The sequence below is a fragment of the Amphiprion ocellaris genome, chromosome 21 (assembly GCF_022539595.1).
Source record: "Amphiprion ocellaris isolate individual 3 ecotype Okinawa chromosome 21, ASM2253959v1, whole genome shotgun sequence".
NCBI classification, from domain to species: Eukaryota; Metazoa; Chordata; class Actinopteri; family Pomacentridae; genus Amphiprion; species Amphiprion ocellaris.
In genome coordinates this window covers 13,477,023-13,537,970 of record NC_072786.1, presented here as the reverse complement: position 1 = coordinate 13,537,970, position 60,948 = coordinate 13,477,023, and the positions used below count along the sequence as shown (strand labels likewise).

The window sequence follows — 60,948 nt, the reverse complement described above, 5'->3', positions numbered from 1 at the left end:
GATTGATCGAAAAGCAGAAAAAACTCGACACAATTTCCAGATGACAGACAGATGCAGACTAACTCACTGTTTTCCTCTTTATGAACAAGAGTCTACAATCATGCTAGCAGCTTTGTAGAATTAAGTAGTAACGGCACTATGCTAGCATGCCAACAATGGCAATGCTAGCACACTGAAGTAGCACGATGCTTACTGTATATTGCAGTGGAAAATGAGGCCACAGCGACTTAAATTGTGACCGGAGCAAAAAAAAAAAAAAAAAAACTCAAATAGCTTGAGGTTCAGCGGGTTAATGCCCCCTGACATGCATCTTCATTTATATTTAGTGTTCAATGTGACATTTTAATTAGAGGTACTTCAGGAGAAAGCAGGCCGTCATCAATAGGAGAAAGCAGGCCGTCATCAATATAAGAAAACAGTCCTTTCTTAGTCATGTGTTCATAAAACAATAATGTAAAGAAACTTTTTTAGAGCACATAACTAATTTAATGGGTATTTGCTCTCTGCTCTTGTTTCATTCACAAGTAACACTGTTACGGCGGGTGCAGAGGCCCAAGAGCAGGGAAATGAGACAGCAGACAAGTGACTTAAATGAAACAAGATTTATTTGCATGAAAGCAAAACCAAAAACTACAATTGGAACTCTAAACCAGAAACAGAAGTCACTAATGATACGCAGTCAGCGTAACAAAACAATACTTCTTGGAGGAGGGCGTAAACACTATACACAAAACAGTAACCCACGTTTAATTCCTCCAAGCAGGTAAACTACAAAACAAAACTACTACTCTCCATACAAAATACCTAAACTCTATCCCAGAATCCCACTACACTAGCAGGAACACCAATTAAACAAAACAACAATGCTCTATTGTCTGATGCTGCTTGGAACGAGAACCTTACTGAACAGTCTCTCTCTCTGTCTGGTATGGGGTTAGAACCCAGGATTCCTGTCCAAGCTGTGGCAGCAGCCAGAGTCCTCCTTAGCTTAGCAAGACTTCTTGGAGAAAGCCCCGGTCCTTGTAGTGTCTGGAAACCTCTGCCAGGTGGCTTTCCAACCAGAAGAGACGGTAACAGAAACAGGCAGGAGTCAATACTGCACAGAGAGAACAGGGTTAGACGCAGAGCTGGGGAAGGCAGTGGCTCAGACAGATCTGACAGCAACACTAACTGTGAGCTAGGGGACGGTCCGGCACCAACTGACGAGACGAGGCACTCTTTATAGTGAGCCCAGCCAGCCTGATGAGCAACTCCCACCTGCACCCGATCAGCTGATTGGAAATCAGCCACACCTGCTGCCCACCACTGCCACACACCTAGAGAGAGAGAGAAACAACAGGCCAGAGGAGGAGAGAGCACTGCCACTTGATCACAGCCTCTGGCTGTGACAGTGACAAACACAAAGATACAGTTATGTGTGTGTTTCAAAGACGCTGTTTACATTTGGATCACGTCATGTGTTGCAGTGGTCACACTTTTTCAGAGTTACACTCTCTGACTTTTTGTTTTCATCTCTTTCAAGCGAGTTCATGCAGGCCATCTGGAAGAATATTGTTAACGTGGCCCCTGGACTTCCACTCCTGTGACCACAAAGTCTGCCTCATTCATTATGCAGCAGTCTAGACAACACTCTCTTCTACTTTCCCTGGTTGAGCACCATCTCTCCTGAAGCTGTGTTTCCTTTCCACCGTAATGCACAGTACTTCAGGGACTCAGAATGCTCACTTCTCTATTTATTATTCGCTTTGCATTTCCAGTATTAACTGACTGAACGCATGATACACGTTTCACTTGAACTGTTTATTCTAGAAGCTACGATAGAAGCAGGTGAAAAATTAGCTTCCTGAAAACTGCTGGAAAAGCCTGATGTTCTTTCAGTCGATATATGTGGCGAATGTGCCGACCGAATCAGTAACTTTGACAAGCGTTATTATGCTGTTATATATATGTGACATAACACGTATCAGAGTGATTACAGGTTTAGAGCCGTAACAGAGCTGTAACTATGCCAGCTGGTACTGAGAAAGCAATGAGAGCAGAAAATCACACTGGCAGCCGAGTGCAGCCTTTTTCCCATAAATACAGCCACCTCATAAAACTCGCCGCATCACTTAGAGTCGCGCATGTCCTTCGCATAACAACATATACTTAAGAAGCATAGCATAAAAAATACTGACTGAATGTCATTCCAATGAGTTTGTGTCATCACAACGTATCCTTGATGTGTTTGGACCCAAGAAATGCATTTCTCATGCACAGCAGCGGGGCCTTTTTAGGGCCTCTTTTCTATGTAAATTAGTGTTAGAATTAGTTTATGATGCAGGCCAAGTGTGAATGAATGGAGAATGCAAAACCTTAGAAGTTAAGTTTAGAATATATTTATATATAACAGGTACAACATCTATAGTATATTCTAGTTTGCATGAGCCTTACTGAAAATGAATTCAAAACAGCATTGAACACAAACAATATGTAATAAAATACAACAAAATGAAAATAAATGTTGAATACATTTTTCCAGATGTATTAGATTATCTACTGATTCCTATAACTTGGCCTTAACTGCAGCAGGTTTTGGGACCTTTAGGCGACATTCCTCTTGTCTACAACTATATATAAATTCTAAACTCAATTAAAAATGTGTAATTTCTCCCAACTCAACACTACAATGGAAACATGTTTACTGTGTGTTATTGGCATTAAAAAATGACCACAGTCAAAACCTACACAACTCTCGATACAGCTAGTGGACTGACTGAGTCTCCGTCCTATAAAGCATAAATTTTGCAACATGCTGAGATGTATTTTGCTAAACTTTGTACCAGGTTCTGCATCAGCAGCCTTGCATGCAATTCCAGAAACATAATCATAGCAGCTATGAAGAAAATGTGTGCAGGGGAGGCCCCAGACGAGGGTGGGCTCTTATGCCAGGGCTTGGCTCTGCTTTGTGGTTTTCCTGAGTGTCAGACACAGACTCCACGCCCACTTTGATGCTTTTTTCTCATTAAAGGTTTTTAGGGTGGAGTTTTTTTCTCATCCGTCTAAGGACATTTATTGTATAGATCAGAAAACCCATTGAGATTTGTGATATTAGGCTGCCTAAGTAAAAATTACTCGACTTGACAATATCAACACCCATGGACAGGCCTGCAGTTATTTCTTTTCTTGAGTAAATAAGCATTGTTTTGGGGTATTTCCTCACAGTCTTGTATCTGCAGCGTTTCCACTCATGATACCAATACTACAAGAACTTTATAAGAAAAACTATTGTGTAGCCTGACATCCATGTGTGAATAGAGACACAGAGCTACACGTTTCTGAGCTACTGTTACTGCCTTCAGTGACCTCCAAAGTGTTTATTTTTCTCTTATGTCTGTTTTCTATCTATATCCTTCTCTCTTCTCTTTACCCTCACCCCGACAGGTCAAGGCAAACAGCTGTCCTAACTGAGCCTGGTTCTGGCGGAGGTTTCTTCCTGTTGAAGGGAGGTTTTTATCTTCCCACAAGGAGCTTTCTCAAAGGGAATCTTTGGATTTGTTGGTTTCTCACAGAATTTGAGCCTCTTACACAGTAAAGTGTAGATTCCTGCCCTAAACATGGGAAATCCCTCTGGCTCCACTTTTACAAATGCTTATAAAATTGCGTGGTTTCGCTCTAGTGCCATTCTTTCAACATGGGATTCTTTTATAGTGTAACTTCTGGAACAAGTGTAAATCACATCTTGTGACCATCTTGACTTCTATATCTGGGGATAGCAACAAGCTATTTTGAATTGAACTTGAATCAGAGATAATGTTCATTTGACATTATAAAAACTGCATAATTCACATAGTGTTGGGACCAGGGAATCAAAGCCTTCAGTCAAAGGAACATGAATATCATCGATCAGCATGTCTGTCTGGAGGATTTCCTTTTTTTATCATGTCTTCTCAGAAAGACAAAGATGTTGTGTTTGTCTCCTCTAGGTGAAGGTAAAAGATCAAATTATCACTCAGGGAATTTAATGTAACACCACAAGAGTATCACTATGAAGAGGCTTTTAAGATCATTTTGTTCCCTAAATGCTCCCAGATGTTTAGTGTGATTAATACTGCATGGTGCACTATAGTATATTGTGTGTGCTATATACAGCACAGTATATATGTGATGTGGCGACTTCTATGGTGGTTTTACTTTGTGAAAAACAATTTTCTAACACGTCCAATTAAAAGGCTGTTTTGACTGGATGGACCTCAGAGCCAAGAGCAAACAGAGTCCGCTAATGGCAGCCGTGTTGCTTTACCATTTGTGCATGTATACTTTGAGAGGCTGCCAAGCCAACTGTATACGCTGGAGGTGACGGTATTTCACAGTTTCCCCTCCTGTACAAATGCAGGACTGTCTGCTGTGTGTTTTTGCTTCCATAAAAAGGATGCAGGTGTGTAGGTTTAACCTACACTTTCACCTCGTAGTGTGCCTAAACACACACTCACACACACTTATATCGATCCTATGAGAGCTGTGCTGCTTCTCGCTCCCGGGTGAATCTCGGTACAAATGAATTCTGGCTGTCTCCAACCTAAGGGTGCCAACAGAACATCACACCTTTACATTCTACACTTGTTTTCATTAAATAGGTTGATGCAATATGTGGTCATTTACACACAGCCCTTCTTTGAGCTTTGCTGTGGACAGAACAGAAAGTTGGCCAGCAGAACGTGCAACTTTTCCACTATCACCGCATGAAAACAGGAAGACTTGGATCACACCAGACGCTTGCACAGTGTTGTGTGAATTTCTGCACGTTCCCCTGAAGCACTGCTAAAAAGCAGCTTTTAGAAAAACACTATTAGTCACAACGACTGACTTCCCTCTGAGTCATACGTCAGATGTTGATGTTTCATAGTAACACGGGGAGCGGAGGTCACTGAACCCGACAGGAGGTGTTGCAATCTCTCTCCCCAGGTGACCAATGAGGAGCCAGAAATACCTGGTGATAGGAGAGGAGGGGAGTGGCCACGAGGCCTGCTGTGGAAAAACAACTTCTTGTTGATGTGTGTTTACCAGAGAGTGCAGAAGAGGATAGAGGAGGTGGTGTTTAGGAGGATTGATAAGGTGATTGAGGAAAACACGCTCTAAAAAGTGATTGGACAGATGCTGGGGGCGTTGTGGCATCAACCTAGGAGCCACAGAAGTGTGCATTCGTGTTTTTGACCTGCATCTGTTTGTCTGTGTTTGGGTTTCATTGTCTGCACGATTGCTTTGTATATCTGAACCATATGTGTTTCATTTCAATCCTTCCCAGATCTTTTTTCACAACATCCCTTATCCCTGTCCCTCGCAGCAAATGGCCTCCCATGTTACATGAGCCATAAAGAAACACAACACCATTTGGCCCAAAGCTGTCCAAATATGGCCCGCAGCCCATTTGGTCACGCCCGCCCACGCCTTAAAGGCCAGAGCAAGAAAGCATCCATCATACTGCTAATTCAATCAGCGGCAATTTCATTACTGGAGCACAACAGAAAGCGATAACGATGCTTCTCAATCTCTCTGCTTGGTCCGTTCAAACTATTCAAAGTGTTTTTCAATAGCAAATGTAATTACCTGCAGCACATCTTGTACAAAATGCTAATAGCAGCCAAGGACAAAAACCCCCTCTGTCTCCATTGGGTGGGCGCAAGAAATGTCTCGTGAACCATAGAATCAACTCATTTAGGCTCTATTTGCCTTTATTATGTGACCTCAATATCAAGCCTATCATTTTCTCCGCCATTGTTCGAAACCCTCACAGCTGTTTGTCCCACTCTTTCCCTCCTCCAGTAATCTGCGTCAGTTTGGTGATAATTATAGCTTACTGGAGGAGATGTGGCTGGCTGTGAGCGCTGAAAACAGCAGGAAAAACAAGGAGACTTCCATTTTCCGCTTTCTCCTTTGGGAGACAGAATGCAGGGGCTGTGTGGGTGACATTGGGGGGAAACAGGATTGTTGCTGCTGCTGCTGCTCTTCTCGTCTTGGTTCCTGCCAAGAAAGTGGGCTGCAGGGGTGGATGCTTGCTGCTGGATTTTGATCCCCCTTTTCTTCTTTCTCAACTCAAACAGTCAGGAATTCTCTCTCGCATGCTCATATCCACTCAAGTGCCGGGAAGGGGAGCAGTGGTAAATGTTTCTAGTATGCCTGAGTGGGAGCATCTAGCCTCTTGATACTGAGCGAATGTGTGCAGCACATATGTGCATGTGTGTAGTCTGTTTGTGAGGCTCTCAGTGGTCTGATCCTGTTACACTAATGGCTGCAGTCTTGCCATCCTTTAATGGCACACAGAGTTCACTAGGGACGGATGGATGACACAAGAAAGAATAAGACACGCACTGTTCCCGACTGACAGTACAGCTTATTAGATGCTTGTTCCTCTAATTTAATTATAAAATATGATTGACTATGTTCTTGTTATTATTATTTGGTGCAGTGAAAGATGTATGTGTTGCTTTTCTGGTCAAAGTGGAACCAACATGTATCACTGAATCACTTTAACCGGAAGTAAAGAAAATAACAAAAATGTATTGGATTTGCTTTCTGATAAAAATGCTACAATCACATCCTTAGTTTATGTTGAGCGGACAAATGTAAAATATGTATGGAGAAGCAGTAAGTCCAAATAATATAACAAAATAAAGTTGGTTCAACTTAAAAACCTCTTGTTGAGCAGAAGGAATTCTGATTACTTTTGTTTGCGCACTGCAAACTTACTTTGTCACAAAACCTTAGCATTTGTGTATTTGACTAACAAAATGCAATTATATAAAACACGTCCCAATCAAAAAATTCATTGACTGTTTTCTTGGTTTATTCTCACTTTTCTGGTCAAAATGGCACCAACATGTGCAACATTAAATGACTGTTTGGATGTAAATAAAATGTTAAAAAGGTGTTGAATTATTTATTATATTAATTATTTAAAGTTACATTTTCGTTGTTGCAGTAACATCATTAGTTTGCGTTGAGTGAACAAATGTAAATTATATAGGCTGGAGATATCATCTTTAAGTCCAGTTAACACAACTAAATAAAGCTGGTTAGACTTAAAAATCTCTTGTTGGTCAGAAAGAAATGTGACCACTTGCCTCAATAAGAGCATAAAATGAAATAATAAATCAATAAATAAATGCTAAAATAATAATAGAGATAATTTATTTTCAAAACCTTTAACATTTTTGCAAAATACAATAACATAAAGCACGTTGACAGGAAAAAAATGATTTAAAGTCAGTGTTTCATTTTTTTGAGTGCACTTACAGAGCTGCAGGCTTGTACACATTGTTTACACACATATATTGTATGAAGCATGAAAGGAACACATCCCCATTACATAAGACCGTTCCATAGAGGGCCATTTAATCATCAAGAGAAAAGATTTTTCACCTAACAAGGGCTGGCAGTTTAAAATCCCACCCAGTTCATATCTTCCTGCCCTCCTCCCCTCGTCTTCGAAGCCCACTTTATCAATCTAAGACAACTGGCATGCTTTTTTCTACTTATGGCATTTCTATTAATGCCCGCTGATTTTACAGTATTAAAAACTGCAGCTTTTATCATTGAAAACAGATAAGAGCAGTATGATCTCTAATTATTTCCAGCCATAAACTTCATTTCCATCGCAGAGGGAAAAGCAGATGATGTGCAGGACATGCAAGAGCTCCTTGTGTTTTGTACAGTGAGCTCCTTCGGTTGCCATTTGCATACTTCCCATTATATTCCTATTTATAACTTCCTCGCTCGCTTCCTGTAGAGGAAGTTGCATTGTTGTTGTTTATTTGCACAAGGCTGAAAATCCTTACATACAGTATTTCTGTGTCATATGGGAGCGGCAGTACCCTGGAGGTTTAAGAAGGAGGATTATGGTTGAAAAATATTGGCCGGTGTCCCAGGATGGGCTGGAAGATGTGGGGGCAGAGAGTCTAGTGCTCTTTTGTCCTTTAGTGAGTCATTTTAAGATCTACTTGACACTTAATCCCTGATTGCTTAATTGCAAACATTTGTTTATTGGGATTTTAACGAGAGGACGTAACCCTCTGATCCTCAAGCAGCTTCTGGGAGTGTTATGCTCCTGTCACATTTGTACTTATTTTTCAACGCATTGTTAAGCCCTGTATGTCCTATATGGAAATTTAATAGCCATGGAGTGATCAGAGATAACTTAAAAAAGTCTTCTGTGCAGTATGACACATGGAAAATGCTGAAATTGTCAAAAAGAAGCAAAAAAAAGTTTAATTTCTTTGGTTATTGATTTTACAACAACAACAATAATAATTTATTTAAACGCGAACAATTTTCCAAGTGCCCAAAAGGTGGTGTTACTACTTATGGACAAAATTAGTGGTACTATATACTATAGATATTTTACTTTTAACATTTTGAATTTGTTTCCATATTTCTATCTGCTCTTTGTTCATCCCAGTTCCACCAAAAGTTCACTGAATTTCTGTCATGTGACCAATAGCTTGATGATTGCACCAAGGAAGTTTTTTGAGTGCAACATGCAGAATAACATTTAAATTAATTTGAATTTAAAGTCATGATGTTAAGCTTAGATTTCATTGGATTTAAATTCAAATTTATGATGAAACATTCACACACCAGCAGAAAGCTGAAAATGTAACACTATCTGTTTTTAGAGTTTCTGACTCTGGAGAAATCACAAAAATTAAACTATTTACCAATGATAAAATATCTTTCAAAGCTGAGGGTTAATGTAAAAGCTTAGGATTCAGTTTGTGTAAAGAGTCCCTTTTGTGAACATCCCACTACATTTTGCGATCCAGTGCCTTGCTCTTGCTCTTAGTCATCTACCTTTTCTCTCGCACAAATGGAAAAACACCGTCCTGCACTGAGAAACTAATGAGCAGTGTTGTTGTTGTTACCTCTCAGATTGTGTCCAATTTAACTGTTGTGTACTGACTGTTGCGACAGTGAACTGTGACCCTTGACCGAGGCTGTTAGACAGAAGGTGCTCTTTCCTTGGTGATACAGAAACGGTTGACTTGTGTTTTGCAAATGTTGACACAGTGAACAGTTTTTAACCACAGACCCTGCAGAGATGGGAAAGGCTCCACTGGTCATAAAACATAGCTTAGATTGAAAGGAGGCCTACCAGAACTTGGTCTAATAAATTTGGGTGTTTGGTTTTGGTTTTGCATGTGTTCCAGGCTGCGAGTGTGAGTTTCTCCATTTATTATTCGGTTTATAAGCCGTGTAGTAGCAGTTCATACTGAGCCGTACATACAGATGAATGTGCAGGGCTGCATGGCCAGAGGAGCAGCTCCCGTCTCATATCATGTCCACACCTTCATCTCTTTGGGAGTCGAGTTTATCAGGTGTCAGCGAGCCAGAACTGCATCATTACAGGCCATCTAAAAAGCCCAGACTCAGGCTGCCCAGCAGGAACTCAGTGTTACTACCCTCAGATCCTGGCTCTCAGCAATACAATAGAATCACAGTAAAAGGTGGGAGCAAAATGCGAAAAAAACATTTATAAGCTAATTTGATTGATGTTTTTTCTTTGAAGTGTGAAGTTATTGCTTTGAGAGATGGCTAGAGTTGACAAAACGTAAGATTTTGACCTTGCAGACAAACATTTACTCTCAAAATCCCACTTGTGACTGGATTTACACAACAAAAGCACAACAGTTTTGGTTAAATATTCATAATGACAACACATCCCTTCTTGAACTTCAAATCATTTTTGATTTTTCAATCCATAAAGGGAAACTCCAGCAGTTTCTCTCATCAAAGTCTGTTTACACAACTTGAGTCCTGTACAGCTGCATGTGCAAAGTGAGATAAAAAAGGCATGTAAAGCCCCCTGTGGCTCCAGAGGTCGCTCTGTGAAATCTGACAAATTCTCTCAAGTGAGCTGATTGGAGTCACGGTCGGTTGCGGCTGAAGATCACAAGTTTGGAAACGAAAAAAAGTCTGGAGGAGCTTGAAAGAGGAAAAACTGCTCCTCATCTCTTCTAGCTCCGAGCTATAGCTGCTTAAAGCGATGTAAGCTGCTATGATCATAACACACCTGAATCTCCAACCAAACTCTCATCAGTAAACTACGATTCTGGCTCATATAGCACAGGAAAATATATGAAACAAATAGAATCTCAACTAAGTGATGTGAGATACACAAACATAATAAAAAAATGCATCCATGATTAAGTTGCTATGACTGGATAAAAGATAATGTGGGAGAAAAAAAAAAAAAACTAATTAAACATGTCAGTGATCAATTCGCTAAAACATTTTTTTTCAACTCTCCCAAAGCCAGAGATGTTAATTAAAAACATTTCCTCATTATGTAGATAGAAATCATAATGTGCAGGACATTATGCTTCCTACGAAATGCATTTGCTGTTGCAAATTAGCACTACATAAACAGAATTTCCATTGTTGCAACAACAAAAAATATCTGCCTGTTTTCATTTATTTTTTATACTTCTGGAAAGCTATCCCCTTAAAATGAAGCTGTTCTTTTCTTGTAAACGTCCCTCCTGTTCGGTAAATGTCAGCACCTGTATGTGAACTGTAAAGAGGATTTCTGGGTAGCAGTGAGTCACGACACACTGAGCATATAAAAAGAGTGGTTTATTTTGAAGAAGGTGACTGTTTGAAGGTAAACTGGCGATGCATGCGTGGAAAAATCATAGTGGTGAAACAGCTGTGGCGCTCACTTCAGTGACCATTACCTTTGGCCGGAGTGACTTTCTAATTCTGTCCTCTAATGACCGCAAAAGGCCTCGCTTGTTTATCAGCTCTTTCCAACCAGTGTTTCCATTTCCTGAGAGATACGCCGCCACTACCAGGACACTTAGGATCATTCAGGACCCTCTCCGTCACTCAGACACATTATTTAAAACCTGCCATCACAGCTGTGTGTGTGCGTCAGGCCTCTTTCTACTGATTACCAATCATCTGGCTTCGCTCGTGTTGCTAGGTGCTTCTGCAGAGCGACACCTCTTTTCCACTTCATACATTGTGTAACAGGTGTGGTCCCTTCCCAGTGATTATGTCGGCAGAACAAACAATGCGTCTAATTTGCTTAGGGAAAATTGCCTGACCTACTGGAAAGTGGATGATGTTTGCATTGTGCGAGATGTGGAAAGAAAAAAAAAAACTCCAGGTGGTTTATTCTCACTGTTTGATCTGAGTCTAGACATGGGTGGTCACACTTGATTGCACACGCGAGAGACAATATAAAATATGCAACACGCTGACGCTGTTGCTTTATATGTTTGCAGGCATTTTGTCGTACAAAACCAGTCTGAGAAGACTTTCAGCTTGAAATAATAGGTTTTGGATGTTGTTGTTGTTTTATTTTTTTTTATCTTCTTCTACACTTCTCCATCCAGCTTCCATTCCCTCTCACTGCCTGTAATGAGATCTTTCATTCATCAGCTCCACAGTCACTAAGAGTAATGGTAATGAAGTAATGGCTGATGTCTGCTTCTCCTTCCGTTGCCTTTCCCAACACTCGCCCGTTATCCGTCTTCCTCCTCCCTGCCTTCTATTACACACCAGTCACTGTGTCTTTAATGGAGTGAATCTCAGTGTTGTTAATTACCTTTTTTTTCTTCTTCTTCTTCTTTCTTTAGCTCTGTGCAGACTTTGACAGATAAAGATGGTAATATGGAGTTTGGTGACATTTTTTCTGAATCCGCTTTTGCCGACAGTGCTGTCAGTTAGTGGGTGAAAGTTTGTGATATAAGTCCAGCTGAGGGGAGCTCCCACAGTTCACAACAGGATCTATAAATCTAGTGCTCTTTAGCCTTTCAGAAATACTGTCCTGAGCTGCACAGGTCATTACTATAGAAACTCAATTTGCAATGAGAAACTCGAGGTGCTTGTCAGAAAGCTCTGACTGAAGATGCCTTATCAATAACAAAGAGATCAATAACTAACCTTGCATTGAACTGCTGCTCTCCTTGTTACTGTTGCTACCCCTGCCAAGCTCCAGCTGACATTTTAATGCTTTCATTAATGTTTCCCTGCAAAATTTCTCTGCATAAAATTCACAAAACCCTTGTTATTAATAAAACTGATGATTGTTCAGTCAGCTGAGGTCAACATCCTGTGGCTCAGTGAGCTTCATGATTGACCAATATCATAGTGATTGATGAAGTAACTAAAGTTTGACTATAAATTGTATTTCAGACTCTATTTGACTTGCCAGTGTCAGAATAGTACGACAAAATGTGTCACAATCAAACTATAATCTTGCACAGCTGGACCAGATGTTATGTTTCGTTCCTGCTTTGTCCATCCATTAATCGAATGCCCTGCCGATGTTCCTCCATCGTTGGCTGCATTTACGTTTGGCCAGACTGGCTTCCCAAGATTAAGCTTTCTTTTTGTGTGTATGCGTGCTCATTTGGAGTTTGTGTTGTGCTACGAATTAGTCATTTTTTGACGTTTGCAGACTCCATTTCTCGGCTAAGTTTAGCTGTGGATGTACTACAAAGAGAAATGAATGGGTTAGTAAGTTTTGTTGAGCCTAAAGTCAAGGTTTCAGTGTTCTGAAAGTGGCTGTCTTTTAACCTGCTAGATCACCATGGTAACTGATGTTGTAGAGCTAACATGCTCCAGAGGAGACTGTACGTTAGTAATCCCACTGAATGATCACATGACAATACAACTGGGCAAACTTTATACATCATGTTGGTGATGCAGAAAATGCAACATTTTGTTCTCTGATTTATAATAATAATAATAAATTTCATTTATAAAGCGCTTTTCCAAAAACTCAAAGACGCTGTACATAAAATACAATAAGATAAAACAAAACTGTTAATTAAAATCAGTAGGTAGTAAAACAAGTTCAAGATAAAATACAGAATCACTTAAGGAAAGCAGATCTAAAAAGGTGAGTCTTTAAAAGGGATTTAAATGTGGTGAGGTTGGTGCAGTCACGGAGGGCATGGGGGAGTGAGTTCCAGAGTGTGGGGGCGGCAATGGCGAAGGCTCTGTCCCCCCAATGTCGCCGGCTGGTCCTGTGCGGGATGGAAAGGAGGTTTGTGTGGGAGGAGCGGAGATTCCTGGGGGGGGTGTAGGGGAGGAGCAAATCGGTAAGGTAAGAGGGGGCAAGATTATGGATGGACTTGAAGGTGAGGAGAAGCAGTTTGTACTGGATGCGGTGTGAAATGGGGAGCCAATGGAGGTTCTGCAGGACGGGGGTGATATGGTCGTGAGAACAGGTTCGGGTGAGGAGTCGGGCAGCAGAGTTTTGAATGAGTTGAAGTTTATTGAGAGCTTTGGAGGTGGAGCCGAAGAGAATGCTATTGCAGTAGTCAAGGCGGGAAGTGACGAAGGCATGAATGAGGGTAATTGGATTTGGTCCTGATTTGCTGCCAGGTGTATTTTATACAGCTGATACTGCAGCTAAATAAACACAGATTAGAAAACTGATTAGTGTATTGGTACTTATCACAACAGCAGCAATAATTTCCCTTTGACTTGGCCGAAGTGATTTCCACGTATCGCTCAGTATCAAAACTAAATACACTTCTGGAGTATCATGTTTAAATGTATGAAGTCAAAACTTGGAAGCTCTCTAATAGGTACCTGTCACATCAGCTAACATGAAGAAAGCCTGGCTATGTCAAACTAATGGAGGAGAGGTATTGAGGCAATATCACATTCTTAATTAATCTCATGTTCAAAATCAGTCCACAAGCTCTTATGGGCAACCAAGGCAGTCAGAGAAGTCCCATTTTCAGCAATAAAAACAATTAATACACCTTAGTTGCTTCGTTTTCTTACATATATTGCCTTTAAGCTTTTACTGGATGGCTACATACGGGATATTATGCTATCTCAGCTGTGAAATGACAGAAAACACTTAGATTTAGTCCATTTATCAGACATGGAAATGACAGTTTTTCAGTGGTGATTTATGGTGTATGACATACTTTTTGAAGCAACTGGTTACTTTAGAGCAGACAAACAGTCTAATCCCATTTGAAAATGTTATTTTAAAAAGTCTTTTATTCTCGATTTTAAATTCTCATAATTTGCACATACTGTCACAGTGCAGGAATTCAATGACTAGACAATAAAGAAAGGAAGCTTTGTTAGGCTTTTGGATGCTTCTGCATCTAGTTAATAGCTCTAACATTTAAATGAAGGCAGTGTGGCAGTTTTTATGAAACACTGGTGAATGGGGCCTGGATGTTTTCCTTGGCGTAGATGGAAAAGAGAACAACTGCTACTGGCTGCAAACAGTACATAGAACACAACCATCTCTCAGCCAAAACACAGACTCTAGCAGAAAGTCTGGCTCAGAGCTTATTAAAGTTGTCAGTCATTGCTCGGTATACTAAATTTTATATTCCCACAGTAACCAGAAAAACGCAAAAGGCTATTGTGGTCTTTCCACTTTCATGCTTTCAGTTTTTGGTTGGCTGCAGGTGTTTGTTTTTTCCCATGATCAAGAAGACATAAAGAGAATGAATCAATACAAAAGCAAAACACAACAAAACAATTTTTTTCTGCGTTAAAGTTTCACAGCTCATTCCACACCTATTCTATTCGAAGTATGTTGTGTATTTTTTTGGAGTGTCTGTTGGGAGCAAGTGGGAGCCATAAAACAATATTTTATCAGACATAAATATCAATTGTGAACATTCAGTGCACCATTACTTTTGAAAAAAAAAATCACCTATAAGCCACATTTCTAAAATAGTATTTCCCATCTGTCTGAAAAGCCTCTAGGATTTTTCTCTTTTTTCTGGCTGTGAATAAGATCTCTAGGAGACAAATGCAAATATAATCCATATGGCATTGTGTAGCAAAGAGAGACACAACTCACCCAATCACAGAAAATACACTTGACTGACACTGTTTTCCTTGAATCATTTCTGCTGCTTTCATAGCCAAAGATGTTAAGCTACGAGGCGCCTTGTATTCTAATGTATGTAAAACCTTCCGGGTTTTTACAAAGCGCGTCCTTGCAGCAAGGTGAAGATATGTATGAAATCAGGTTATTATTGAGCTTGGAGGGAGGTTGAGTCATGGAGCTGATTGCCGAGTGCGAGTAAAGAGGAGCGCAGATTGATTCAAATGTAATTTTCGACACGTGACACAAACGTAGAGAGCCGATCTGAATATCTCAGATGAGGTTGTGGTGACCCATGGCTTTCATTTCTGTGTGATTTTAGGAGGTATGAAGGTTGTTTTTTTTGTTTGTTTAAGTTTAGCCATTCTAGGACGTGTAAGTTTCATTTCCTGCTTTTATATGTCTTTATTATGGCATGAAAAATAATCTCACAACATACACAGAGACAATAATTACAGGACAGCAGGTGGACCACATCTAGATGAATGTTAATCAGCAAATTCTGCCAAAGTCTGGCAATAACTAACTAATTCAGATTTAAAGGTAATATGTCCTCACAACTGGAAATACTCACAGAAACACTGTTTTCTCAATTCTTCTAATGGACATTTTCAGAAAATGTCATTTATTTAAACTTTTATGTAGCCGTTCAGATGAATCCATAATCTTGGTATAAGAGATTTATATAATTAACTTCTACATATTTCGTTTAAAGGTGCAATCTGCCAACAAAAACAAATTTGTTTTCTGACTAAAATGCGTCATACAATGTCCTATCAATGTTGTGCCCTTCAATGGATAGAACACTTTTTTGTAATTAAGTTTCTATTGAACCATCCCTGCATCTTGTTTTAAAATATTAAGTAACAGGTAAGAGAACATAAAGGTAAGTCAACCAACAAGCAAAAAAAGTAAAGAAATGTGTAAAGACTTGTAGGTACAACACTAAAAGAACAGCATATTATCCCCATGAAGATAGAATGACATTTGACTTGCCTTTATACTGATAATTAGCCTTTGCAAACAGAGAATCGAAGAAGCCAGTGTCATTATAATTAACTATTCATGATATATGGAATTTGAAACTTTGTAGAAAATGATCAGCTGAGCTTTAGGGTGTGGTTTGCAATCTAGTCCCTCCAAAAAACCACAAGTAAGGGCCTCAAGGGAGTCACAGATATCTGCTCACAACCATAGACTAGACTATGCACCGATGAGGCATAGAATTATGGTCACTGACAGGTGAAGTGAATAACACTGATTATCTTTTCATCATGGCACCTGTTAGTAGGTTGGATATATTAAGCAGCAAGTGAACATTTTGTCCTCAAAGTTCATGTGTTAGAAGCAGGAAAAATGAACAAGAGTAAGGATTTCAACAAGTTTGACAAAGGGCCAAATTGTGATGGCTAGACCACTGGGTCAGAGCATCTCTAAAACTGCAGCTCTTGTGGGGTGTTCCTGGTCTGCAGTGGTCAGTATCTATCAGAAGTGGTCCAAGGAAGGAACAGTAGTGAACTAGTGACAGGGTCATGTACCGCCAAGGCTCATTGATGCACGTGGGGAGAGAAGGCTGACCCATGTGGTTGGATCCAGATGAGCTACTGTTGCTCAAATTGCTGAAGAAGTTAATGCTGGTTCTGACAGAAATGTGTCAGAATACACAGTGTATCAGTTTGCTGTGCATGAGGCTGCATAGCCACAGACCAACCGCTTACCTGGGAAACACATGGTACCAGGATGCACTATGGGAAGAAGGCAAGCCATTGAAGGCAGCGTGATGCTTTGGGCAATGTTCTGCTGGGAAACCTTGGGTCCTGCCATCCATGTGGATGTTACTTTGACACGAACCACCTACCTTAACATTGTTGTTGTTGATGGCTGTGGCTCTTTCAGTAGGACAATGTGCCGTACCACAAAGTAAAAATGGTTCAGGAATGGTTTGAGGAGCACAACAACCAGTTTGACGTGTTGACTTGACCTCCAAAATTCCCCAGATCTCAATCTAATCGAGCATCTGTGGGATGCACTGGACAAACAAGTCTGATCCATGGAGGCCCCACTTCACAACTACCACGACTTTTAGGATCTGTTGCAAACATTTTGGTGTCAGATACCACAGCAAACCTTCGGGAGTCTAGTGGAGTCCATGCCTTGACGGGTCAGGACTGGTTTGGCAGCAAAAGTTGGCCATAATGTTTTGCCTAATTGGTGTATATACAAGACTGATGAAGCGTCTGTGGCTAGAAAGCCAGTAGGGGGCGACCCCTCTGATTGTGAAAAGAAATATGATAATATTGCAGCCTATGAGAAAATGAGACTACTTCCCACTTAATTTGTTGCCCCAGTAAACATTTTCCTAATGAGTTTATGACCTCAATCACTAATCTGAAGTGTCCTTCGATACAACACTATGTTCATTTAGTAAATTAAGGCCCCATTCTTAATATCCAATGCTTGCTAGTGATGTCTAGTATCAAAATATGGCCAAATTCCAAACTCAAGGCTTACAAATGAATGATGTCCTGTTGGCTGCATCCTTCTTATATACAGTCTACACTCAGAACTAACTGACATATGCAACACCTAAGGATGGATTGCAGGTAGATGTTTCTTCATTTTAAAGGCCATGAGCTGAGAAGAACGGGAACCACTGCTTTAAGGCTCCCTGCAGACACACACATTTTCGTGCTCTTAAAAGCTCTTTGTCATTCTGTCTTTATAATCCTCTTCTCTTTTGTCCCGCTGCCTCTGCCTCAGTCTGTACATTAACCCCGTCTCTCCCAGGCATTGTCTAATTAGCGGTCAGATTGATAGAGTGGCTAACAGACGTAGCACAGTCCCATCTAAGGGACTCATTTAGCAAACGACTGCCCCTGTACATGTGACTGACTGTAAGGCAAACTCCAAGGACCCCTGTGTGTCTGAGTCCAGATAATGGCACTTCACAAGCTTCTTAAAGTATAAGAGGATGTCTCCATACTAAATCAAAGTACACATTTTTGCCTTTCTTGGGCATTTCAAAAAAGAAAAAAAAAAGTTCCTTGGCCTAGTTATTTTCATTTTCAGGATGACATAAGTTTACTCTATTTGGTGACAAACATGCACTAACAGTTTCCTCCTTTGGGAAACGAGGGGAGTTTTATGTCAGCTTTTCAGCTATGGTTTGTGGTTTAAAAACATTTACAGCAAGAACAGGGGAGTTAGAGAGACTGACAGTGAAAGAAGAAAGGGGAAACAGCTAAAACAACAAGGGATTTGTGCAGGCTTAAACGTGTCATGTTGCTCAAAAAAGAGGAAATAAAGCTTTATTTGTGAACATAATGTTTTTTTGACATTTTCTGTTCCATAAATTCACATTGTCTGCCTCCTTAGATGTTTTCTCTCTCACTGTAACCCAGTAGAATGGAAAAAGGGTTCTGGCAGCCACACAGTAACAAACAACATTCTGCAGATCTCTGGTTGCAGTACAAGGGTCACTCAGTCTGAAACAGATGTTAAAAGGCCAAATCACAAGCCACTGCAATCTTCCTGGTGGTGAATAAGCTACTGTGTTGCTTTTCCACATCTGTTGTCTGTCTCAGTGAACCAGCTGGGATCTGACAGAGGAGATAGATGAACCAGCAGCCTGTCTAAACATCACAAATACAACTTTTATCACTTTAAGAGCCTAAAGTTTGGTTGCAGTTGCTGCAGTTCTGAAAAGAGAACCAGTTCTGGACAACATGGCTTTCAGGCTAACGGGGTTCGTCGCCGGCAGCTCGGCCTCCACAAGACACTTAGTCACACGGTTGAATAAACAACGATGGCATCACATGGGAAAAAATAGTAAGCAGCTATGTTTGTCATGCTCTGAATGAAATCTGGCAGAGGTGCAGCGTGCCATGCTGCATAGCCGGTTTATTATTTGTACAGAATAAACTTTTAGACCTTTAGTTGTTCTTTGGAAGGTATGTAGCATCTACTGTTTCACTGATACGTTTCCAGGGAAGCAATAACTAAAACAACGCCCTGCAGAACTGAGGCCAAGTTCAAATCAGCTCAATCTTACATTGTGAGAATTACAGATCATATAACTTGTAAAATCACAGAAAAATAAAACATATTCATTTTATTTTAGTGTTAATCATAAGAGAACAAGTGTAAAACTGTAAATAATGTCTACATTATACATATTTTTTAGAATAAATTTGTTCTTTTGGAATGTTTGACCATAAAATTACACTATTTTTACTGCATGTGAATCAGAGAAGAGTATTACTTTACAGATAATTGCTCATTTTTAAGTGAAAATTTGGATTTATTAAAGGTTGAAAAATGGAAAATCACTGTTTTAACTCTTATTTACAGATTTTCTGTTTTGCTAAATTACAGATAATATCTAGTTAAAACACTGAAAAAATGTACTATTTTACATGTTGACTGTAAAAACTAAGAAAAAACAAAGGAAAACACAGACCAAAACTGTAGATAATTTCCACAACAAAAATGTCCATATTTATATATGGTAGTTTGTTATTTTAAAGTGTTCAACCTTAAAATTACACTATTTTTACTGCAGGACGCATTTTTTGAGAGAAAATTAAGTAAATTAAGGACTAAAAAAATGTTATTTGACAGTTATTTTACGGATTTTCCGTGTTTTGTTAAATTATGGATGATTTCTAGTAAAAGCACGGGAAAAAATATTATTTTACATACTGACTGCCAAAAAACAAACAAAACAACAACGAAAGGAAAAAAAAACGGTCAAAACTGTGGATAATGTCCACATCAAAAATCTGTACTCTGACAAACAGTAATCCATCGTTTTATTGTAATATTACACTATTTTGCTGTATTAAAATCTGCTATTTGTCATAATTTGCACAGTTTTTACAGTTTTTGAATGTTAAAGGATGTGATTCTGGCACCATTTCTTCTGTTTTTTGTCTTTTTTTAAAATTGTAGTCAACACTTTACTCTCTCAGCATTCTTAATATGTTGGTTGCATTGACTAATTGCTTATAGTTTTTTTTATTTATTTATTTATTTTTTTTACTGTCTAATCAAACTGTAACCCTGCAGACCCCGGGGTTATTTTGAACACGACCTCGTCATGTTGTAGCCCACACACACACACCAACTATATCTGACAGCACCTCTTAAAACTGATGTAAAAACCAGCTTGAGAATGTGAACAGACTTGATAATGCTCAAATTAGCACATATCTACACACGCTATCTCTCACACACACACTGACTGTAGATCCACAGGAAACATTTAGTCTGTAGCTCTCCGGTCAGAGGACCTACCAGGCTGCACGGCTCATTACGGCTCCTCAGCCCTCCTCCACAGCCCCGTAATTATAAATCCCCTGACAACCCATCCACAGAAAGCCTTTCATTAGCATACAGGAGCACAGGAAAGTATGAGTTCATCACTGTCCGAGATTTCCATCTACCTACCTCTGGGGCTTTAAATTTGCATGCGGGCAGAAATGGCCTGTTTGTTGACAGTGCAGCTGAAATAAAAAGAAAAAGGGGGGAAGTTTGGTTCAGGTCCGCGCCTGCGTTTTGAAGCGTTTACGTATCACATGCCTGTGCAGGGGCTGATTGAGTGTTTAATCTGTGTGTGTGTGTGTGTGTGTGTGTGTGTGTGTGTGTGTGTGTGTGTGTGTGTGTGTGTGTGTGTGTGTGTGTGTGTGTGTGTGTGTGATGCAGAAGGCGGGGCAGGCAGAGATGTAATCAGTGTAGGCAAATGCTACAGTCTGAGAGGACTGTTTACGCTTATCAGCCACACACACAAATATGCAATTCATTTTGTATACACCCATATGGACACTCCAACCCAGCGTTTAAACTCGGTTGGTCTTCAGGGCTGCACGGATTATCAGAGCAACTTGTTATGGAGCACAGAGAGCAGTTTGACAGATAAGCCGTCCATGTTGATTCACAGACAAGTCCTTGGCTGATACAATCACCTGTGTGTGTTTTTCCCAACAGACTTGCTGTCCGTTTGGCTGTTTTGTTCCACTGCAAACCCTAAGGACACGCAAACACAGCAGACACTGCATGACACTCAGGGCATCTCCGGATCCTGGTGAGACTCACACATTTGCATCCCCAAACAGTCGGACATTTTGCGACGCCGGTTGGATTACAGCCTTGAAACAGTTTATCGGTTCCATTTTTCCAGCCGCTGTTAGGATAGTAGCTCAGGACGTTAAGGAGGGAAGAAGTAGCTCATTCCACAACCCATCCAACAGCAATCCCCCCCATCTACCACCCAACATAATGTCCCAATTCATGTGCAATATGACTATGGTCATTTACTACATAACACGTGCAATGCCTACTCAGGGTATTTAATTTCACATGCTTTCTATAATGATTACTTATTTTATTCTTAGAATCTATATATGATTTTTTTGCTGTTTTTTTTGCTGATGATCTTGCTTTTATTCTTTCACTTTTTCTATTAATATATAAAGCTGACTTGAGAAACACCCAAACATTTCCTATGTACCTTCATTCTATTCTATTCTTTTGTAATTTCATGTGTAATATTCAGTGATGTATTTAATGACTTCCAAGGTTTCAAATAGGTTGTATTGTTCAATCATGATGTTTTCTAATCCTTTTTAATGGTGTACAGTGACACCACTCTAACAATTTGATCATTTAATATCCTAAAACTGCTACTATGATGGGGAGAAAATGTTGAATTTTGCAAATAACACGATCTTTTTCTTTCTGGACGTGGCTTTGTAATTTGCCTGCTGCAAAATGAGCACCATGTCACAAGGGGTCACTCTATAGACTCTCATTCATCTATTTTGCGTTGCGTCTGCCAGCTTCCCCATTTAAAACTTATTGTATTGGATCACGAGATGAGCCACGGAGCGCCCATGCTTTTCCCACGTGCCCACGCTGTTCCCTCTCTGTGCCAGTCTTGTTTGGCTGCGTCTCTCTGCAGATATAAGAGGCCCATTGAAGCGGTGAGGCCCCCGCAGACAGATCAGCGGGGGTTGGCGGAGATGCCTAATAACAAGCCGCCTATTATGAATTAGAGACAGATGCGGGTTGTGGCGTAGTATGTTTGCTGGGAAGCGATAGTAGGCATGTGTGGAAAAGTTGTTGTGTCGACGCATCAAGTGACCGTTGTTGATTATGTCCCTCATGTAGGTCAATGGAGCTCTCGTCCCGCCTCCATGCTCACCGCGCTTTTTGACCTTTTGCTTTGTGAGGCTTGTTTTTGGAGTCACTAGGCTGCAGAAAGGGCGGCGCAGGATGGGTTTGTGTTCGTATTGCCTTGCAGAGAGACTGAATGATGTCACCATTCCCCGTAGTACAATCGGCCCCGTTGATGTCTCCTGGCAGACTGAAAAGAAAGCCAGTGTTCATTGTCTCGCCTTGTGTCACACTACACTGTTATTGACCGCTCTGGTCAGCACCCAGGATTGAGACACACTACAAACTGTACTTATCTCTTTATAGAAGCAGACAATGAAGAATTAACCTTAATGAAATATCCTCCCTTAAACCATAATGGGGTGGTAGAGCAGGTCATGAAGTGACTCAGACGGGTAAATTAGCTGCTGTTAGCCAGAAGTGGAAAGACTGGTAGAAACCAGCCAACTGGGAACACAGTGCATGAGAGGGTTTGTAAAATGACTGTTCCTCAGTCCTCACAATGACCTGTGCTTCATCTTGTAACGTTTTGAACATCTCCTTATGCAAGTTATAGTAAGAACGCAGGTAATTATATCTGGTACACAACAAATGTTTAGACTTAACAAAAAAAAAAACCAGTTTGCATCAGTTTTTTCAATTATGACAACTTCTAATAAAATTAGGTTCAACCAAAGAGCTATAATGAGTTTGAAGGAATTGCTCCTTTCTCTACAATTTAATGGTATTTTTTAATTATCAATTACATAAAAACTAATTCTAAAGGAACTTGAATTCAAGTTGGAGAAAAATTCAGTCATCAATCCAATTTACTTTACAACAACTTGAAGTGTGTTTAAAATCCATTAATGAGGAAATTTCAGTTTAGGTTACCCACAATATTAACTTGGTGTAATTACCAAGAGTATTAGGTCAACACAACTCATCAAAATAATGTTTGCAACTTAAAATATTTACCTATATCAATAAATTAGATTGTTTTAAAATCTTACAACCATTCATCTAGTTAAGTGGGTGTAACAGGTCCACAGAAATACTTTAGTGTATTGTTACTTTGTTCTTAAGTGAAAATATTATTTAGAGGTCTTTAATTTGTAAGGATTCATTTTAAAATTTGAATGAACAACATGCTGTGTGAACACAAGTGATATTTTCAAGATTCCTTGTTTTTGGAGAGATGAAAATACACAGTATTTTTTACCAAAAAAAAGTAGGCAAACATTTAAGAGAAGACAAAAATAAATAATATGCGGAGTAAAATGCTTTCTTTTCCTATCCAGTTTACTGTTCTTGAGATCACTCAGCTGCTGTTTTGTATTCAGATATTCTTTTTGAAACTACTACATGTCAATAATAAAAATGTTTCACCCTATTTAATTATTCACAATGTCCTTAAATGTCTTTGTATACAAACATATGGACACACTAGCAAGCATGTCAAAAATACTACCTGTAGTCATGTTAATAATGGTGGTATAGCAGCAATTTGTTTGAAGCACATATGAGGATATCATTAAATAATTTTATTTTTTACAGTTGTGCAGTGTAAACGGGTTTAAAACAGGCCACACTTACAGTACAACTATGTTATTATGTTATGAAGCAGATTTTTGTAGATGGATGTTTCCTAAAATAAATTATAGTTATTGACAAATACATTAATATTGCCCTTAGGTTTATCTAGAACTACATTTTTGTGTGTTAAATGAAAGTGGAGAAAAAAGCAAGTGACCAGATCTGACAGTATTTACATCACTTCTGGCTACTTCCACGATGGTTACAAGTTAACCATCCAACCACTTTTTACCATCAAGATGTTCTGCATAACATTAAAGTGATTTATGGACTGTGACATAGTGGCCACTTGTGTGCACACAGCAGCATGCATAAATCAGGTATGTGTATATGTATGCATTTCCATGCACATATGCATGTGTTTGTGGTCAAGGAGACTGGAATTTGTTAGTCGCCAACGAAGGTCGTTGTTGCTTCTAAACTGCTCCCCCACATGCAATTAGGCCTGATGAAGTGTGACACATTCTGTATGATACTGTGAAAGGTTACAGGCTCAAAGGTAAAGGCAACAAACTCGGTGACCCCTGTGCATGAAGAACAACAACACACAAACCGTCCATGCAGGATTTAGCGTGCACACACACACACACACACACACACACACACACACACACACACACACACACACACACACACACACACACACACACACACACACACACACACACACACACACACTCGAGTCCTCAGCTAGTCTTTCTCAGGAGGTCATGGCCTCTTTCTCTCTGCTCTATTAGTGTAAATCCCATATTCCCTGAACCAGACCCCCAGTTATCCCCGTAGCTAAGACACACTGGGTGACATTGGGATGCCATTAGACTTTAGATCCTTGTAATCTCTGGACATTTTTACTCCCTGGCTGCCCTCCAGTCCAGGCTTCATTGTCAAATTCCCCCATAGTTTTACTTTATCCTAGTTACATAAGGAAAACACCAGCGAGCGTTTCCACTTATTAAAAATACATACAGCACATGGTGCACATGCAAGCTTGTGGGAAACAGATGCATTTATAGACACACACAGCAACTCCTCATACATACACATACTTTATGGATACTTTTACTTCCAAGTTTGGCTGGGCTCAGTCATTTATGAGGCAGTATAATTGTCATAACATTCCCTGCCCTGATTCTCTCACTCTGTTCTCTCCCTTTTTCCCCCTTTTGTTGTTTCTTTCAGTATTTTGGGCCAGCCCATCAAATCCCCAACATAATGGTCACGTGTACATTTTTGTAAGCTTATGTTTGTGTTTGTGATGAAGCACAGTTTTGGGTTGATTTATGACTGCAAGTGTAATGATGTGTGTACAGTCATGCAGGCAGATTTATGAGGCTGATTTTAAGCCTAGAGCTGCTATGAGCTAAATAGTAGCTTTCTTAGAATAACCATGCTAACATGATGATGTTTATCAAGTTCACCGCCTTATTTTAACATGTTAGCATGTTAATAACTTGGCCAATAAGCTGCAGTTGATGTGAGTATTGTATGAATCCCAATACATATTTGACTTTTTAATGGAATTATGTGAAAATAAAGTTCTCTCCCAAGTCACAGAATTCATCATCTGGAAACCATGAATATCTTTACAAATAACTGGGAGAATGCATCTGTTGTAGATGCTTGTATAGTTAAGATAAAAATAGTGAAAGCAGCATGTAATATTTTACCAGAATTTTATCAGTACTTTTTGGCATAGGAGAATAAGTATTAGTGTTTCCAACGCATGGCATCACTACAACAGAACGGACGTCATAAAACAACCACGTATGTATTTGTTGGACATGATAATGAGCAGATCGAGAGTCTGTTCATAGACCAGAAATCACAAGTCGGTAACAAGTACGTCTCTCATTTCCATCTCGTAAAATGTGTAGCATAGCAACAACCCGTTTCTCATCTTCCTCTGTGTCATTAGAATAAAGCTACATTTTAAGGTGGACTTTTAAAGTTACTGGTCAAGGGAGTGTCTGTATGCCGTTCACACTATCTAATCTCCTGTTCTTCAAAGCTGCAGCTGGCTAAGATATGGAATAACTCAATGGCAAAGCTTTAGTCACCAACTTTTTGTGCACAGCTGGCTAGATTTAACCCTTTTATAACCATAACAACAGATACGAGGCACTGCTAGCTCGGTTAAAAACAAACACACTGTACCATGGTGTGCAGAATGTTTATCCCTCAGAATTGGGAAATGGTTGGGGCTGACTGGCTCTTTTATCATGATCTCAAGGTTTAGACTGAGCATACACACCCACACACACTCCAAACACATGCATAGGCCGTTCCCACAACACGCTAGGACGATGAAAATGTTGTTCAGCGAATGCCAAGACTCATACTGACGCAAAGCCATATGGTCACAATGCATTACACGCTGTTGTTGTATTCACACACAGTTTTATTTTTCAGCACATGGAAAAAGAAAAAGAACAAGAGGCAGACAAACGATGAGCTCACAGGGATTCTATCCTCCCACTGGTCCCAGGCTGTTGATTGCTGCCCCACCTCCTCCTCCTGCCTGGCCTGAAGCATCTGACGGGTTTTATCTCTTATTTATAAGACTTTGAGGTCAACACCAGACCCTTAACACTTGATTTCCCACAAGGAGAGAGGTGGCGCTTCCTTTATGTTTTTGCAAATCATATCAGAACCATGTAAGAACAGCACATGGATGCATCAGTATATTGGCACTTGGCTGACGTATCATGTCTTGCATTAAAAATAAAGAGGATGCAGTGAATGCAGATGTGTGTGAAGAGGAGAAGAGGTCATTTCACCCCCCCCCCCCCTCCCAACCCACTGCTACTGCTTCTTGCTTTCACCCTAGAGGCTCCTGTGGTGCATGATGCTAATAAATTAAGCAGAAATCATATCAGGTGGACTCATTGCTCCATCGATTGTGAGAATGACATCATCCTCTTCTCCTCTCAGACCTTCAGATCCCAGATGGAGGAAGCAAAACAAGGCAGGGAAATCTTTAAACCGGAGGCATCCTCTTTCCAGGCGGAGAGTTGTCAATGCTCATTTTCACCTGTATTGCATTTTCTATCTCACACAACCACGAGCGCGCTGATCAGAAGGGGGGATTTTTAACCCGCTATAGAAGTTTCCACATTAGTCTGCGAAAGGCAGAGCAGACAATCTATGAGACAATTACATTAGAGTGTCAAATGCATGTGGAAAAGCTTCTCGCACACTTAAAGCGAGAGCTTATGAAAATGAGCCCGTGGGTGTGCGTTGTAAAGAAGCTGGCTGGTGGCGACATAAAGTGTGAGCTCGCGTGCGGCTGTGCTTATTTTCAGCCCTTATAAATGCTCTCGTTCCATATGAAGTTTTGCAACATGTGGGCATTTGGAGCTAATTGGATGCGAATGTTAATGAAGGAAGGGTGTTTTAAAAGGTTGTGGGGACTTTCTGGCAGCTTGAAGATATAAAATATTTTCATCAGATTTCACGCTTGGACCAATTTATATCCATCATTACAGCTTTAGCAGAACTGAATTTAATAAAACCCAATGACAAACATGCAAAATAGCCACAAAATGTTAAATCACACATTAGTCTAGGCTTGGGAAGAAAGATCCACAAGCTATATAAAGAATGTAGATGTGTAAGTGAGACTTTATTGCCTGTGATTTTACAGTAAATTGCATTACCATTGCTATATTCTTTCTACCCCTGTGTTACTGAGTGTGACTGTGTGTGCTAATGAGTGTGTGTTCATAGCACCCGGTGACTCATCCACAGTGAGCACACCCTGTACTATTCCCATCCATCTCCAGGCTCAGGGGAGCAGACTGGGCTTGACCACATGTACTCTGCAGATACTCATCAAAAGGTTTTGACTGGCAAATACACGAAAATAGCTGGAGGATATTGTCTGAAAAGGTGTTATAAATAGAAAAACTAAGCGATATTTTGTCTTGTTAGACTCCGCTCCTTCAGCTTCAGAGGCGGCGGGCTAAAGCTGTGAACAACCTCTGACCTCTCGGTGGAAACCTCTTTTTGGGGTGTGAGAAAATGTCCCCTCAGGCCACGTTCAGACCTGCATTAGCATCTTGTCAAGAAAACACGGCCGACTCATTCATTCCGGTGAGACTTCTGTAGCGGCGCAGCATGGGACCAGATGCTGCAGATAAAAAACACACGGAGTCAAACATCAAAAAGTGTTATCCGACTCAACTTTAAAACACCAAGCATGCAATGTCATCTGGAAAAACTCAGTGGCCAATAAAATCGATGCAAGCATTCATTCTTAGAAGACTACTTTGATTAAAAAAAAACAAAAATATACAGAGGGATTCTATTGTTTCTATTGACTGTTGCTGAAACAACTCTTTTACTAGTTATTAATGATCTTCTTTTAATTATTAATTCAGACATCTTTTATTCTGGTGATCCTCTAGATCTTACTGCTGCCTTTGACACTGTGGATCATTGTATCCTTATATTATGGTTTAGGGTTCATGGCTTATATATAGGGTTCAAGTCATATCTGACAGATTGGAGTCTTCTCAGTTCACTTAGGTGAACATTCGACTGTAACCCCGCTTATTTGTGGCATCCCTCAAAGCTCAATTCTGGGCCCAGTCCTCCTTTCACTGAATATGCTGCCCTTAAAGTCCATATTTAGGAAGAATTTTGTTCCATCTCATTGTTTTGCAGATGATTGACGAGTCTATCTTTGTGTAAAAATGAAAAGTTAAAATTCAGTACAACCTTTGCTGGACTGTTTAGAATATACTCAAATTTAAATCCATCCAGGTAACAGTGAACGACTACCTCTGTCCCAAGGAAAACATTATTCTTGCCTTTATTGCCATGTGCTGAGACTATTGTAATTCTTTGTATGGTCACTTAGAGTAGCCATCTCTTCAGTGTCTGCAGCTGGTACAAAATGCTGCAGCTGCTCATCTTTTTACAGGAAAAACAACAAGTGATCACATAACATCAGTACTGGCCTCGCTCCACCCGCTTCTTGTCCGCTTCAGAATCGATTTTGAGATTTTACGGTTTGTTTTGAAGGTTGTAAACAGGCTGACAAAATCTTATTTCGCAGAACTCTTAGATCTTCATACCCCAGTTAGAGCCCCTGAGGTTGACTAATCAGATGCTCTTGTGTGTTTTTAGATTTCCTGGAATGTAAGAAATGATCAGACTTTAGAAACACTGAATAAATGTAACTTCAACACAGTGTTAAGTTTTGTATTATTATGAAATGCTGCACAGTAGCACCTCTAAACCTCAACAACTAAATCAGAAGGAAACAGACAATGTAGAGTATAATAATCCATTTTGTCTATTTATCTTTAAAGCACAAGTAGGATGGATCATTACAGGCTGCAGAGTACTGTATATGTCAGTATACATAATATGCAGGGACTTGTACAAGGTGTGTTTAATTGGTTTGACATTTCGGGAAATACATGCTTTGCTGAGTGTTGTTTGGGACAGATACCTCTGTCATGTGTAGTGCATACTGTGCTATAGCCAGCAGCCAGAAACCGTTGATGGCAGGACCCCAGGAACTCACTGAACCCAGCCAGTAAATAGTTCTGTACAAAAGTCCCCATAAGACCACAACGTGTTTGTTTTTGCACTTCATTTTTTTTGCACTTTCTAAACAAAAACCAATGCATAATGTGATAATTAGTGAGTGCTGGCAGCCATATTTCTTGCCTTTGGGTAGACCCATGTCTGCTTTTTCCCTCTGCTTCCAGTCTTTTCTTGCCAAACCAAACCAATCTAACTCTCAGCAGTGAAGCAAATAACTGTATTCCCCAAAACTATTCCTTTAGTCATCGGTGTATGTAGCCACACAACAACACAAAGGTAGCTTCTTGCATTTTAGATAATACTTTATTAGATAACAAGCAGTAAAAATGAGGAACTGTCCCATCTAATTGTATTTTACTGTCAAAATGCTGGAAGACAGAAGCACAAAGCTGTTGTTGTGCTGGTAATTGGTAAGAACATGTGCGAGTATCACATTAATTCCTTTGTCTACACAAACTGATTACATATGTGAATGTCTGTAGTTTCTTTTTTTTTCTTATAATACATGTTTACACCAATCTGTGTGCTCAGCTGTGATTTTTGTGTGCTAGAAAACTGTTCTGTTCTGTGTGTCGCTGGGTATTTGTGGTGGAAAACCAACCGTCCACTCCTAGGACAGTGCAGCTTGTATGTCTTTGTGTGTGTTTGCTCATACTGAACACTAAGATTAAAATGCTATGACCATTCATCTCTCTGTCATATCTATCAAAAACAACAAAGACACACTATTCCTCCTCTCAGTCCCTGTGGCCATATGGTCCCGGCACGTTCCAATGGTCAATATTTGTTTCTCTGCCCACCATTTCTCAACCTCACACTATTAATCTCCTGTCCTTTAAAATATATGACATTTAATTATAAATGGATTAAGAATTCAGGTTCAGACAGTGGGATATATGGGAGGAAACCAAATAGACTGAGGGCTTCACACACGCTGGGACACAAGATGGATGAGCTTTGTATACGTCGCTTCCATTAAAGCCTAATGCAGACAAATTATAAAGAAAGATTGATTTGTGCTGGTTTGAATAGAAGTTGGTGGAAATTCTGTGGAGTTGGATGATTTCTTCAAGGAGCTGCTTGGAGACAAAGGCTTGTGTAGGACTGTAGAGTCCTCTGTGGTAGAATTACTGCCTGCTTTAAATTTGCTTGAGGAGCCTCTGTTAGCTAGAAGCCTCTATCATCTTGTTCTTCTTTTCATTTCCTCTTTTTTTCCTCCCCTTCGCTGGTTCTGATGCAGTATTAGAATTCCCATTCAAAGTAGGTCAGCACCCCCTCTCTTTCCCTCTGTTGCCCCATGCTTTCTCTGTGTCTCTCTACCTCTCTGTCTCCCTGGCACTGCTCCCCATGTAATCCCTATCCAAAGCGCTTCTCTAGGAAAAAAAAAAAAAAAAAAAAAAAAGGCTACAGATGAGACTTGGGTGCTTTGATTTGACTTACTCCGCTTGAAGCTAATTTCTCCTTTCCCTTTGTGGCTTTGGTCTCATTTCTTCTCTTGATGTCTGCTTTTCTCTTCACATCTGCCTGAAACTGTTCCTTATTCCTTTGCCCGTCTCTGTCCATCCGGCCGTCTTCTCTCCTCTTTACCCTCTCCCCGGGTTATCCATCACTGTCACTGCGCTCCTTTGCGGAGCGGCTCAAATTATACATCAAGGTTGACCCCAGCCTACATCTCTCTGATAGCTCCTACGCAGCAGTCCAGGCAGTTTAGCTAATGCTCTTATTAATAGGTCTCCCTGTAATGTTGAAGGACAATGGCTGTTACAGGGATTGAAAGTTAAATCATTTAGTCATGGGATTATGTTTCTAACCACTGAGATATCTAGTCAGCCTTAGCTGTACTGTGCATGATGAGACGAGTGTTGCAACTTGTACGGGGAGCGGGACCACCTCAAGGTCAGTGTTGGGCTGATCTTACACTTTATACAGCCACAAGGGTCCATGAGGGTGACAAAGTTTCATAGGCCACGTGGCTGCTGCGCTATAAGGACAACAACTGCACATCTGCTAGAAAACCAAAACAGTCCCTTTCAATTTGATTCATAGTGCAGAATATGTAGATGCCGATCTACTGCACATGAATCAAATGATCGGTCTGTGCCGCATCCAAACAGACGAGAAAGTAGTACGTATATTAAAAACAGCAACACATCCATTGTATCTGCAACTATCCGTGTCTTTAACTATAGTATACTACAACCAGGCTCTTAGGCAGTGACATTACAGTGAAGCATTTACTTTAACATGCAGTGTAAGAAATTGTAAATTGGAGAATTTGCTTTGTTGAGCAGTGAGGAAGTAGCGAGCAAAAAGTATCTCCAAAGTCCAATTTACATGTGTACTATTAGCAGACTTGCTAATGTTAGCCCTTAGTAATTTTGGACAGTGTGTCAAGATGGATGAATGCTCCCTAATGTCACTTATAGATTTTCTGAACAGTGGTTTTGAAGCTCAGTTTGGTGGCTCCAGCTGTCATGATCTTAGCAGAACTCGACCCCACCTAACTCCAAACTAATCTAAATATGAGCAAAAAGCTGGAGCGTAAGTGTAATGAAGGCAGGCCATGCAAAAGTCCTGCCTTTTACACGACACCCATTTGTCCCCTAAAAGTAGACATGACCTTAATTATGTACAACTTTAAGCTGTAATACAATTAAAACAGGTGAGATATATTAAAATTCACCAACGTACAGTTGTCATGAGCGGGGAAATTTGCCATAGAGAACAAAGCTATTTTTTGTTCCAGCATATTTATCTCTGCTGTAAAGGCACACAATTTTAACATGGAGGTCTATAGGGATTGGCTCTCTTTTGGAGTGGCTATTTTAGGAAGTGCAGTTTTTGACACTTTTCCATATTTTTCCACCCTGGGGGTGGCAGGTTACTGGTATACCTACATTCAGTAATCATTCAGGTTTGATAAAGCATTTGGGAACACTTTGATTTCACTGTTAGAACAACTCGCTAACCTAGCTGTTAAAGTTTAAATGTTTTAAATACAAAAAAATGGAATGAATGGCTGTGAATGCTTGCATTTTTTTTTAGATACATGGTTATTCACATCCTTGTCAAGAGCATAAAGTTTTAGTAAGAAAACTATTTGCTAACAGCAACTCCTTAGAAACACCAACTGTGTCTGAAGTCAGTGCCTGGTTCACTTTTGACCACTTCCAACCTCATACATTCTCAGGGTTGACCTCCTGGTGAGCAGTAAATCTACATTTAAGACGCTTAAATTATCATCAGCCCACAGTAATAACTGTTGCATCTATAAAATACGATGTGATGCAGAAAGTATAATCCATGACACGGACACTGTGGTAATGTTGTAGTGCCTAGCATGGTGAATAAATTTGCATACTCAGAATGCAGACACAGAGGGGGGTAAATGTAGTGCAAGACTCAGAAGGAGAGCGCATACATTCATGTCTGTTTCTCTTTCTTCCACTTTAATTGTCTCAGTCACCCTCTGTCAACACTGGAGGAGAAGAATGTATGTACAGGGGGGGGAAAAAAAGCCTGATAATCCATTTTAATTACCAAGAACAAAAGCTAAATGCAGTCACTTGAAGGTGATGTGGGGAGGTGCGTCAGAGTACCTGTCACCATGGTAATGGCTGTAGGCAGGACAGACCCCTGAGAGACACATCAGTCTCTGCCAATGAGGCTCTGTGTTGTTCTCTGGAATGTTTTACAGTTTCTTAAATGGCATTGCATACTGCGGGTGAAAGGCCGGTAAGTGACAAAGTGCACTTTGTGTTATTTTAAAAACAAAAAAACTCATGGAATGTGCAATAATATTTAACTTGCATTCCTTAGTCATGGCTAACAACAGATGCCCAGCAGCTTCCGAATACCCATAAAGAAATAAATATGCATTTGCTCCATTGTTAATGTGACATTTTTCTTGATGCCGTCTCTCTGATGGTGAGCACCAACTGCAGAGGGTTCCCTGAAGGCAGCAGCACTACAAAGCTAAGCTTTATCTTTTACAAACACATGCCGGCGTTCCTCTCGCCTGCTGCCCCATACGGTTGGATTTCTTTGGCTGTCCAGACTGTGAGGGCTTCTGCTAATGACGGTCTGTAAGTTTTGTGTGTGTGCGCTGATGTGTGTACAGGTATTATCCTACTCCTTTTATTATATGATCCACAAAAGAGCAGGTATCTTTTCTTGACCCACTGAGTCATACCATTTTAGTCTGCTGCTTTGTGATAATTCATACTGTAAAATGATATCTAGAATCCCGATTATGTGTTTGTTAGTGAAGTGAAATCCCAAGAAAAATTCTGAGCAGGTACCACCTTCATTTGTATATTTCTGCGGCTAGACTGCTAGACTGGTGACCCTGAGGGAATGTTCCACAGTTAAACACTCACGGCAACCAGTCGACAGGTTAATAGTTGTTTCTTCAAAATATCTCCAATGTAAACTTTGACCATCTAATAGCTGTAATAAAATTTTAGATATATCATTTTGTAGTAACTAATAAATCCACAGGGGTCATGAGTTTATATGATGAACTTACACTTCACTTCTAGGGAAAGCTAAAAATAAGTTGCTCCTGTTGTTGGCCAAAACATTGCATTAAAATTGCTTTCAGACCAATTTAGTGTACCATATAAAACACACAGTCACTGGAATGTCTTACAGGAAAACTTTCTTAGCATTATATAATAAGTCCGTAATAGGCATTATGCATCTATTCTTTTTCTAAATACATGTTTGTCCATTTCCTAATGAGCTTACAAAATTATACTGAATACATTCCTTTTATAGTCTTAGGGGATTATTTTGCAGCTTGTAGTTTCACTTTGTCTTGTGGGAAAATAAAGTCATATTGGAAACAATCTTTCCAATGAAGGGGGGTCAGTCTGAGTGAAAAATATTTCAGCACACTTGATTTCCCACAATCAAAGAGCTTCTCAAGTTGAGCACTGGAATGCCACTGCCTGAGCCAATTACAATCAGCTGTCTCTCTTTTTATCATCCATTTACGGTCACATATGCTAAACCACGCGCAGACATCTGCAACCCCACACTGATTAGACTCCCACTCTTATTACAAACACAATGAACTTCTGCCAGCAAAATGTACAATTTTGATAATTTCAGTGCTACTTACTGAACCCAGATCCAAGTCCAGCAGCAAACAGTTTGCTAATCTTCAAAGAACAGCTTTGCTTTACATGAAGGGGGCATTTTACGCTCCGCTAACCTGCTCCTGCCTTTACTTAATACCGCATGGTAGGAAATACCCTCATAAATACAGAGGGCTCAGCTCGGGCTGGACACAGGAACAAGGAACCCTGTTCTTGTGGTGCGATGATGGATTTAGACTAGACTGAGGTTGTGTCTGGCTGCCGGGGCAGGTGTGTTTACACTGTATACGTTAGGCTGTAAAGGTATATGTGTGTGCGTGCAGGTGAGATTTTGGATCAGGCAGCTTATAAATTAAGTTACTGGAGGCTGTATTTATTATTAACCAGCATTCACTATTCAGCAGCAAATTTGAACCAGCTCCACCAACCATGAACAAAAACAAAAACCACTAAACCTCGACTAGACACTCAAAGGCTCATGTATTACAGTGCTTAGGCACATGAAGAAAATAACTATGTTAGATCATTGCTCTCCAGTTGAGAAATGGTCCCTGAAGAAAACGTACGGGGTCTTTACAGAGCACACTTGCCGTATGTATCTAATGTAATGCTGGCTGCACAAAAAGGGTGCATTTTCAGATTTGGTTGAAACTATAGAGAGTCTTATCAAAGTTGCACAGAATTTTCATCCCAGATTCACCAGGTAATCACAAACTAACGTCAAGCAAACAAACTTTCAACCCATATTGACAGAAGGGAAAAGACCAGAAAAACACGCATACAAACATAAAGTCATGCAAAAACACATTGTGTATTCACACTGTGAATGGGGAAATGCATATACTGCACAATCAGATATAAATATATACACAGAAAATCCCCTGATCACATATTCATGCAACCAAAAACCAATCTCCATGCATTAGGTCAGTGCTGGAAATGTTTCATTACAGGATCTGAGATGATCTGTAAATGCTGCATGTCGGCAGGAGCTGAACAAATATATGAACAGCGCAGGTCGGACAGCTGCTGTAACAAGAGCAGAGTGGCACGACACTGTCTGCAGGCCCTGACCTGTACGTGACACTCTGCCATGCCAACCTGCCCTGTGTTCACTGGTATTTATAACTCCACCATCATGTGAATTATGTGTTATCTGCAGCCCATCAGGCGTTCGCCTCATCATCCTTCTTGCCCTCTCTTTGCTCTCTTTGTTTTTATGGTCTCTCGTCACTACTCAGCACATTACTATTTGCATTTTTTCTGCCTCCGACTTCACCTTTGTCTTTTTTTTCTGTTTGGTTAGCAGGCCAAACACATCCTTGGACTTGTTTCTCTGGCACTTTTTCACACATAGCCTCTCACATCTCAAGCCCCCTTTGTCACATCACAGCCAGATCTTGAAGCAACCTTGACATTTAATCGTTCCTTTTGTTCACGGATTTGACCACCAACCCCACTTTAAAAATGTATCCCATTAAAAGGGAATGAATTAAATAAACATGACATGCCTTTTGTTTTCGGTATCTTATCTGACAAAAGAGCACAGTGACAATAGCAGAGGGTGGCCTAATCTCCTAATCGCCTCCTGCCTCCCAGGGCGTGTAGCATGCCAACGCTTGATCAACAGCCCTGCCGCTGCAAGTAAAGGAGCCAATTAACGTCCTCTGTCACCTTCCAGCTAACTGGAACCATCGTTGAAGGGTGTACAAATTGCAGCCAGGAATCTAATTTCAGTCGAACACACACCTCAGGCCCTCTAGAACAACAAAAAAAATCCAATCTGAAGAAATATGATGACTTGCACTTGCTGCCGAGTATTGAGTATGGCCCATCAAAGGTGCTTTCTTAGTTGAGGTGGAGGCCTGGCAGCAGCACAGGAGAGGGTGGACACTCTCAAACAAAGCAGATGCAATAGCGTTAAAGGAACAGTTAGACATTTTGGAATATATACTGTATGATAAAAATCAAATATGAAGTTAGGTAGGTTAATGTTGCATAAAACACAAATTGCCAGCATAGTTCTAGGTTAATTAAGAATTACACCTTCCCACAACTCCAAACTTGTTTTGCTAACTGCAAGCAAGTCACTTTAAATGAAGTCAGCACACATATCTAGGTCACAATTAACGTTACTAAAACGACAATGTTTTGTTCTTCAGTTTCAGTGTATGAAGGTTCCAAACACAGAGTTCAGTGAGGTGTATGTATCTCATATTACAGCCAGATTAGCTTATGTTAGCTTGACGACTGAAAGCAGGTGAAAACAGTTAGCTTGCTAGCATAATGCTTGAAAAGGCCATTAATTGAGCTAATGGGTCATATGTCTTTAATTTATGCACAAACAGAACTGTAACATTTTCAGTCATGCTTACTAGACAACCAGGTTGTACTAACAGTCACATTGGCACATTAAGCTAAGTGCTAAATCAGCTTGCTATCACGGTCACAATGACAATGCTAGCATGCTGATGCATAGCAGGTTTAATGCCATGTTCACATTTCAGTTTAGCATGTTAATATTTCTTAAATAGCAAGAAAACCTAAAGTAGAGTTTCGGCAGATGGTGGCCTTGCATAGTCAGACCATTCTTTACCACTGACAGCACTGTGTGGTCTAATTGCACCTTATCAGAGATCTACTATTGGAAGGGGGGGGGGAATGTAACGGGGGGGGGGAAAAATAGTAACAGAGGAATTGGTTTGGTGGAAAATTTTCATGCAGGGAAGCTAGCGCTGTAATTAAAATGCCAAATTTATTTACAAAAATAGCAGGGCAGACTTACTACACGATCACAACTTTCATTGCAACTTGAAATATTTAGTGTGGTAGGTTAGCAGCCCAAACGTTGCTACAGGTGTGAACAGGATTTTGGAAAACAATAACATATTGATAGAAGTTTCACCTTCAAGTCTGGGATTCAAGTAAACAGGCTTTAGTCCACATATCTATGCCCATGAATCTGAGACTTGATCCATCAATAGGCTGTCAGGCAATCAGGAGACCCTCCAAAGAAGTACTGATTAGATGGATACATTGGTGTGTTTGAACAAATAGGTGACAGCATGTATTTCCTCCTGCATGAGATTTAATATACTAGTGGTGTGAAAATACTTGTAAAACTGTTATATGGTGTAGTCTTTATCTCACACAGCACACAGAGTTTCTAAAATGGTGGATGCTGAGGAACTGCTTATTTTGAAAGCATGGAAGGTACAATGGGGAAAGGACTGGGCTAAGGAAACAAGGCTGGCTTCAGGTAGTTTGGGTAGCTGGAAGCCAAAGATGAAAATTTAGTCTGGTAGCTTGGAACTGGGAACCTGAACCTGGAGGATATGCTTAGAGGAACCAAACAGAGAGAGATCTATGGAGCTGGAAGCCAATGCAGGGGATAGTAAAAAAAAAAAAAAAAAAAAAATCAGGGAATGGCTAGAAGCATGACTGCATGAGCAGAGTTTCTAGCCAAGTGGAGATGCCATAGCAGGTTTATTTGAAGCCTGCGTGATGATGATGGTGAGTTGGTGCAGCTGGTGAAGCTCTGCTGAGACTCACCTGTCTCCACTTCTGCAATCAAGCAGAGAGAGAAAGTAGCTGCAGACAGAGGGACTGTAGAGGGACACTCTTCCTTTAAACTCATGCCCTTGTTTGCGTTTTACTGCAGGATGAGTTCAGAGGTGATGTGGCAGTAATGCAATAGTAGAGCGGAGTGGGTACAGCATTTATTTTACTGCGTAGTTTTACAATTGCTTTTACTGGAGGTAAATACTATCTCTGTCTCCTGTGACGCTCGAGGCCACACTATAGCTGTCTGCCACCCCAACACAATATCACTTTCTCCTCTAAGTCTGCGATGACACCTGGTCCTTTTCACCTCCACACAATCATCAGCTCGTCCTGAGGGGACAAACTGAAACACAGCGGTCAGGCTCTCGCTGTTATGTGGCATCTCTCTAATGCTCTTGTTAATGTAGAAGTAGGCGGGCGACAGGAGAGATGCTGTGATGTTCCCACTTCCTCCCCAGCATGTTCATTTCCCCTCTAATCCTGATGGACATTTCGCTCCGACTCTTTGTCTTTCCATCTAGATTGCCTCTTGATTTGTCACTTTTGGCTTCCCTCATTTCTCCCGGCGCCCGCTCCTCCTCTCATTTGCCCTATTTTCTACCTCGCAGCCATCCTCCTCTCTGCTTCCACCACCTGTACCCGCCTCCTGCAAACACTGACAGCAGAGACAGAAGCTGCACGGGGCCAATTTCCTGAGTGCTGCTCACCACCGGCACTCATTTAATTACTGCAGAGACAGGGGTGGGAGGCAGGGCCTGTCAGAGCTTTAGCCCGGATCAGTGTGGTCCCTCACAACTCTGTGTCCTCAGGGAGGGTGGTGTGTGAGTGTGTGTGTGCATGTGCATGTGCTGTGGGGATACCTGTCATATTCTATAGCCTCTATATAGGCCTGAGCTGACAACAACAGATTAGCTTTCTTTGTTGCAGTCCTGAGAGACTTGGTGGCCATATGTTCAGAGTCCTGTAGAAATGCCTTTGATTTTAAGTTTTTCTTCTCTCACACACACCTAGTTGTGTTTCCATCATCACAAAGGATATTGCATTGACTTATATTAATTTCCTGGAGATTTACCTTAACCCAAACCCTTATCCTAACTTTAAACCTCAGTCTTTACCCTTACATTTAACTATTCACCATATGAGGGCTTGTATTTTGTTCCCAAAAGGGAGTCTTGTCCTCACAATGTCCCCATGTAAATAACCACACACACCTTTTTGTGGGCATCTAATGGAATTAACAACATTGTCAAAGAGGAACCAAAATCCTCACTTGAAGCTTTCAGCCACAAGTATGTTTTTCTGTGTTTCTAAAGTCTGATATATGTTATTTCTCTGTGCCCTAGATGTTCAGTGTTCTCCAAAACTTTTAAAAATTGTTGCACTGTGTTCCTTTATTATCATGAACTCAGCTACTGTACTTAATTTTACTAGATTTCACCTACACATATGTCCTACAATCTCAAATACTCACTAGAATGTAAAATCTAAATACATGTGTGGCTGAAAATAGTTCCCAACACTTGATGAACGTGGCTCAACAGCGCTGTGGATTTTTGTTTGTTTTTACAGAATCTGCGTATTGTTGATTAAACCCCTAAAAACTCATCTCTGTGTATCAAAGTTATATATTTAGATTTTTTACCATGAAAATAATTCTTTTATCCCTGCCTTTAGAAGGCGTGAATGTAAATCTGCACTGTTGCCTCTTCTAGAATGTGCAGATCTACGAAGTTCAAATCAATCAAAATCAAATAATATTAAAATGTACTTTATTAATCCCCAAGGAAATTGAGGCATCCAGCAGCACATTGCACTACAAAAAATAGAAGAAAGAAGAATAAACAACATAAAATAAATGTAAAAGATAGAACAATCTGCTAAATAAAGTCCAAGTCCACCGTCCGTACCAGGATGAGTTGAAGAGCCGGATGCCTGTGGGGACAAAGGACTTACTGAATCTGTCTGTGGAGCATTTCAGTGACAGTAGCCTGCCACTGAACATGCTTCTCTGTCCATCCAAAGTCCTGTTTAGGGGATGTTTGGGGTTCTCTATGACGCACAGCAGCTTGTTCAGAGAACGTCGTTCAGCTACCATGACCACAGAGTCCAGCTCCCTCCCTAGAACTTTGCCAGCCTTGTTGACCAGCTTGTCAAGTCTGTTCCTGTCCCTGTCCTTCACATTCCCACCCCAATAAAGTACAGCGTAGAAGAGTACACTGGAGACAATAGACTGGTAGAACAGGTTGAGTAGCTCACTGCGGACGTTGAAGGACCTCAGGCTGTGTAGCAGGTACAGCCGACTCTGGCCCTTCTTGTACAGCACATTCGTGTTCGCAGACCAGTCCAGTTTGTCATCCAGGTGTACTCCGAGGCACCTGTGAGTGTGGACCATCTCTACGTCCAAACCCTCCATGGTGACAGGGAGTGGCAATGGTGCCGATCTCCGGAAGTCCACCACCATCTCCTTGGTTTTGGATGCATTCTCTACTGTTTCTACAGCCACTGCTTTGCAACATATTGCAGCTTGAGCACACCAGCTCACCTCCGACTCTAACACTGTATTATTACTTTACACAATGGCAAATGTAGGATTGAAGTAATTCAGCCATACATGTTTGAATCAGAAACAGATTCTGAAGAAGAATAACAGTACAGAAAACCAGAAAGACTGGTTCTTTCTGTCTGTGTTGTATAAAACCCTGAAAATCTGAATCTGTCATTGGTGCACTACAGCTCAGCAATGGTGCTGCCTGCTTGTTTCACTTATTAAATGCCTTCCAGCCTATAAAAAAACATCATATGGATATGTTAACAAACATGATTTTTAAAGGAGGGTGTCTGTGAGACAAATACAAAGCCAGACTTATATTTTAAGATATGCAGAAATTAAACAGGCCAAACTATCCAGTGTAAAGTCAGAACATACGCCAACAGCTGTTTAGCAGCTGACACGTGGTGCCTAGAAAACAGAGCTCCTATTTTGGACAACCTAAAATCAACTCTGTTATCAGTAGAAAAAAAATGGATGAAATTATTCAAGCTGCCACATACTTTAGTTGAAACATTCTTCATTGTTTTGCTAATAACTATAATGTGACGTGGATCCTTGAACGGAACACACCACTTAGGGAAGTGAGAGGTCACTTTTTAAAATTTTTTTTGATTCATTTGAGTATATTTTAACCTTCTTTCAAACCTGTTTTCTCCAAATATAGAGTAAATATAGACTAAAGCTAATGTGTGGTACAGTCCGATTATCTGTTAAAAGTCATTTCCACATTAATGAGGTTTCCATGTGTTTCTATATGTACAACTTTTGCAGAAATGTAATCATCTGTTAATGATGAAATAAGAAAGTGAGGGGGAACTGAGACATGAGGAGACACAAACTTTACACAGGGAGAAGGTTTCAAAGCTTTTCTTAGGCATTTTCTGGATTTTTCAATCAGCGTTGTAGTCTCAGGGGCCACATGCCATTCATTGTAATAGCAGCACATTGAGGCTGTATGTGATCACATCAATTCCCCTCTGTGGTTTAATTTGTCCTCCCACAGGAATGCTCCCTGTGACTGTTCCTGCATGCTTCAGACACAGCAGCCTCTCAGTCTTCTCTGATGTTTAGATTGAACCCACACTGAGGATGAGAGCAGGATCTGTGGACATCGCCATGGCAACAGCGACCACATGTCTTCCCTTTGAAAACATTAGAGAGAAAAAAAAAACGCAGTTTGTTTTCTCTTTTTAAAAACATAAATACATCAGCACGTGATTGTCAGGCTTCTTGAAATTTAGCTGCGGTTTTCACAAAGAAAATGTAGCCCCTGTTTTTCTTTTTTATTGTGTGTGTGAACTCTTTAACCTGACATCGGAGGAGCCTGTTTTCCTTAAACATGCCAAGGTCGGATTCACACTGTCAAGCCTTTGTCGTATTATGTCTGGGTGTTTTTTAAGCTCTGAGATAGCAGACAGGTTAAAGGATGGGGTGACCTGATAACATTTAGACACTAATACTCTGAGCAGCAAGTCTCCGGTTCAAATCCTGACTGATTGGACGATTTGCTGCATGTCACTTCCTCATTCTCTCTTCCTATATTTCCCGTGTCCCCACTGTCTCTATCAATAAAGGCCCAACCAAAACAAATATTTAAAAGAAAAGACAGGTTAAAGGGAATTAAGTCCCTTTAACACCTCCTCTGTACACTCCCATCCGCCCCCACACGCCTCAGAGATCCTGCTGGGCCGAGTCCCAGATTCAGCTCAACATGTCGTGACATAACTCCTCAACAGAACGTCCTGTAAACTAGCACAAACACAGCTTTACCTCGGAATGGAGTCCAGTCACACTGCTTCACACACATATACACACGCCAGAGTCCAATTAAAACTCAGAATGAACAAAATAACCAGACAGTCCTCTTATCTCTCCAATTAGGCTCCGTGATCACAGTGCACATGGAGAATAAAAGTAAAATCTGGGTGGATTGGCTCCTTTCTCTTTCACCACCCACCTCAACCTCAGCCGTCACACAGATTAATCATCAGCCTGGCCGGTCTTCAGCATGACCTGGCACGTCTCCCAACACCGAGTCGACCAGAAACAGTTTTACTTGTCATATGGCGGAGTGTAATTTGAAGTGTTTGTGGCCAAACTAGAACTGTATGGCATATTTTTACTTTGGAAAAGAACCCCCACAGAGGCTGGTAGAACAGTTGAGTCAGGTCGCTCAGTTGTAATTTAATGGAAGAAACAGCTGGCAAAATTCTCTTTTTGTTATTGTCAGAAATGAAATGAAAACACCAAATCCTAAAATATTTCCAACCCAAAGCCCACAAGTTCCTACTGAAGATGCAAAACAGATCATTGATGTACAATTTTATTTCTAAAAAAGGCACTGTTTTTAGTCCATTTCACCTAAATTGGAAATTATATTCAGCTGCACATGTTTTTACAGCAGCAAAAATGTTTCATGAGCACTGACTCAGAAGAAATTACACTGCACATGTTTATCATAAAGACAGAATGTGTCACCCATTGCAACACCGTGAATCACTGATGTGTTTTTGATCTGTTTCTGGGGTTTCATGACACAAAATTAATAAGCTGCATTAGGCTTTCGCTACACAGACAGCGCTTGTTAGTAGACTGAGTTTATTGTTTTGGTCTTTTGATGGAATGTGTTGACAGAAATATATGTATAGAAAATCACCACTTGAACTATGTGCCTACAAGGGGATGATGTAAAAGTTGATTCCCACTCCCACAAAAGCAGTCCTGTCCTGTCACAATCCTGTGCTATGAAAATGAAAAACTTTGTCAATAATGTAAAACAACAGAAAAAGCCACCTCTTCAAAAAATATAGTCATTTTTTCATAGTCATGCCACATTTTCCAGCCTAAATTTTACATCTATTTATTTAACTGTATAATCTTTAATGAAGGATATTCAAATGTAGAAAAAAAACAATAAAATTATCTATAATACATACAAGAAATCTCCCATTTAACAGCCAAATCTATGTAAAACTGCAGAGCCAGTACTTCTTTTTCTGTAAACTGTCACTAATTGTATCTAATTTAAGAAATAAATTTAGTGTGAAACTTGAGCTCAACAGTTTCATTTATTAAATACAAAGAAAACTTTTATGAAATTACATTAAATGTGCAAATGTATTTCAACAGTCTTCTCTGTAAAAAAAAATCTGTTTTCTAACAGGTTATTTTACATTCAAAGTGTAAATTTGGAGTCTATTTTTGAAATTTTATTGATATTGCAATGTATTAAAATAAAATACAGAAAAAATCCATAAAATTAGAGATTTTTTTTGCTGCAATTTGATGCTTTTGCCACCCTTCTATTACATTATTTTATGTTCTACTGCACGTATTTTTATTCCACCACTGGCACCTTTGCAGGAGACAGAATGTTTGATTGAATTTCTCCACTATTAGTGCTTCACAAGTGTGTCCTTAATAGGCTTTTATCCTCAAGTCAGTGGTGATTTTAATAACCACATCTTACAAACAGCTCACAGAGTTTAAACACCATCGTGCTCGACTCAACTAGGATTTTGTTTAAAATTTCAGATTCATGTCAGTGTCTTCCTGGAATCCTGACTGCTCCATACATAACATGCAATAGTCAGGTGGTTGCAACCAACCAGCCACCAAGGCAGGCAAGAGAGAACAAAGAAAGGAGAAAAAAGACAGCAGAGTGACTAGAATTATGTTCAAGATAGCATTTATTCATATTAGAACCTCATGTGTAGAAATGAAAGTGTCCTATTAATATTACAATTCCAGTCCTGTCTGCTCTTTATGACGTTTTCTCCTGTCTTGTCCCAGTTGCATGTTGAATATAGTGAGTGACTCCTATCTCACCAGAATCTCTCAGGAATCCCCCGACCCACAGGACTCAAGTAAACATGTCATCCTCTGGTGTGTGAAGAGTGACTTAATGATTAAATCTTGAGGACTGACAGACAACAGAGGCACTCCCATGTAGAGGCAGTCGATGCTGTCTGCCTTTTCCTGACAGGAGCGAAAGCTTTGACAAACCCCCATGGACTTGGATTTCTGTGCATGAATACTGTATCCTCCACACCACTTTGGCTCAAAATGCTTACACTGCTGGAGCAAGTGCAAGTTTAGAGTTCCATTTAAATCTTAATATCAAGTCAGGTGGACAGTATCTCCCTGTGATAATGCCTCCACATGCTGACATCTGTGCTTTCGCTTCCTTGATCCGAGTTAATCTTTGCCTGTCTCAGCTAGCTGGCAAAGGCAGGGGGGTGATACCGCAATCAATAACTGGTATTTTATTCACATGCTATTATTTAAAGTGCTCTTAACCTGACAGGCAGCCACAGGCTTACCTGGCTTGATGACGTCAATGATCAATGATAAACCAAGGCCTGTTTTGAAAACATGAGTGCTGGCCACAGGTCTTTGTCATGGTGCACCATTGCTAGCTAAACAATGCATGGGACTGTCTATAGTCCAAGCAATCACGTCCTCAGATAATCAGAAACTCCACCTGGTGCCATCTCCTTTGTCTTCTGTTTGATTGATTCATGTATTTTTAACTGTTTAAATGATTAACTAATTGATTAACTGATAATCATTAACATCCCTACTTGGTAGACATCGAACATTTGAGCTAAAACACTGTTGCTTGAATGCTTTTCAGTAGATCTCATTTTTCTTGACTAATTGGAAATAAAACCTATTATTATATAAATTATATTATAAATCATGATAAAGAGCATTTACAGTGTAACTAATTGACAAGTGTATTCACTTCCCTATTGTCTTGTGGACACAGATACTGCTGCTACTCACGGAAAATCCAACAAACCTGTGACTCACAGTTAGCTTAACTTCTGCTTGTATTTTCACAGATCAGAAGGAGAGAGTTGTTCACTTCGGGCTTTAACCGGTCTACATTTATTGCCGTGCTCTGCGAAACTATAGCTTGTGTCATGAATAACAGCTCGCAGTGAAATGACAGCTTGCTCGAGCCCAGACTGGATTTGATCTCCAGCTGTCTGAGGCTGTTTCAAGCATGAGTCATGTTGAGGGCTTTAGGTAGCACTGTCACTGACTCTCGCTTGCTCTCTCTCTCTCTCGTTTTCTGCCTTGACAGGAGGTGGATACAGGGTGACGGTATTTCCCTCAAGTTGAGACACAGTATGCCGACAGCAGCCGATGATAAAAACCTATGTGAGCGGCTGTGTGTTTCTGTTTATCTGCCTAAATGATAAGGTTATTGTGCACTTTCTGTTGGTCTTTGAAGTCTATGCTATGATTAATATGATTATATGGCAGGCAGATAGGCTTTCTGAGTACACAAGGCAGTGAAAAATGAACATGGGGGCTCTGAATAAAGGTTTTGTTGCTCTACACTCCTTTTGAGATTTTGTGATTATGAGATACTTGTAAAAAAACAAAACAAAACATAAAGTTCCTGAGAAAATGCTGAGTCTGGATGGGTTTCTGGAAGGAATTAGCAGGGCATTTTCTGAAATGTGCTTTTTGTTGTCCTGCCAAGAGTAAGATAGGAAGTTTGTCCTGTAAATATGAGCCAGCAGCTAGTGAGCTTAGCACAAAGTCATAAGACCATGGCTCTGTTTGATGGTGGCAAAATACATCTACCAGCATTTAAAAAGATCAGTTTGATAAAGAGCATTTACAGTGTAACTAATTGACAAATGTATTCACTTCCCTATTGTCTTGTGGACTAAATTGACCATCATGACGGCAGCACAGATACTGCTGCTACTCACGGAAAATCCAACAAACCTGTGACTCACAGTTAGCTTAACTTCTGCTTGTATTTTCACAGATCAGAAGGAGAGAGTTGTTCACTTCGGGCTTTAACCGGTCTACATTTATTGCCGTGCTCTGCGAAACTATAGCTTGTGTCATGAATAACAGCTCGCAGTGAAATGACAGCTTGCTCGAGCCCAGACTGGATTTGATCTCCAGCTGTCTGAGGCTGTTTAAAGCATGAGTCATGTTGAGGGCTTTAGGTAGCACTGTCACTGACTCTCGCTTGCTCTCTCTCTCTCTCGTTTTCTGCCTTGACAGGAGGTGGATACAGGGTGACGGTATTTCCCTCAAGTTGAGACACAGTATGCCGACAGCAGCCGATGATAAAAACCTATGTGAGCGGCTGTGTGTTTCTGTTTATCTGCCTAAATGATAAGGTTATCGTGCACTTTCTGTTGGTCTTTGAAGTCTATGCTATGATTAATATGATTATATGGCAGGCAGATAGGCTTTCTGAGTACACAAGGCAGTGAAAAATGAACATGGGGGCTCTGAATAAAGTTTTGTTGCTCTACACTCCTTTTGAGATTTTGTGATTATGAGATACTTGTAAAAAACAAAACAAAACATAAAGTTCCTGAGAAAATGCTGAGTCTGGATGGTTTCTGGAAGGAATTAGCAGGGCATTTTCTGAAATGTGCTTTTTGTTGTCCTGCCAAGAGTAAGATAGGAAGTTTGTCCTGTAAATATGAGCCAGCAGCTAGTGAGCTTAGCACAAAGTCATAAGACCATGGCTCTGTTTGATGGTGGCAAAATACATCTACCAGCATTTAAAAAGATCAGTTATCATTGTTACAGGGGGGAGCTGGGGAACCCAAGCGCAGACTCACAGAAACTGACAGACGAATGAATAACTGAAAGAGATTTATTTCACAAAATAACTAATCAATACAGGAACACAGAACTGAACTGGGGGGGAGAACCAAACCAAAACTACTAAACTCTAACAACAAACTCTATGACTATAAAAACGGAAATCTACAAACTGAACCGACTAAACAAAACTAAGCTAAAGAGGGATACTCACAAAATGGGGAAACTGATAACCGAGGGGAAAACAGACTAAACTAAACCACTAACAAACACTATGAATTTGAGAACAGAAGATCACGAAACTAGAACAAACAAAACTAAGCGAAGGAGGGATACTCACAAAAATGGGGGAACTGAACAGAAGGGGTAGGGAAGCAGGCTCGGGGAATCTGGGGTGAACGGAGATGAGACTGGAGCTACTGGCTGGGGACAAAACAGGGCTAGCGAGAATCCAAAAGAACTGCTGAGTCCAAATGAGGGAAATCCAGAGGAGGGGAAAAAGAGTCCAAAAACAGAGTGCAAAACAGAGTGCGAAAACAGAGTCCAAAAACAGAGGGCATGTGGGTCGATGATCCGGCAGGGAGTGAATGAACGGGCAGAGCTTAAATAGGTGGAGGTGAGGTGGAGAACAGGTAAATGGTGTGAACTGATTGCTGCAGCTGGAACTCATTGACGCAATCAGCAAGACAGAGTGCAGGCAGGTGAAGCAGGTGAAGCAGGAGGGTGAGAGACAGGGAGAGAGAGAGAGACACATGAGGGAGAAGTGACAGACAGACAGAGGGAGCCAAAGAGAGACAGGTCAACACAGAAACAAATCATGACAGGGGAGAAAGGAGGAAAAAGAGGAAAAAGGGAAAGAAGGGCAGGGGCTAGAGCAGGATCCTAACAGTACCCCCCCCTCTACGTGCGCCTCCTGGCGCACGAAAAACCGAACAAGGAGCTGGTCACTGAAGAGGAGGGGGTCCAGAAACAAAATCCAAGAAGCACAGGGCGGGCGGAGGGGGTCTGGACGGAGGGACAGAAACAAAAATCCAAGAGGAGTCGGGTGGGTGGAGGGGGAACAGGACGGAGGGACAGAGACGGAAGTCCAAGAGGAGTTGGGTGGGCGGAGGGGGAACAGGACGGAGGGACAAAACAAAGTGTCCAGATCAGTCTGGGGCAGCACTGAGGCTGCAAAACAAAGTTCAAAAACAAAAACAGACCAGAGAATAGTTCAAAGGCTGGTCAAACACAAAACAAAAAATTCAAAGGCTGAAGGACGGCCCGGGTGCTGGACGGGCAGACGAGGCTGTTCTGGAGGACAGGCCGGGTGCTGGACGGGCAGACGAGGCTGTTCTGGAGGACGGCCTGGGTGCTGGGCGGGCAGACGAGGCCGTTCCGGAGGCCGGCGACGGAGGCGGCGAAGCCGCTCTGGAGGCCGGCGACGGAGGCGGCGAAGCCGCTCTGGAGGCCGGCGACGGAGGCGGCGAAGCCGCTCGGGAGGCCGGCGACGAAGCCGCTCGGGAGGCCGGAGGCGGCGAAGCCGCTCGGGTGGCCGGCGACGGAGGCGGCGAAGCCGCTCGGGAGGCCGGCGACGGAGGCGGCGAAGCCGCTCTGGAGGCCGGCGACGGAGGCGACGGAGCCGCTCTGGAGGCCGGCGACGGAGCCACTCTGGAGGCCGGCGACGGAGGCGGCGAAGCCGCTCGGGAGGCCGGCGACGGAGGCGGCGAAGCCGCTCTGGAGGCCGGCGACGGAGGCGGCGAAGCCGCTCTGGAGGCCGGCGACGGAGGCGACGGAGCCGCTCTGGAGGCCGACGACGGAGCCACTCTGGAGGCCGGCGACGGAGCCACTCTGGAGGCCGGCGACGGAGCCACTCTGGAGGCCGGCGACGGAGCCACTCTGGAGGCCGGCGACGGAGCCACTCTGGAGGCCGACGGCGGAGCCACTCTGGAGGCCGACGGCGGAGCCACTCTGGAGGCCGACGGCGGAGCCACTCTGGAGGCCGGCGACGGAGGACACGGAACCACTCTGGAGGCCGGCGATGAAACCACTCTGTAATCCGGCGACAGAGGAGGCGAAACCACTCTGGAGACCGGCGACGAAGGACACGGAACCACTCTGGAGGCCGGCAATGAAACCACTCTGGAGGCCGACGACGGAGGAGGCGGAACCCCTCGGGAGGCCAGCGGCGGACGAGACGGGGACCCTCGGGAGGCCGGCAGCGGCGGACGAGACGGGGACCCTCGGGAGGCCGGCAGCGGCGGACGAGACGGGGACCCTCGGGAGGCCGGCAGCGGTGGACGAGACGGGGACCCTTGGGAGGCCGGCAGCGGCGGACAAGATGAAGGCGGAACCCCTCTGGAGGCCGGGCTGGGGACCGACGAAGGCGGGACCCCTCTGGAGGCCGGGCTGGGGACCGACGAAGGCGGGACCCCTCTGGAGGCCGGGCTGGGGACCGACGAAGGCGGGACCCCTCTGGAGGCCGGGCTGGGGACCGACGAAGGCGGGACCCCTCTGGAGACTTGGGAGCGGGGGTGGCCACTGCAGACGGAGACTCAGAAGCAGGAGGTTTGTCAGTGGACACAGGCACAGTCTTTTGGCCGGAGGATTGGTCAGCAGACTGAGGCTGAACAGTCTCTTGACTGGAGGATCCGTTGGCTGACATGGGCTCAACAGTCTCTCGGCCAGGGGATTGGTCAGCTGACCCGGGCTCAACAGTCTCTCGGCCAGGGGATTGGTCAGCTGACCCGGACTCTAAAGTCTCTCGGCCAGGGGATTGGTCAGCTGACCCGGGCTCAACAGTCTCTCGGCCAGGGGATTGGTCAGCTGACCCGGGCTCTACAGTCTCTCGGCCAGGGGATTGGTCAGCTGACCCGGGCTCTACAGTCTCTCGGCCAGGGGATTGGTCAGCTGACCCGGGCTCTACAGTCTCCCGGCCAGGGGATTGGTCAGCTGACCCGGGCTGTTTTGAGGCGGAGACGGCGTCGACAGCGTCGACCCACTCGGGAACTGAGGCGGAGGCGGCGTCGACAGCGTCGACCCGCTCGGGAACTGAGGCGGCGTCGACAGCGTCGACCCGCTCGGGAACTGAGGCGGCGTCGACAGCGTCGACCCGCTCGGGAACTGAGGCGGCGTCGACAGCGTCGACCCGCTCGGGAACTGAGGCGGCGTCGACAGCGTCGACCCGCTCGGGAACTGAGGCGGCGTCGACAGCGTCGACACGCTCGGGAACTGAGGCGGAGGCGGCGTCGACAGCGTCGACCCGCTCGGAGACGGAGGCGAGTGAGGCGGCGTCGACCCGCTCGGAGACGGAGGTGAGTGAGGCGGCGTCGACCCGCTCGGGAACTGAGGCGGCGTCGACAGCGTCGACCCGCTCGGAGACGGAGGCGAGTGAGGCGGCATCGACCCGCTCGGGAACTGAGGCGGCGTCGACAGCGTCGACCCGCTCGGGAACTGAGGCGGCGTCGACAGCGTCGACCCGCTCGGGAACTGAGGCGGCGTCGACAGCGTCGACCCGCTCGGGAACTGAGGTGGAGGCGGCGTCGACAGCGTCGACCCGCTCGGAGACGGAGGCGAGTGAGGCGGCGTCGACAGCGTCGACCCCCTCGGAGACGAAGGAGAGTGAGGCGGCGTCGACAGCGTCGACCCGCTCGGAGACGGAGGCGAGTGAGGCGGCGTCGACAGCGTCGACCCCCTCGGAGACGGAGGCGAGTGAGGCGGCGTCGACAGCGTCGACCCCCTCGGCGACGGAGGCGAGTGAGGCGGCGTCGACAGCGTCGACCCCCTCGGAGACGGAGGCGAGTGAGGCGGCGTCGACAGCGTCGACCCCCTCGGAGACGGAGGCGAGTGAGGCGGCGTGGACAGCGTCGACCCCCTCGGAGACGGAGGCGAGTGAGGCGGCGTGGACAGCGTCGACCCCCTCGGAGACGGAGGCGAGTGAGGCGGCGTGGACAGCGTCGACCCCCTCGGAGACGGAGGCGAGTGAGGCGGCGTCGACAGCGTCGACCCCCTCGGAGACGGGTGTGGCGACGTCGTCGACCCCCTCGGAGACGGGTGAGGCGGCGTCGTCGACCCCCTCGGAGACGGGTGAGGCGGCGGCGTCGACCCCCTCGGAGACGGGTGAGGCGGCGTCGTCGACCCCCTCGGAGACGGGTGAGGCGGCGTCGTCGACCCCCTCGGAGACGGGTGAGGTGGCGTCGTCGACCCCCTCGGTGATGGTCAGGAGACGGGGCGTGGCAGTGGAACCTCGGTGGCTGCTGCGGAGTGGCGAGGTCTGGGCGCTGGGGAGCAGCGAGGCCTCTGCAGCGCTCGGCGGCAGCGGCGGGACCTCTGTGGCGCTCGGCGGCGGCGGCAGGACCTCTGCGGCGTTCGGCGGCGGCGGCAGGAACTCTGCGGCGCGCGGCGGCAGGACCTCTGCGGCGCTCGGCAGGACCTCTGCGGTGCTCGGCGGTGGCGGCAGGACCTCTGCGGCGCTCGGCGGCGGCGAGGTCTGGGGTCTCCGGGAACCTCTCTTCCTTCTGGAAGATGGCTCGTCAGGGTACTGGGGTCCGGGTTCAGGTGGGGAACTGATCTGGCTGGGGTGGAAATTGTCTAATCCAAGTGCTCTATCGAGCAGGAAAGAGCACAGGTCGCTAGAGGAGATGGAGATGGGAGGTGACTGGGAACTCCGGTGTCGGGGACCCCGCTTTCGACCAGAGCTAGGCTTGAAAGCGAGACGGGTCCCCTCGAAAGACGACTTGCTGCTAACATCGTCCAGGGGGCTTGGTGAAACAGGATCTGCGGGGAAACTAGTGGGCTGGGGGCTAGCAGGTGGAGTGCAGGTTGAATATGTGGCTGAGGTAGGCTGGTTCACAAAAGGCAAGGGAGAGTTCAGGAACTCTAAAACGTAATCAGGCAGGTGGCTCGTTAGCCAGGGCATCTTGGCGGCCGCCCTGTGACCCAAAGACACCACCTCGTCTTTGAGCCCCTGATCCTCAGCCTTCGTCCACAAACCCCACAACTGGAGCTGGAGGTCGAAATATTCATTGTATTCCTTACTTGAAAAGAAAATGCCTAGGGGATATGGTGTAGGGTCAGAGCCAGTCTGTGAGCCTGCTGGGTTCAATTTTGGCCGGATCATACTGTTACGGGGGGGAGCTGGGGAACCCAAGCGCAGACTCACAGAAACTGACAGACGAATGAATAACTGAAAGAGATTTATTTCACAAAATAACTAATCAATACAGGAACACAGAACTGAACTGGGGGGGAGAACCAAACCAAAACTACTAAACTCTAACAACAAACTCTATGACTATAAAAACGGAAATCTACAAACTGAACCGACTAAACAAAACTAAGCTAAAGAGGGATACTCACAAAATGGGGAAACTGATAACCGAGGGGAAAACAGACTAAACTAAACCACTAACAAACACTATGAATTTGAGAACAGAAGATCACGAAACTAGAACAAACAAAACTAAGCGAAGGAGGGATACTCACAAAAATGGGGGAACTGAACAGAAGGGGTAGGGAAGCAGGCTCGGGGAATCTGGGGTGAACGGAGATGAGACTGGAGCTACTGGCTGGGGACAAAACAGGGCTAGCGAGAATCCAAAAGAACTGCTGAGTCCAAATGAGGGAAATCCAGAGGAGGGGAAAAAGAGTCCAAAAACAGAGTGCAAAACAGAGTGCGAAAACAGAGTCCAAAAACAGAGGGCATGTGGGTCGATGATCCGGCAGGGAGTGAATGAACGGGCAGAGCTTAAATAGGTGGAGGTGAGGTGGAGAACAGGTAAATGGTGTGAACTGATTGCTGCAGCTGGAACTCATTGACGCAATCAGCAAGACAGAGTGCAGGCAGGTGAAGCAGGTGAAGCAGGAGGGTGAGAGACAGGGAGAGAGAGAGACACATGAGGGAGAAGTGACAGACAGACAGAGGGAGCCAAAGAGAGACAGGTCAACACAGAAACAAATCATGACAGGGGAGAAAGGAGGAAAAAGAGGAAAAAGGGAAAGAAGGGCAGGGGCTAGAGCAGGATCCTAACAATCATACTGATGTGATTCTCAAGAGGAAAGTGAACACGCATGTTTCCCAACATGCTAAACTAGTCAATAAACTCGTATAAATGTTACTGCAAAACATTTTTTCTGCACCCTTCACACAGATTAAAAGATATTTAGTCAGGTACAATAAGCAGCAGGGTAAAACGTGGCTCAAAAACTTCCTCTAGAAGTGTTTATTTCAGCAAAACTAAAAATAACTGTACCCATTCAGCCAATCAGATTTAAATGCTCCCTTCTGGCATAATGTAATATTGTATTCATCTAGACTGAGCTGCAGCACGCAGGATGCCACAATCTAGTTCCCAACACAGCATAGTAATATTCAGTATGTGTCAAGACTCTGCCCCAGAAACAGTGAGAGGAACATGTATGTAATATTCATTGAAATGTTACATATTTATATCCCGCACAAACGTGCTGCAGTCAGACTGTCCTGTGTGGCCTGCTGGAGCTGTCTGTGTGGCTGTGAGTGTAATGACTCAACCGTGGGGCGCTGAAACTTGGCCATTCCACCAGGGAAACTCAGTCAGTCATTGCACGAGACCAGCAACGTGCCACATGGAATATGCTACATACACACAGAATGCTCAGCATGTGCCCTCACTGCAGAAATTCTCACACACACAGCATACAATATTTAGTGGAATATAGCAGCTTTAAATGGGGCTACATGTGTTTTAAAGCCTTACATAATTGGGCAGAAGTAACAGACTCTGGTGCTAATAAACAGTAGCTGCTGCATGTTGCCTGTGACGTTCAAACAACCTTCAAGGAACGCTCCAGCAACGTGTACTTGCTCAGGATTGCTCATTGGATGTGGGGTTCTATAAATTAACAGTTAAAAATTGTTAACTATTTTTATGAACGTTGAGATATATATTCAAATAATGACAAATATCTATAAAATGGGGATTTTTTAGCTGATTTAAATACAAAAATAGTGTAAAATAGAATAAAATGTTTGTTAGTTTTTATCTTTTAACATTCAACATGTAAATTACTATTTTTTTCAGCTATTTTCCTGGATATTATCTGTATTTTAACAAAACAGAGAAAACCTGTAAAATCACAACAAATTGTTTTAAAAAATGCATTGAAAAACATGTATTTATTACAGTGCAAGTGATGCTACAGGAACATTCACACTGAGCATTTGGGAACCATGGATTTTATATCAATCAACTGAGTTAATGCTGAAGTATTTGACATGATGTTCTGGAATCATGAACATTTTCACCTTTGTGTTGGGTTTCAAAGGATTTATTATTTTAAGATGTATAAATTGTAACTACAAACTTTTTCCAAGACACATTTTAAGCCAACAAGAGGTGACTATTTAATTCTCCAGAGACACATTTTCTGTTGGCTATTCCTTTAAGGACTCCATGTTCAGTGTCTGGATCTAGTTTTGTTGCAAGCCCTTCATTATTGTGCAATCACTTAGCCTGAAGACCCTTTTAAGGTGCTGCAGGTCATTAGTAAGTGTGTTATATGCAACTTAGCAGGTGTATCTTACATCATAGTGTCACTGTTTGGAACCCAGACAAGTTGGAAGTGGCAACTCATGAATGTACAGTCACTGATGTAACACACATACCACACACTGCGGTTTATATATTATACATATTTTAAGGTTGAAGAGTTCTTTGGAGATTGAAAAATGCAAAGGCATCACTTAAGTAATGCATTTCACCGACATATGAAGGTGTTGAAGGGACTGGTCTGTAATCACCTGTCAAAACTGGACTTGACTGGTCTTGGCAGGCCCCTCACAATCTCAAATGTCACCGCTAAAAATACACACAGCGTACACACACAGACACACACACATATACAGCTATATGGGTTTTATATTGTTTAACTCATGGGGAGAAGTATGCATGAGTCCTCACTTGTCTCTCTCTGACTTGAGATTACTGAGGAACTGAGTCAGTGGGCATGCAGAGCTTCATGTATGAGTGGAAAGAGAATAATTTAAACACAGCTACAAACGACTTTAATCCTCCCAAGTCAAATCTGTGCATTTTATCTCGCCAGGCACAGAGCATGAATAACTCATGGCATTCAGAATAATGTGAGGACTGATACATTAAAAAAAAATACTGTGGAGTGAGTGCTGAATAGCCGCCGATCCATCTGGTTTTAAGCCCCAGATGAATTAAGTAAACACAGCGAAATTCAAGCCAAATCAGAAGTAGAGGGGGGGAAAAAGTGTTACAGGAAAGCAGCTGAAGAGGAGAAAAAGCTTCCCGATGCGTTCAGTGTGGACGTCACTTCATTTTTGTGAGGCAGTCGAGGCCAAGCCAGAAGCCACAGAACAACAGTGCAGCGGTGAGAGAGGCTGGGACTGCTTCCTGCTTGAATTAACATCAGCAGAGCTGGAGGGGGAGGGAGTGGGAGAGAGCGAGTGGGAGAGCGAGCATCATGGAAAGTTTGTGGCTTTCTCAGATGAGTCTCTTCCTGGTGACCGAGGATCAAAGTGGGAAGGGCGTGGAGAGTTTCTCTGACTTGTTTTGCTGCAAGGTGATTACTCCGTCTGAGGCACACCCATACACTCACGATGACATCACTCCTGTTCGGCACCAACATTTGCATTTAGTAAAGCCATTGTACGTTCTCACAGCAACAATCCACAAGCTCTGTCAGTGTGGTTTTTTATGTTGACTTGTTGATAAAGTATTCAATGATAAGCACACAATAAACAGCTGCTCTTTCCTCCCCCCAAACAAACAAGAACAGGTCGTTCTCATGAGGATCTAAGGATGTTAATATATTACTTCAGGGGTGAGTTATGTCCTGCACAACGGAAGGAATGTTCAAGAAGAACTTTACTAAAAGTAACGAAAACACAACAGAAAGTTGAATATTCCGACTGAGCTAATTTTCAAGAACACAAATCAAGGGAAATCACCATTTGGCCACCTATAGCTGCAGGTCATTGCAAGTGGAGTCTTCAGGTCCTCATTCAATAAAGCAGCTCAAACTACGACAAATGTCTCATATTGTCTACAAATTTAATGAAAGTCTCACATGTCCTTACAGTATCTTTCAACTTTTCCACTCGAAATCCTTCAAAGATGATTCACCTCACCATAATTGTGCAACCACTACCACTGGTTTTAGCCCCGTTCTAAACAGGTTGTTTCAGTGTCTAAAGCTCTGAAAACCACAGATTACTGCTGTCCCCACCCTCTTCAGGAAGAAGACTCTCCCTGCATCTGTGGTTGCTCTGCAATGACCCGAAAGTGACTGCTAGTTAACATATAGTCTCAACAGGCTGTTTTTCAGTCACTATTTCAGACTTGTTCTGTTGTCCCAAGACAGAAACAGAAAAATATGAGAATAGCTTTAATGGCTATTCAGTTGTATTAAAATATAGTATATGTGAGCACAGAGGGCAGGAGAGAAGCAAAGAAATGTTAACAGTGAGTTAAGGTTTCACTGAAGCACAATAGGTGACATGAAAGCATAGTCATTCACATACTCCTTCTTTCTGGTTTCAAATTGGCCTTAAAGTTTCCATCCTTGCTGAATGTCCTTTAACTTTAGAGTTTCCATAGAGCTCTGTCAAAGCTAATGGCAATGTTAGCCACATTAGCAGCACATCATGCTAATGCTGAGGATTTTCCGATAGTGATCAAAAATAAAAGTAACACACTGGCTCCTCAGTTCCTCAGATGCTGGGAGTGCATGAAGACTCTTGTGTTCACTCTTGCAGCCAACAGCAGAACATTTTGTGTGCTTTGCTCGTGGCTAAGCTATTTCAGGGTTTGCAGAAGCAGCTGTAGAAAGTAAATAAACCTGGCAGAAGCTGAGGCAGCTGTTCATTCTGAAAGGTTCACCTGGACGCAATGGACTGTGAGGATGCAGGACAAAACAAAGTTTGAGCAAGATGACTGTTGGTTGGTTAGTTGTTAAGTAGCACCTGGGTCAAGTTCTTACAGGCTTGTAAAGCTGGGAGGTTAACTAGTTGAAGGGAGACCTGAGGAATGCCAGAAGTAAACACTTTCATATCTTAACAGCTTTGACTTTGCACCAAGTTTATAACAACAACAAAACACAATAAAAATAAATTCTCACCAGATGGGACCTTTAAAGCCACCACAAACCAAATGGTTGTAGCAACAAAACCTCTGGGTGTAAAGGTTGGAATAAGGATGCATTTTAGTGCTTAAAATTTCAACATCTTATTGATAGGAAGACTTTATTGAAATGACAGTCCTCTTTTTAGTGCCAAAAACAAAACTGTCCTACTTGTTTTGTAAAGTGGCATCTTTCCAGTTTATGTAATCATTATAATGGATCCCTGATGATGCATTAATCTGTGGCAGCATCATAATGTTGTATGGTGTTGAGGCGGAGCTACTTTTAAGTAGCTAGTATAATGTTGGGTAGTTTAATCTGTAAACGCCTATTTTATGCGTAAAATCATAATGTGCACAGTACAGGAACTACATGTCACTGGTTCCACTCAAATATAGTTTTCTGTAAAACACAGTTTAGACTAGTGTGAGTGTGAATAATATGTAAACAACAAAGTGGGATTAATAAAGTAAAGCATGCACCTTACAACTTTAAGCAGTACTGGTGTGTAACTGATGATTCAGACACAATACGCTTCCAGGTTTTAGTACAAATACTCTAAGTGGGTCACATAATGAGACATCCCATTTTATGGTACAAAAGGGCATATTTCGCTGACACTGAAACGGCACTGAAACGATAAGCTGGATCCTGCCCAAAGAGAGAGATGCTTATCTGTGAACGTTAAGGGAATGCTATTCAGATCAGGGACGATGTTTTGGCTTGTGTCCTGATGAATACAACCTATGCTGGCTTAACTTTTCTTTGACCCGCATGTTTTGGTGTCTTTGCTGGTCTCTGCATGTCCCTTAGTACCCTCACTGGCTTGCAAGCATGTATGTAAACACTGCCTGTGTGTTTTTACCACCACGGAAGAAGAACGTGTTTGGAAAACTCACTCCAGCGAGCAGCCAAGATCTCTCTCTTCATTCCTGACCTGACATTCTTTCCTGCACTGTAGTTCACGTGCGGTTTCAAGATAAAAGCCTCCATTCATTACTCTAACTCAGGACCCGACGTAACGACAGGATACCCCACCCTTGTCTGGCAACAACCGGGGCCATATTTTACCCAGCGCTGGTGGCCTGCACATTCAAAACAACCACTTTCTGTGTTTCTCTTTCAGGTGCTCGGTGTCCACAACATTTCTTGTGCATGAAAAAGAGCAGGAAGGTTCGGGGGTTTTCCAGGTTTAAGTACCCTTCACTAGCTCACTGTTATTGCATATAGTTTCTTTCTCTTTCTCTTTCATGCTGTTTGACTTTTATCTCTCCTGCTGAGCTGCCAAAATTCAGCCACACACCCCCACACTCTGTGTCAGTAATGAGGCCCGTGCACAGATGTGTGTGTGGGACAGATGTGGAAGATCATGCTGGCTTGTAAATCTCCTGCTTGCCCCAAAGCTACTGTTGGAGATAGGATGACTTTCTGAAACGTTCCCCCAGCATCTAGCCCCGTCTGGTATTTGTGAGCTGTCTCCGTACACTTGTGCCAACTTGTGTCATCTGAACAGTTAAAGTGATACGCTGCTCAAAAGCTGTCAAATATTCAGTCCACATAGACTTTTAAGTCAACTGCAAGGTTGTCATGCTGGTTATAGTGGAATTCAGTTGTGACCGGTTGTCATGATGGAAAGAAGTAACATCAAAACCAGCATGAAACTTCTTCTGTTTGTGACTGCAAGACATAACCTCTAAAGTTGCCATATTAAGGCAGTAGAGGTGTTTGTATGTGATTTTTTTTAACATTTGTTTTCAGTCTTTTGCTAACCTAATGAGTCCTAGATAGCTTAACGTTGCCCATTTTAGACATGCGGCAGCTGATCATGTTGAATTCCTGTCTGGATCAATATCTTAGGCACCGTTCCATAAAAGTTGTAATTCAATCAGAATCAGAAATGGGGTTTTTTTGCCAGTAGGTTTTCACATACATGGAATTTGACTTGGTGTTTTAGTGCATAACAGTGAACAGTAACATATAGATTAAAGTGTTGCCAGTTGTAGGTATTAAGTGTAACAAATTAAATAAAAAGCAGTGTTATAAATATATTCAAATCTTCAAAGCAATCATTTTAGAATGTATCATTCTTTAAAACGTCATAAAACATCATTTATTGTGCTGTCTCATCTTGTGCGTATTTTAAATGTGGTGTACATACTTTCTGCTTTCTATCACTGGGAGGAACATTATCAAATAAAAGTGACCTCTGTCCACATTTTACCACACTAATAAAGTCAGCAATGTTACAAATCACATGTCTGAAAACGGCTTAAGCAACAAACGCAATGATTGGTATCAGTTTTTTTCTTCAAAAATGAGCAAGTAACAGTGTTTCACAAAACTTTGACCTTGTGTTTTCAGGCATCGCTGTGGCAGGACAAAATTAGAAACTGCAATTACCGTTGCAACATTTTGGCTAAAATATTAATGTGATACATGGAGCAGAGAGGTGAAAAGTCTTCGAACAGTGGCTGAAGAGTGTTTATGGATACTATGATGCTTTTTCCTCCAACAGTGAGACACCTGCATGTTAAAATAAAGCTATTTTTAAAAGTGCTGGTGAAAACATAGCATCTTGAAAGGAGCCTCTCTTCTGGCTCAAAGTCCAACTTCTTGTTAAGTCGAGTCAGGTCATCATTGCACAATTTAAAGAACAGACGTTGAGGCAACGTGTTTTCTGACAAAGAAAGAAGATTACTAATTTCTTGAGCAATGATGACCAGTTTAGTGGCTTAATTACTAACCTTTGGTCTGAATACACACTGACCAGTTTTTGGAATTTAACCTATATCTCTTCAGCTCAGTAATGCTTTATATGAATTACAGAAAACTTAAAAAAAAAAAATCTCCACTGCCATGTGATCGTGGGAGTGATGCGAAAATAGTGTAATGGATATGACTTGAGGAAAATGAAATTCTCAACTGTATTAAACCATAGCTTTTGCAGCTTAAACAAAGTGGGTTTTGTATTTATTTAAATCCGAAAAACAGAAATGTCCAGGTCTTCTGCAGCACACCGAAACTCTCCACTATTTCATTAAATAGCAAGACGGTGTGTGGGCGAAACTATGACTACATATGAGTGTTTGTGGTAGAGAGGTGGGGGTTTCCACATGTATGAACTTGTATGTGATTCGAGGATTTCCCTGGGACATTTAGTTAACATGGTCAGCAAATGAAGGAACTGAGAGGAGTTTTTTTGTGGTAATGGTTATAAAGACAGTTAGACATTTGAATGGAAATATCAAGACTGTTCCAGAGAACCTGAGAGAATCTGTTTCTGGAGAAATGTTGGTTTGGAAAAACAAAGGTTAAATTTTAACATGAGGTTTTGGATCATTGTATGTTGACTTAGCTTAAGCTGACATATTTTTGGAGCTAACACATATTTTTAAATAAACACCCCCATCTGATTGTCATTTTATTACAATTTAAACGTATTTATTTCAGAAAACCCCTGTCAGGGCATCAGATATGTGACAGCAGGTCCACACAGGGGGGTTTTCAGTGTTTTTCAATCCCTGATACACTGATTGTTACTCTGTGTGTTTGGTGCACACATGTTTGTGTTCCGCCTTTAGGTCAATTGTTGAATCACTCAGTGTGGTCCTGGCCTGTTTGATTGCATCGTGATTGGAAAGCTCAGCAGGTCATCATGACCGCAACAAGCACACAACAGCCTGTACTTTTCCACTGATTCTAATGAACACGTAGGGACTGGCCTCTGAATAGCAGCCTGGCACCGTGTTTTGCCTCCTCGGCGTTTCACAGGGTCACACAAGATGTTCTTTTTTAGTTGCTCGAGACTCTTCTTCCTGTTTCCTCGTATGAACAAACACCCAGAGGCCTCCATCAGCCGCACACGTAGACGA

At 42.4% G+C, this 60,948-nt stretch overlaps 2 long non-coding RNA genes across 3 annotated transcripts; one reads left to right on the top strand and one right to left on the bottom strand.

Annotated features, from left to right (window-relative positions):
• Positions 1-593: 593 nt before the first annotated feature.
• LOC129347850 (uncharacterized) lies at positions 594-20,421 on the bottom strand. 2 transcript variants are annotated; one of them, XR_008600138.1, is made up of 4 exons: positions 20,303-20,421; positions 20,150-20,211; positions 1,172-18,486; positions 594-1,096 (listed from the first exon to the last, which is right to left on the bottom strand). It is a non-coding gene; the product is annotated as an uncharacterized LOC129347850 (long non-coding RNA). The 2 variants fall into 2 exon arrangements; XR_008600137.1 differs by having other exon boundaries at positions 594-18,486.
• A 285-nt stretch (positions 20,422-20,706) lies between these two features.
• Positions 20,707-29,846, top strand: LOC129347859 (uncharacterized). The gene is made up of 2 exons (XR_008600153.1): positions 20,707-20,936; positions 26,012-29,846. It is a non-coding gene; the product is annotated as an uncharacterized LOC129347859 (long non-coding RNA).
• Positions 29,847-60,948: the final 31,102 nt, after the last annotated feature.